The 60,948-nt window shown below is 41.4% G+C and overlaps 2 protein-coding genes across 11 annotated transcripts in view; both read left to right on the plus strand.

The window, feature by feature from the left end:
• The window catches only part of sdk2 (sidekick cell adhesion molecule 2), a 412,574-nt gene extending 404,706 nt beyond the window's left edge, over positions 1 to 7,868 (plus strand). For all 8 annotated transcript variants that reach the window (XM_062970845.1, XM_062970848.1, XM_062970846.1 and 5 more), the window contains 3 exons: positions 1 to 8; positions 178 to 304; positions 4,736 to 7,868. The exon at positions 1 to 8 is cut by the window's left edge and continues 131 nt beyond it. In XM_062970845.1, the coding sequence (XP_062826915.1) occupies positions 1 to 8; positions 178 to 304; positions 4,736 to 5,089 (489 nt within the window). In that variant the 3' untranslated portion in view covers positions 5,090 to 7,868. The remainder of the gene's footprint in view (positions 9 to 177; positions 305 to 4,735) is intronic.
• Positions 7,869 to 31,384: 23,516 nt separating this feature from the next.
• cdc42ep4 (CDC42 effector protein 4) lies at positions 31,385 to 60,742 on the plus strand. 3 transcript variants are annotated; one of them, XM_008104110.2, is made up of 2 exons: positions 31,385 to 31,510; positions 57,629 to 60,742. In XM_008104110.2, exon 2 carries the CDS (start codon positions 57,768 to 57,770, stop codon positions 58,791 to 58,793), a length of 1,026 nt encoding a protein of 341 aa, XP_008102317.1. In that variant the 5' UTR covers positions 31,385 to 31,510; positions 57,629 to 57,767; the 3' UTR covers positions 58,794 to 60,742. The 3 variants fall into 3 exon arrangements, with proteins under 3 accessions (XP_008102317.1, XP_008102318.1, XP_062826927.1); XM_008104111.3 differs by lacking the exon at positions 31,385 to 31,510 and adding an exon at positions 33,470 to 33,897; XM_062970857.1 differs by lacking the exon at positions 31,385 to 31,510 and adding an exon at positions 33,973 to 33,993.
• The last annotated feature ends 206 nt before the right edge of the window (positions 60,743 to 60,948 follow it).

Consider the following 60,948-nt stretch of genomic DNA (forward strand, 5'->3'; position numbering starts at 1 on the left):
TATACAAGGTAGTCAAGACTTCCAGAACAGTGGGGAATGGGTGGCTAGTGAGGAAGAAGGCAAAAGAAATTTAGGAGGAGCGCTTTGCTCTCCCTCCATAGTAGTAGTAGTAACAACAACAACAACAGGCATCTTCCTTTCTGAAAAATATTTCACAGCTTCTGTGTAATTTCTTAGATCCCCACCAAGACCTAGCCCTGGTTCCCTGCACTACTCAGATGAAGATGTTACCAAGTACAATGACCTCATTCCAGCTGAGAGCAGCAGCCTTACAGAAAAGCCTTCAGAGATCTCTGATTCACAGGTAAGTCACAAACCAGGAGGACGGGATTAGAGAAGCTTTTGACTGAAATAGAGCAGGGCTTGGTATCTGCGTAGGTAGAGGGGGCTACGTCTTACATCTCTGAACAGAGGTGACATGAAATCACATCATTTCTGGACTCTATTTTATCTCATTTTTTACATGGGGGAGCAAGATAAATTGCCACATTTTGTAAATTCAAAATAGGGTTTTTTTTAATATGAGGGTTCAGAAATCCTTGGGGGCACAAAACTGACTTTTTTGTGGATGCAAGTAATTTCGACTCCAGGTGATTTGCGGTATTAAAAAATCATTGGACAACAAAACCCAGGGATTTGATACTAAGTGAGCAGAGCCTCCTGCCTTAAGGTGGAAAATCGCATACCTTACATGTTGACAGCAGATCTTTCAAGATACATGGCAAACTTTATTCATTTCATTAAGTTTTCTAAACTTGTCAGAACATGTAGGTTCTGGTGCTGAAGGAACATGGGTCAGAAAAAAAGGATATTGAATGACCAAGAGTTTGAAAGTCTATTATAGCTGCCTAATAAAATAAGGTTCACAGAAGGTTTTTACAGAGTGGAATCATATGGTCCTAGTCTTCCATGTGAAGGACCCACATATTAAGATTGCCAGCAGACTTGGAAAAAATACAGCATGGGCAATTTGTGGGGCTACTTATCAGAGAAGTTCCTCTTTCCACATCCTTTTCAGATGTCAGAATTCTTTATTTCAAGAACTGATAAGCTTTTAAAGGAGATACACTTCTGTGTGGTAATAACACCAAGTTGTCATAAAAGGGTTTGATCACCTTTTACAATGTATTCAGGAAAAATACTTCCCTTCAAATTAGTGATGGGGGGCTGGGACAATTGAAGGAGATATCAGAGAGAGGTATACAAAGATATATATATGTTCAAACTTATGCAAAGGAGGCTTATCTCCTGAGCTTTGTAGATGGAGCTTGGAGTCCTTTCAATATATTTTGGATAGTTACTTTTAAGGTTGATGGATATAAGGACACATTTAAAGTCTCCGTGATGCTACAGGAGAATGATCCATAGCATCATGAAATTACTGCTGTTGAATGTGGCTTCCATGGGTAGAATGAGAGATGGAACACTAGCATCTTATTGAACAGATGGATTTGAAAACTTTTATGACTTTCACCATCAATCAGATCACTGTAGACCTGCTCTCTTTAGCCTTTTCTCTTCATGGCTATAAGGGAGCAGTATATGAGCAGATGAAAAAAATAGGAAAGAAAATGGTAGTCTACATTCTTTGAGGAAGGCACTACAGTGTTCCCTCACTTATCGCTGGGGTTAGGTTCCAGGACCACCCGCAATAAGTGAAATTCCGTGAAGTAGGGATGCTATATTTAATTTTAATATTTATACATTTTTTTTAGTAGTTATACACTATTTTAAGTCTTTATCAACCAATTGTGTGTTGATAAATCTCCTCCTCCTCCCCCTCCTGTTGCCGCTTGGGCTCCTTTTCTCTCCTTTTGGCTTCTCCTTATTCCCTTCCTTAGGCTGTAAATTGTAATTTTTTATGATTTATAATAGTCTTTTAGAGTTTATTGAAAAACCGCAAATCCACGAAAAGTGAACCGTGAAGTAATGAGGGAACACTGTAATCTGGAAAATGAAGTTTCCTCATATCCATGAGCTGGATGAGCTAAATTTTCAGACAGCCTGCCTTGTACAAATCTGAATTATACATGTCATCTTGCATTATTCTGGAATAGGGTCATGATCAGAAGATCCAGCCGGAAAGCAGGGTGGCAGAAGCATGCAAACATCTGCCTTAGAAAGCCAGGACTAGAGTACATGCAATCTCACAATGAGGCTCTCTCTCACACACACTTGCCCTCATTGCCAGTGGCAACAAGCACTTGCACTCTGAGACTAGTAGGAGCTGGCAGTCCTGCCAGGTTGGAGCAAAATGGCTCCTTTGTCTACTCCTTAAGAACAAACCTTTTGCCAAATGGCCTGAACCTCAACTGGCATACCCAGTGCAATTAGGCACTCAGATGAATTGCTGTCATGGCAAAAGCCTTGAGCCACAAGGACAGCTAGGGGCAATTCTCTTTTCTAAGACTGATCGCTGCTCCTGACAAACATGAAAATGAAGAAAAACAAAACAAAACAAAACACATTTTGAACCATGCTTTATATTCAGCCAGTTCGTAGTGGAAGACTGTAGAAATGAAACAGGTGGCACAGCTCTGTCATTGGCTCTTGTGTGTGAGGACGCATCAGTGGCCACCCTACCTGTAAAATAAGGTGACTGGAAAGTATACAGTTTATTCTATCATCAATAAATTTTGTTAAGTATGAACCTAACTAATTTTGCTTTTTCTAGGGAAAAGGAAAACATGTATTTATACATAAAGATTGGGAGGGGAGTTGGGATTGAGATTTCATACCATATGTGTTTGAAGACTCACTTTTGATTTTGCAATCTGTTTTGTTTTATTTTGTTCCTGGCCTTGTTTCTATAGCCCTGTGTTGCTAAAAGGGGAAGGCACAGATTTTCCCAATCCTCCAATTTGGGAGATATTTTTTTTCGTGTCAGGAGCAACCGGAGTTGCTTCTGGAGTGAGAGAATTGGCCGTCTGCAAAAACGTTGCCCAGGGGACGCCCGGATGTTTTGATGTTTTACCATCCTTGTGGGAGGCTTCTCTCATGTCCCCTCATGGAGTTGGAGCTGATAGAGGGAGCTCATCCGCACTCTCCCCAGGTGGGATTCGAACCTGGCAGCTTTCAGGTCAGCAACCCAACCTTCAAGTCACGAGGCTTTTATCCCCTAGGCCAACGGAGGCAGTCTGAGATGTCTGAGATTTAGTTTTTATTCCTAATACATTGACTATGTGGCTCTCCCAACCCTTTTTTCTCAATAACTTTAGGAGATATGGTTCCTTTTCCTGTGCTGTTTCTCTTCTCCCCCTGTGCAGCAAGTACATTTGAGGAACTGTTGAGCACTGAACTAGTTGAAAGCTGCCACTTGATCGCTTCCTTGGCCGAGTGCTGGGTTCCCATGAATAGTCCCTATTGTGCTTCTGCAAATGGAGAAGCTGAATTCAATTAGGGAGAGCGGAGGGGAGCTGAAAGGAGGGAAATGAGCCAAGTCTACCCTGGCCAGTTTTCATCTCTCTCCCCGCTTCAAACTTCAGGGTTTTTAAAAAATACAGATGTTCTCATAGATGAAATACTAGGTTACTCTTTAAAAAAAGTATTTTGGAATTAGCAGTAAGGAGGTGTTACTTTTTCAGTATTATCTTACTAAATTAATACCCAAAGAGATTATATCAGCGATGTCTGATTTTTAAGTGCCCGATTAAAGATTAAATGGTAAATATATCAGTAACATATTGACTGTTTTAAATTACATTATCCATATATACATTTACGTGAAACAGCAGAACTGTTGAATGAGCTGAAAAATCCAGGATGCAAAAAATGTAAGGAATGGGATTAAGGTGTGAATTGAGAAAGTAGTAGTCAATGATTGAAATGTGTAACTTTGTTTTGATGTTAGGGACGAATAGGTGATGTCAACTGCATAAAGACTAAGGCTGACATGATTTTCTATTTGTTTGTTTGCTATATTACTTTATCCCAATAAGGAAATAAAATAGAGCCAACACTTCACTTTTCATATTTCTTTTTGTAATTTCCAGAAATTTTTAGCTTGAACTTCTGTGGATATCAATCCACTTTTTCAGATGCACTTATGGAGTTGGAAGATTGATGTCAGAGAAGGTAGTCTTATATAAATCCTTTTCTTTGACCCAAGAAAGTAAGCCCAGCTCAGATCCTATAAAACAGTGGTTCCCAACCGTTTTTTTTTTAAACCAGGGTCCACTTGAACAGGGACTACTTTGACTGGGGACCACTTTGACCAGAGACCACTCTCCAACATTAGTACCAAAAGGGTTACAAATCAGTTTTGGTCAGCTTTAGAATCAGTTTGCTTATTTGGGGTGCTGATTCAGAAAATTGCATTGGATAAACCACATCAGTTCTAGTTTCTGATACAGAACATATATCATTCAGTAGTCGCCATCTGCTCGCCTACAGAAAACCATATTTAATAATCTAATTCTGATGTGGTCTGTCCAATGCAATGGTCAGCTCCACAGAAAGGAGTGGAAATAAAATTAATAAAATAGAATAAATAAATAAAGAGGAAGGAGGTTTGTGGACCGGATATTTGTTTTCGTGGCCCACTGATGGACCACAGCCCACAGGTTGAAAAGTGCTTCTATAAAGTGTGGGTCAAAAAATCAGAAAATGTGATGGGGATGGCTGCATTACACAATCATTTTCTCATGGTAGTTTTTGTCACCAAGCCAATTAATTCCTCCATCTGATAATTCATTAAAATCATAGTATTTGTGTCTCCCTTTCTCTCTTTCCACAGGGAAGTGACAGTGAGTATGAAGTGGAGCAAAACCACCAGAAAGCCCATTCCTTTGTCAACCATTACATCAGTGATCCAACTTATTACAATTCATGGAGACGCCAACAGAAGGGCATTTCACGGGCTCAGGCCTACAGTTATACAGAGAGTGACTCGGGTGACCCGGACCAGTGCCCAATGTCCAACAGCACCAGCACCCAACAGGGCAGCCTCTTTCGGCCCAAATCCAGTAGGACTCCAACCCCACAGACCCCAGTCAACCCTCCCAGCCAGCAGAGCACCCTTTATCGCCCTCCCAGTAGCCTTGCCCCTGGGTCCAGAGCTCCTATTGCTGGGTTTTCTTCTTTTGTTTGACATTTCTAAAGGCAAGAAGAAGAAAGAGAGAAAATGGTGAAGAAGATAAAATCATGGAGTTAATAATAATAATAACAATAATGAAGAACATTTTGGTCCAGAATTATTATTTTTAAGAGGCGAAGAGAAGATCATGTGGGAGACAATCAGTCATAGCTGAGTTTGGAACCATTGACTGCTGCTGTCACTTCTGGTATTGCACAATGCTCTTCAAAAACTACCTGTCTGCAAATGCTACACCTGGAGCAAGACAGGAGAAAGCTTTGTCCTCAGGCCTAGTGCTGAAGGAAGTAAGGAAGGATGAATGGCAACAGGGTAAAAGATGGGAACCACAAAGCTAAGGCAGCATTTGGTACTGCAGACCACCTCCTTGCAGGTCAACTCTCCAGACAGGGAAGGAAATGGTGAACTGACATTTCTCAAAATAGTCTCTTTGCATTTTCTTTCTTTCTTTCTTTTCTCCAACCAAAGCTTTCCTCGGAGGGGAACGGGTTTGGGCTCTACAAGCAGTAAACATAAGCCAGCTGGACTGCTGCAATCAAAGTTGTTTAATGCAGGACCTGTGAGTACGGTGAACAAGTGACTGGCCAATAGGAATACGCTCCAGGTGGCTAGCAACTGGCCAGTGAAAGAGCAAGGCTGCTATATCATAATGGCAGTGGGAGCTGAGGAATTGAAATAACAGCGAAGGGATCCGTATTCTCTGAGGCTGTATTGAAAGAACAATAGAGGTGCAGGCTGGTGAACAACCTCTCTGACACTCAGACCAGTTTTGCCTCCAGTTTGCTCTTCTGCTCACAGTTGGAACATTTGCAAAAATTAACCAAACTGAATGGTGCTAAAGAAAGTGTGGTTTCTTTTTGTATATTTTGAGGTGATGATAGGAGACTATATTTGAGAACAGTTAGAAGGAAGTTGATGAATTTCAATTGTATCACCTCAGCAGAAAGTGTCCTCCCTGGAGCTTTGTGGGAGAGCTGAGCCCCTGCAGCCAAACCAAACCACAAGGCAGAATCCACCCCACATGGTCTCGGCGCCCCGTCTTCTTCTTAGTTCCTTCCCCCCCATTCACTTCATTGGACAGGGGGAGAGAGGAAGGAAAGGGGGAGGCCCCAATCCAATTCAAGTGCAATTCGAAGGGGTGTTCAGGGACAGGATATAAACTTGACCATTTAAATGCTGCACGGCCTCTTGGTACTGGCTTTAGAAAGGATAACCTCAGCGGGCTGTACTTCAGCCCCACTGCAGCGTTTTCTCTCCTCCTCATGGTATCAAAACAAAACATTCTCTTCAGTTCCATAGAAAAGAAGAGTTTGTCCCCAATTCCCCTTTTATATTGTTGTTTTAATTTTTCACAATTCACAATACAAAGGAGGAGGGAGGGACTGTTAATGTTGAGATGGATTCAAAGTGGTAGCCCCCCTCCTCCTTCAATTTTTTGGTTTGTTTTGTTTTGAATTTTATTTTAGCACAAGGTTATGGAGGAGGTAGGTGGGAAGTTTTTTGTTTGTTCATTTTGGCCTAGCAGACCATGAATACACACACACACAGTGCCTACTGAGCCCCAAGATCTGCGGTGGCCATCTTCTCCCCTCCCCTCCAGCAGAATCATGGGTTAGAGCAAAAAAAAAAGTTGTAGAACAGCGAGGAAAAGAGGGGAGGAAAAGAAAATGGGAGCTTTCAGCTCTACCTGTATTACCTTCTTTCCTGGAAGTGCTAGGGATATAGAGATGCCCTTTACGCAACCCTCACCTCACCCCATGCCTTTATTTGCACATTGTTTTCAAAGCCTGGTTTACAAAGGATTGAGCCTGGAACATAGGGTCCTTTTAATAAAGAATCGAAAGGCAATTTGAACAGTTTCTGGGGCTTTCATTATATGTCTCAAAAGAACTGTCCTATAATGTCAATCTGTTAAATTTAAGGCATATCGCCTTAATGGAACTGGTCCCAAGCCACTGAGTAGGAAAGACTTAACCGAAGGAACCCTCTACAGATTTGCTTAATGATGATTTCAAAATATCCTCCAGCTGTTATTCGATGCTGTGAGAATTTGGTGCTCTAACATAATTCAAAAGAGGATTAAACAAGCTCACAGACAGGATATTTGTACCATTAGAGGTATTAAGGCAGCAGAGCAGCCATGTCCTCAGCTCATGTCTGTCTGCTCCTGAACCTCTACTATTGAAAGCTTGGACCAAAGGGAGAAAGAACATAGCTCTTCAATGTACTGTCTGTCATGTGCTTCTTTCAAATCAGTTATCAGGGTCAGTGGGCGAAGTTGACAGCTATATTGACCTAGCTCTGTACTTTTCCAGAAATGCATCTCTCCTTTAAAGTTAAAACTGAGCTGGTTTTAAGTCCCCTTATTGTAGTCAAAATAATGTAAATATAGCCTGGGTTTTACAAAAATGTGCTTCTATAAGAACATGAAATCATAACAGACAGGTTGGAAAAATGGCTCATGCAGAAAGTTGTTCATTTTGTATATGTCCACATTGCTCACAGTTTTATTTTCCGTGCCACCGTGTGTGGGGGGGTGGGGGGTTCTGGGGACAACAGCTCAAAATCTGCTCTATGTTTCAGTAAATCTGTTATAATGCATATGCTGGTCATATTGGAAGAGACACATAGGCATATGCATGCCATGTCATCCACAATTAAGAGTAAAGGGGTTGAGGAATATAGTCAAGAAGCCAGCCACAAAGAGGTGATACAACCTGACCTTGTTTTGGGCAATGATGTTATTTTCACAAAATATATTCTAGCGTTACTGAGATGAGCAGTTTGTTTTTTCAATTTGTTTTTTTGCCACATTGTACAGTTGTTGCTTGTGATCCAGGTGTACTGCACCTCAAGGCAATAATTTTCTTATGGGAAAATCTAGAGCTTTCCCAATGAACAATTAACTGCATAGCCCTGGCATACTTGGTCATTATGAGGTTGGACCTATGCAATGATTTTTAAAAAGTGAGTTGCGATATAGTAAAGTAGGCTTACAATGCTGTAGCTTATTGATAGAATGCTAGCCATTGCCGGCTTACAAAATGGATGAAAAAACCTGTCTCGGCTGGTTTAGGTTGTTTTTTCACTTCTATAGCACTCCAGCCTTTTTCCAATTCCTCTTGGTTTAAAGAAAGGCTGTGTTACTAAAATTAATCACATGCTTCATGGGGCATACCTCCATCCGAGAACCAATCCCATATTAAACAACCAATGTTAGCAAGAGGTTATTAAGAAGAAAAAGTGGCCAGCTGGCACCCTACAGACTACAATTTAATTAATCGCTGATGTGAGGAACAGGCCTCTACTTTGGGTAATGTGGCTGTTCACTTGAAAGAGATTAACTCCAAGCCAGGAAATAGGTAATAAAGGCTTCCCTTTAGCAGCTGCCTTGGTGGCTGGTAATTCAATTGGCAAGTTTCAAACCCATTAAAGAGAAGACATTAAAGAGCAGGGTCACCCTGTGTCCTTCCAAAAGAAAAGGGGGAAAACCTCTCATGGTCAGAGGTAAGATTGGTCTTGTTGTCAGAATTGTTTTTTAAAAGAAGATGTCCATCCCACATCTCCTGGAGATGAACATATCATGGATAACACCAATGTTCCTTTCGGTAACTATGTGTAAGTGAAGAAACAACAAAGCATACATTGTATGTTATCAAGAAGAGAAATACAGTAGAGTCTCACTTATCCAACACTCACTTATCCAACGTTCTGGATTATCCAATGCATTTTTGTAGCCAATGTTTTCAAAACGTCATGATATTTTGGTGCTAAATTCGTAAATACAGCAATTACTGCATAGCATTACTGCGTACTGAACTACTTTTTCTGTCAAATTTGTTGTATATCATGAAGTTTTGGTGCTTAATTTGTAAAATCATAACCTAATTTGATGTTTACTAGACTTTTCCTTAATCTCTCCTTATTATCCAACATATTCACTTATCCAACATTCTGCCGGCCCGTTTATGTTGGATAAGTGAGACTCTACTGTACCGTGATTTAGATCTGTTCACTTTCAACCATCTGTCCAACTACACCTACAGTAGAGTCTCGCTTATCCAACATAAACGGGCCAGCAGAACATTGGATAAGCGAATATGTTGGATAATAAGGAGAGCTTAAGAAAAAGCCTATTAAACATTAAATTGGGTTATGATTTTACAAATTAAGCACCAAAACATCATGTTATACAACAAATTTGACAGAAAAAGTAGTTCAATACACAGCAATGCTATGTAGTAATTACTGTATTTACGAATTTAGCACCAAAATATCACGATGTATTGAAAACATTGACTACAAAAATGTGTTGGATAATCCAGAACGTTGGATAAGCGAGTGTTGGATAAGTGAGACTCTACTGTATTTATCTTCCATTATTTTAATTGATGCCTTTATAATACCGTAATGATGAGTATCTAGTTAAAACAAAACAAAAATCAAATCAAAAAGAAAGAAAGAAAGAAAGAAAAAGAAAGAAAGAAAAAGAAAGAAAGAAAGAAAGCAAGAAAGAAAGGACAGCATCCACAAGATTAAAGCCTATTCCAGTGGCAAATCAGTTCTGATGCCAAAACCTTATCTGAATAACAATGCCTTTGACTTTGGCAGGGTTCTTTTTAACTTAGCTATACACTGTCATGCAAAGCAAAAGCAAAGCAGAAATGAAAAATAGAGGTATGTAATAAAGGAAGACCTCATCTGTTCAGAGTAGGAAGGAGGGGTTTTTCTAAGAAAGTTTTTGCTGGTATTCCAGGCATTACACAGACATTTGGGTGCTCACACTCCTCCCTTTTCCTTGTCAGCAAAATATTGTTTCAAAAATGAGATTATTGTGTTTCAGAGCCACCTTAAAAAGACAACTAATATAGGCCAGAAAGTGAGAGAGAAAATTTCAACGTAGTAGTCTCATATGTTTTTTTAAAAAAACCACAACCAGCATGGGATATACAGGTAGGTTGGTGGCAACCAGTTACACCCCATGGGCTTGAGGCTCATTTGCATGGTAAGAAAGTAATTGATACACAAAAGCAAACTGTTCTCAAGAACCTTACTGGGACATTTAATTTCAGCCACCTATCTTTATGTTGGCAGCAGTGGACTATCCTTCATCTAAGGTTGGCAGATTCAGCATGGAAAAGAATGTCTATGCCTCCCATAATTATTTAGAAGGGACTGTTTACTTCTCTTGCGCCGTTTCTGAGGACAGTTTTAGAGCTATAACTATTCTTCATAATAATCTGCAAACCATGGCAGCACAATGGAAGAGAGACTATTAGTTGTGAAGAAGACTTTTCCAACTCTCTCAGAATCTCAAAGGGTGAGCCTCAGCAATGAACCTCCCTTTCCATGGACCAAGTCAATTGTTTCATTTTTAAACACTCATACAAATATGAAGAGTGTGAGAGTCAAACACATGTTTGCACACCATTATTTAAGTAAACTAAACAGGGAAATTATAAGTTGGATGGCAAAACTCAATTTTCACTCCAGGCAATGTATGAAATTGTCCCCATTGAAAGGCAGATGTGAGACTTTTACTCCAAATTTGTTTGTTTCTAGACACTAGTAAAGGTTTCTGATTCTGCCATTTTTGTGGGGGGGTGGGGGGTGGAATTCAAAATAAGGATTGTATCACCTAGTTACATGCTCATAACTGTTTTGTATTTACAATCCTTTCATATTCAGTAGAATTAAGTGCACCCAATTCTAAGTTCCCAGGAAGCAGCTGCTGCAAGCAATGGGGGTCTGTTCTCTGGTTGATTGGTGAACAAAAGACTGGCATTTCTGTCCTCCTGCCAGCAATCTGAAATTGCAAGGGATCCTCTAACTGTTGAACTGTTGAATCTTACAGGTGGGCAGCAGGAAATCCAGCATGCTGCATCACAATCAGCAGAAGGACAGGCCCACTTCACTTGCAACGTACAAATGCCTAATAAGTAAGGACTGGGATTGGGGTCAGGCCAGAAAACCCTACTGAGGCCCCCATTTGCACTGACCATTTAATGCAGTTTCAAGCGGACTTAAAACTGCAGTTGATATGAAATGCATGCAGCCAAAGCATGCTGCAGCATAAATCAAGGCCATTAAGCCAAACTGCAGGAAAGTTTGGATTAAGCCCTTTAATGTGCTGCAGCAGATCCCAATATAGCCCAGATCGCAAGGCAAAATCAACTCTTCAGAATTTGAAGCATATTGTAGACATCCGCCCTTGCTAAAGCGCTTTGTAGCATTTGGAATGAGTGGGCTGCCAAAAGAAATACCCCAGGGGCATGTCTGGCTAGCAGGAGGCTCATTGTCCTACTGGGAGAGGTAAGTGATTACCTCCATTCCTAACTGTCACTTTCCCTTTTTACTCTTATGCATCTGGAGCACTGGTACACATCTCTCCCTGAAATGGGGGAGAGGGCAGGAGTGGTTTGAAGACCCTTTCCATAATGAATGTGATTACCTTCCTGGTCTCAAAGCTGTTCCAGAAATGTCAGTCTAATCATCCGATCAGCTAAACTGGTTCCAAACTGACCTAACTGGTCAGTGTAGACATGTCCTTAGTTAAGTATACTAGGTAGCTGATTTAGAATCTCAACCATTGTGTTTCACTAATGCTAATGGATTCATAATTTTTGTTATTTTTGTGTCCTCATATTTTTTATTTTATTTTTTATTAGGGAGCTGTGGTTGTGCAATGGGTTAGACCAAAATTTTTAAGCAGAAGGCCGGTCCACGGTCCTTCAGAGTGTTGGGGTGCTGGACTATAGTTTGAAAAGAAAATACAAACAAATTCCTATGCACACCCACATGTCTTATTTGTAGTGGGAAAAAAACAACAATGAAAGAACAATACAATATTTAAAAATAAGAAAAAAATTAACCAACATAAACCTATCAGTATTTCAATGCGAAGTGTGGGCCTGCTTCTGGCCAATGAGATAGTTAAGTTAATTAGGCTTGCTGCTGTTGTGTGCTTCAAGTCATTTCAGACTTTGGGTGAGCCTAAGTCTAAAACTGAGGGGACCAGGTAAATGACCTCGGAGGGCCGCATCTGGCCCACGGACCTTAGTTTGGGAACCCCTAGCTTAGACCCTTGTGAACTGCTGACATGAAGGTTGCCGGTTCAAATCTGCGAGATGCGGTGAGCTCCCTTCTGTCAACTCCAGCTTGCAGGGACATGAGAGAAGCCAGCATTCCTTGGGCGATATCGCTGTAGACAGCCAATTCTCTCACACCAAAAGTGACTTGCAAGTTGCTTCTGACAAGATTTAAAACATTATTTATTTGCTACATTTATATCCCGCCCTTCTCACCCCAAAAGGGGGACTCAGAGCAGCCTTACAAAAAGGCAGCAATTTGATGCCATACATATACAGTAGAGTCTCACTTATCCAACACTCGCTTATCCAACGTTCTGGATTTTCCAACGCATTTTTGTAGTCAATGTTTTCAATACTTCATGATATTTTGATGCTAAATTCATAAATACAGTAATTTCTACATAGCATTACTGCATATTAAACTACTTTTTCTGTCAAATTTGTTGTATAACATGATGTTTTGGTGCTTAATTTGTAAAATCATAACCGAATTTGATGTTTAATAGGCTTTTCCTTAATGCCTCCTTATTATCCAATATATTTGCTTATCCAACATTCTGCCGGCCCGTTTATGTTGGATAAGTGAGACTCTACTGTACATACATACAGTAAAAATAAGCATGTACATTAAAACCAAAAATCATCAGCAATATTAAAACAATTATTAAAATCACGTCACCCAGAGTCAAATCCAAGGATGTTCCATTAGTCACTTCACAATTTCATGTGCTCACATTGCACTAACTTTCTAGCCAAAAGCTTGGTCCCATAACCAGGTTTTTACTTTCTTCCTGAGGGTCAGGAAGGGCAGGGGCGGCTCATACTGCTTTGAAAATCATTTTAGTGTGCATAAATAAACTCAAATCGTTTTATGTTATTTTCATGTGTGAGGGGACAAAATCCACGCATAACACACACAGGCATATGTTACTCATTGTAATCCCTGCCTTTAAAAAAATCTTGGATCTACATGCAGGAGATTTTACATGGTGAATGACTACGCAAATCCACCGTGTGCGTGTTTCCCATGTCTGACAGACTGTGACATCCCTCCTGTCACTTTCAATTTCCAAAGCCATCAAAGAATTTACACTGAATGGCTTCTTCCTTTACTCGAACTGAAAAGAGATGGTTTCTGAAGGCGTGGTTGTGTGTCTTTCCCAATCTAGTTTTTTCCTGGCAAGATGTGCTCAGAGGAGGTTTGGTATGGCTTTCCTATGAGGCTGAGAAACTGAGATGTGGCCTAGGCCTCCCCACGGGTTTCATGGCTGATTGGAGATTCAAACCATAGCCACTGGTCTTGGTCCAATGCTGGTTCTTCAAATGAAAATCTGCAATTCTCTTATGTCATAAACAATATGTGCGTATTGTATGGAGTGTGGGGGGGGGGGGGCAGTGTGTATTTGTGAGTGTTTAGTGAATGGGATCAGGATGAAGGGGGGTGGGCTTTCCTGCTGAACCCTTCCCTCAGCACAAACACTAGAAAGGAAGATTTTGTTGCCTGCTACTCCAGCCACAATATGAGGATTAACCAGCATATGAAGAGCTTGAAATGGGGGAGGAGAAAAGCAAGGAAAGGCAGTTGGGAGCCCACCAGGAGGCCATGTAGAGGCCGCCCCTTCCCCCTTGCAGCCTTGCAGCCACTGGAGTAAGCATCTTCATCTCCATGGCAACCTAGCTGTGGCCATTAGCTGCCCATTAGCTTGCTTTGCTGCCAGCAAGACTTTCCCTCAATTTGCTTTGATTTACACTCTCTCTGCGGCCTTTTAGAAGCTGGATTTGGTGTCTCCCCTTCCCCTTGCTCTTAAAAAAATTAAAACGCCATTCTCATTGTATTGACAGTTTCTTTGGCCATGCTAAGCATATGGAAAGCACATGTTTTTCCACCGCCAGTCAGTGTCTAAGATGAGAACTCAAGGCAGGAAGAATATATAAGAAACCTTTCAGCCTTCTCATTTGGACAGAGGAGGAAAAATGGTGTGAGAATGGCTTCAGGTTTTGTCCCTAACCTCTGTTAGGTACGTGCCACTCAAAACATGGAGCAACATAATTTGGGGAAAAGAAAACCTAGATGTGAATGGATGGATAAGGAAGCCTGGCTCTGACTCAAATAATTCATTCATAAAAACAATAGGAGTTGAAGGGGGGCATGAAAGAAAAACATGGCTATTGTTATGCCATCTGTTTCTGATTTATTTCTCCCAAGCGATCTCAGTGCAGCTTGCACAAGTCTGTCATCCTTTCGTCTTTCTATGTAGTTCTTCATTGTATTGTTTTCATCGTCTGTTTGCACTTGGTCACGCAATGTGTTTCCTGGGAAGTCATAGCACATCCCCATTCTTGGGTTAAATTTCCCTTTAATTTCTCAAATGTTACTGAAGAAGACTCTTGTTTTTGTTGTCATTTTCATCATTGTCATTATCATCTTCTATGTTTCTGCAAGTCATGGAACCGTTTCCATGACTTGCTTCTGTCCCCTTTTATGTTTGCATCTCATCTGGCTTTAACTACTTCAAGAGTTTTTTCTGTCATCCAGTGAAGCTTTTCTTTCTTTTTGGTTGCAAGTGGTGTTTTTTCACAAGTCTCCCTGACAATGTCCTTGACTTCAGTCTTCTGACCCCTGATCAATTAGGCAAATGTATTTTTGCATTATCATTACATTGAATTAGGATGTTTGTCAGGTTGTATTTTGGCACATTTGGTTTATTGTACTTCCTTAGCTCTACTCTAACTTTTTATGTCAGCAATCCATGTCTGTGCCACAAGCTGCTCCTGTTTTGCTTTTGCAGAGAGAATGGCACATCTGCATCTTCTGCTTCCCATTATGTAATCCATCTGATTTCCATACTGGTCATCAGGGGGTGTCCATGTATAAGTCACCTCTTTGGTTGCTCGAAGAATATGTTTGCAGTGAACAAATGATTGGCCTCGCAAAAATCAGTCAGTCTGCTTCATTTCCCTACAATATTTGATTCTGCTCTGCTTTCTACACCTTTGCATTCCAGTTGCCCATGACTAACACCTATTCCTATTTGGTATGTGGTCAATTTCCTTTTGGATTCCAGCACAGAATCTTTCAATTTCTTCTTCTAACTCTGTAGTTGAACCATATACCATATACTACCTCTGTAGTTGAACCAGAATTCCACTGTCGAACAGCTCTCACAGTGAAGAACTTCCTCACTGTGAGAGCTGTTCGACAGTGGAATTCTCTCCCCCGGGCTGTGGTGGAGGCTCCTTCTTTGGAGGCTTTTAAGCAGAGGCTGGATGGCCATCTGTCGAGGGTGCTTTGAATGCGATTTCCTGCTTCTTAGCAGGGGGTTGGACTGGATGGCCCATGAGGTCTCTTCCAACTCTACTATTCTATGATTCTATGATTCTATGATTCTATGATTCTATACCGGTACTTGGATTATAGCTAACCTAATGTTCTTTTGACTTGATTCAGGTTGTAGCATTAACCATAGCACTACTCATAGTTATGTTCTGCTCTTACCTAGTTGATCATTGAGTGCCTTCTGATCTGGGAGTGTCACTGACTGGTTCTATCTCTTGTTTCGTTTTGGATTGTCTCAACATGGGCTTTTCATAGTAAATACATTTTAAAAAAATATTACAGTACTTCCTTCTGTGCAGTACTATCAAATGTTAGTTAGGGTTCCACATTGTCTTTTAGAGATCTTACTCCAGAGTCATCTTCCACTACTGCTGATGCCCATTAGCTGTTTGTCACATTCAGCTTGTATCCTCAGCAAAAGCTTGTCTGACATGGGAGACCCTACGAGGAACACTGCTACCATCAGCATAATATCTTGCCTCAGGAGCAGGCAATCCCATCACCACCCCATAGTGGTGGTGAGTAAAATAGGATAATATAGTACAACACAACAAAAGCAATTTTGCAAAGATGCAAGAAAATCATGTTAACAGATACTATGGCAAGCAGTTACATTTTTACACACCTGCCCTAATGGTACCATTCACACACTTTATAGACCAAATTGAATCTCTGCTTAATAGATTCACAAGATTTAACCGCTAAGAGACATTGGCAAGGAGATTGATTCATTTGCCATTGTCTTAAACAATGATGGCAAACGCCATTGCTACGACATTTCATGCTATCTTAATTGATGACCTAGTATAATAGTTGTTTAATTTGGCTTGTGGAAGTACTTTGAACAGTAATCAGCAGTATTCTTCAATTTGTAGAAATAAAAGGACTTCATATTAACCCCCTAGTAAGTAGCAGCTGGGCTAGTAATTAGGAGGAAGGGGAAGTGAACTCACCACGTCTACTTAATATATTCATTTTTTACACCATCCAACAGGGAAATCAATATCTACCTAGGGGAGAGCTTGCATTTTCTGCTAGGGAATGATGCTATGCTATACATTCCTCACAGTGACAGGTTAGCCAGTGCATGGCTGTCCAGACATTTATGGGATATGAGGCAGACAGGGTGGGATATTTTCCAGGCATCTCTGCCAAAAAAGCAATTACATTATCATTTACCTATGAAGCCCTGTACTACACCCTTCACTGTAAGGAAGCTGTAAAATTATTTCACTACAACAGACCTTCTTTAAAAAAATTCCATTAATGACTCCTTTCCACCCCAAGAATTTTTTATGTGGCTCCTGGTATGTAGGTATATAAAATAGGTAGAAGAAACAAGCATTTACTGATACTAAATCAGCATTTGAAAGTCTTGCTAAATAGGCTGATTTTCCTTTTGGTGGACTACAGCTGATGCATTTTCTGCAGAGACCACTATAAACACTGCTAACAGGTTAAAAGGTTGCATTCAAAAAACCCTTTTCCTGATGACAAATTTTCAGGACCCCAACATTGAGCTAAGGGAACCCCATTTGGGGCTGGGACCCACAGTTTAAGAAGCAGTGCACTAGAACATGTTACGGAGACTCCGTATCATTCATCCACCAGCTTAGACTGTAATTAAGGGGAAGCTTTGGTTCTGAACTTTTCCCCTGGCAAATATTTTTGAATTGTAAAATTATCTGCTTTCACAAGTGACATTTAACTGCCCAGTAAAATAAAAGGAAAGATCACACTGCCTGATTGCATGGTGTGTGCCACGCAAAATAATTTCCCACCATCATTTTCTGTCACCTTAACAAGCAGCTCTTTTTCTTACCACATAGTCTTATAACTATATACTTATGGTGTTTCCATACAAAGCTATTATCTCACCATTGTCTTGCTTCCTTTACAGGGTGTATAGGTGATGCTGTCTTCTATATGTTGTTGTTGTATGCCTTTACGTATTTTCTGACTATCAGCCAGTGGGTGTTCATGGCTGAAGAAGGAATCAAACCCTAGTCTCCAGAGTTGTAGTCTAACACTCAAGCAACTACCCCATGCTGGCTCTCACACATAGCCCTCCCACTTTCTCTTGCTATCTCTTCTACCTTATTCATAAACACAGAAATGTATTAAGGAGAAAAAGTAGAACAAATAAAATATAATATTTAATCAAATCTAATTTTTTGGCTAAATTATCTTCCCAAAATTAGGGTGCATATTCTATTAGCGTAATATGGTAATCTTAGTGCTGAGCCAAAGGGGAAGCTGCTTCAGGAGCACCTGGAGCTCCTATTTGAGGGATGCCACTTCTAATTTAATTGCCATGGCTCAATGTTATGCAGTGTTGGGATTTGTGAGGCATCAGCATTCTTTGGCAGCCCCCATGATCTCATAGCATTGAGCCAAGGTAGTTAAATTGGATTCATTCTACGTCAAAGATGCACCTCAATGCTTTCTTTTCCATTGCTGGTATTCTAACACTTTTTTAAAAAGGGAGTTATAAGCATGCAGCTACTGTAATGCACATCTTTTTTGGCCAAATTACAAAGAGTGCACTTTTGCCACCTGTGCCACATTCACTAGCAAATGATTTTTTTGATTTCAGGGTTTTGAAAATTGAGGTGTGCGCTAGATTCAATGGCACATTAGAATCAAGTAAATACAGTTGTATAATACTAGGAGCACTATTTATATTCCACTCTGTACATTGACATCTCAGGGTAGCTTGCAATAAAGTTCCCTCAATATGACACCCCTTTGTACAAAAACGTCTTTATGCATGAACCCATGGGAGTTGCAGTCTCAAAAGTAACTTTCCCGGGCTCTATTTTCTAGGGGAAGAGAAGGCTGGCATTCCTGCTTCACGCAGCCAAGTTGTCAGTGGCTTTTGAGGCAGTGAGCTGCAAGAGTTTAAAAGAGAGCACAGTAAGAAGACAGGGATGAGCTAGTTGTCTGTGAGGATCAGACCACAGGGAGTCAATCACCATAGACAGTGCTGCTGAGTTTTGCGCTATTGTGACTTGAGTATCTCCCAGGGGCAAAAGACAGTCACTTATCAAAGTGTTGCTTTGTCAAGCATGGAAAGAGGCAGCAAATTGCTCACGAGCAGCAGAAGGGGGGGAGGGCATCACGATCAAAGCAAGGAGGAATGGAAACTGGCTTCCCTCAACCCCTCCTGTCTTTGCCCACTCCTGTTTGTCTTCATAAATACATTTAGGTCATAGGGTAATAATGGGAAAAGGCTTTTTAAAAGCTACAGAATAAAGATTCTTTCCCTTACTCAGACTTTGAGTATCTTTGCCCTAGAGCCAACACATCAGGGCTGACATAACATGAAATTCTTGCCAACAATGAATCTAGACTGAAAGTAGGTTGAGTACAGTATAGCTCAGAGTTTGGCAATAGTTCAAGAGTAACAGTCAATAACTGGACAACCTTGTCCAGGAAAATTCAAATTTAGGAAACAACGTGAACCACAATATTTCCTGCTGCTGTTTGAATACAGACAAAGCCCCAAATAATCCAGAAATCACCAGGTTTCTCGGGATTCCTCCGGTTGGGGCAAATGCATCAGCAGATGGTGGCATTGGTTGCTGTTATTCTTCTTGTTTTAAATATCCATTTTTTTTGTTGGAACACACAATTTCCTACCAGTTTCCAGTACCAGTAGTAACATATTTTATCCACCCTTTAAGTGTATTTCTTTCTAATTCTAAAATATATTGGAACAATATATTAGGCCCTTGGTATCACTGGATTTTGGTTGCAGGTCCCGCATGGATACAAAATTATGGATGCTTAAGTCCCATTGTATACAATGATATAGTAAAATGGTGTCACTTAAATGAAATGGCAAAATGAAAGTTTACTTGTTGGATTTTAGAAAATATTTTCAAGCTGTGAATCCATGGTTGCAGAATCCGTAATACAGAGGGCTAGCTGTAGGATCCTTTCCTGTCTCATTTTTTTTAATTTCTGAGTTATAGTATATAATGGATCAATAAAATGACATTTTTAGTAGAAAGTCTAAAAAAAATCAAAGAGGGGAAAAAATCTACAAAGGAAAACTTTCGCGAACTATGACCCTTAAGAAGAGGAAGAAGAAGAAGAAGAAGAAGAAGAAGAAGAAGAAGAAGAAGAAGAAGAAGAAGAAGAAGAAGAAGAAGAAGAAGAAGAAGAAGAAGAAGAACCAGAACCACAACAACCACAACAACCACAACAACAAACCTTAGGAAGAACACTAGTGCAGTAACAACCAACAACAGACCCATGAGACCCTTGTCCCTGTTATTACCACCAAAAACAAGGTAAAATAAGATCCTTTATTGACCAGGATGCCCTAATTTTGACAGCTCTTACTCTACTACAGAGTGGGCCAAAAGTAACAAAGGAGATTCAATATTTAATAATTCCTTTATTTTTTTGTTTTTAGTTTACAACACCATAGCATTAGGAACAGTATGTATAGGAAAGAAATTTGCATTATGTATGAAAAATCAAATCTTCTAAATGGATCCAATATCATATTGTCAACCTTTGGCCCATTCTGGGTTTGGGTAAGATTTCTTTTTGGTTCCTAGTCCAGCTACTTTAAATCGGCGTGCCTGACATACAGCACACTTTTCTCCTGGATGCATCATCAATATAGCATTTGAATGTCCTACATTTGCAAAACAAATTTTAAAAGTCACACCCATGAAAAACAACCCTGTTTTAAAGGCCCTTTCACACTCTTCCTATCTCATAACTCTCAGAAAAGATTTTTCATTCTCAGCCACATCTCAATGCAAAGATGTTTTGGAGAGAAGGAGCGCTATTTGGTTCCATGCATTTGCACAGAAGTACTTTAAATTGGTTTGGGAAATATCAGTCATCTTGATTTGACAAGGCTGATACCATACAACCTTGATGGAGATTTTCAGTGAACAGATTTGGGTGGAATAATTTCTGCATCCAACTGGCAATTTAAAAAAAAACCTAGAAAGTTCTCTTTTAAAAAAATTAAGTTGACATTCATTACATAGTCTTTTCTGTCAGAAATGACAGAGCTTTGTTTCCACACAAACACACACACACACACACACACTGGGCAGGATAAGAGCCCCATAGTTCTTAAAATGGGTGAAAATTGTGTGTTTATGTGCCTTCAAGTTGGTTATTGACTTATGGCAACCCTGAGAATTTTATAGGGTTTTTAAGATAAAGACTAGTCAGGGATGTTTTTGCCAGTTCCTTTCTCTGGAATATAATCTATAGCACCTGGTATTGGCTGACAGGCCCCCATTCAAGTATTGACCAAAGTGGACCCTGCTTAGCTTCAAGATCAGATGGTTATGGTGCCTTTAGAGTAATTAAGGTCTATGGGAAATTATTTAGCCCCCAGATATTGTTGGTCTGAATTGCCAGAAGTCATAGAAGATACAGCCAATGATGAGGATTCTGGAAGTTGATAAAAAAATCTGATTTTTCTAGTATCACTCAATAAGCTTCAGACATACATGCAATTTGAACCTGGGTTTCAAATCAATACACTAAACTAATCTGAGGAAAGATCACGCACACATTTCAACTTACTTCAAAAAGGTGTTCTATGATATCTTGGATTACAATTCCCAGAAGTTACTCTGAACAGCTATACACCACCATAAACAATAAGTAGGATGGAGGCTCTGGAGAATTCTGCAGTGTTGGCACTTTGATGTGCAAGAAAAAAGCACTTGGCCAATTTTGTTTCCCGGTCTGGTGCTCCCCTTCACAGTAACAATGAAATAGTTAAGGGAAAGTGGTTTTATTTAGAATTTACTGTCCGGGACTATCTCTGCACTGCAATTTCATCTGTTTGTTGTAAACCAGCCGAACACTCAGGGCCATGGCTGTCTTTTCTGAGCAGGCTTAATGAGACAGAAGAAAATGGATTTGTTTAATGGTTCTCGCATTTTTTTAAGAAGCAAAAAAAATAATTGACAATCCTCTGGCAGAGTGATCTAACTTTCCTTTAGCAATTGTGATGAAACTATGGATTGCCCTAGGAATTGCTGTTGCTTTACATCTTCTGAAGCACACTGTCTAAAGCATCACATCACATATCCTCAGAATGAATCTGATTCGACCAGCCGGAGAGTTCCCTTCACCTGCACTGCAATCCGTCTCATCAAGTTGCCACATTGCCCTGTATACCCATCCTAAACCTGGAAGGTAATTTAAGAAGTCTTTAGGAACTCTACAGTTACCAGAGGCGATGACTGGATTTTTGTAGCATCAGCAAGTTTTGAAGAAAGGTGTAGTGCAAGATGAAAGATTTTATTTTTAAATGCACCTGAATAATTCAAATGCTTAAACCTTCAGAATGCATCCTTAAAGAAGAAACTGTTCTGAAGGTTCACCTGAGATTACCTACCTAAATGAGCAGAGAGAAAAAACATTCATTAACCTGGACAACTGAAGAGTTGTATATGTCACAGAGATCAGACAAGGAAGGGATTAAGCATTGAGATAACTACTCTGAAGACTGGGGAGGAAGGGGGAGACTTCATTTATGCATTTACATGGAAGCAAGTGAACTATGACCATTATCATAGGACAAGGTCACAGTCATATCACAGGGTGTGAAATAAATAAATGTACCTGGAACAATTTGAGTTGCTTTGGATAGAGTAAGTGCTGTTCTCCAGTTGACATTGGTGTCACAAGCCAAGGTGTGAGAAGGAAATGATTTCTGCAACTGCATGCCGCAATATTTGAGCAAGCAAAAGTGGTTCCTAGAATATTTGGGGGAGGACTATATAGGAATATGATTTCTAGTGTCAAGAAGCCTTGATGAGAAGAATTATAGACAGACAAGAATCTTGCAATTTGGAGTTTATTCTGCGCAAAATTCACATATAGTTCATTTGCACATAAAACAACATTTTCTGAATATACTACTTAGAATCATTCAGCTGTAAATAGCCTCATAAACCATTAAGCCCGCCCAGCCCTCTATTCCAGCTAAAGCAGTCCAGCTGAGAGCAGTACAGCCTTTTTCTGAAGGCCTTTAGAAAAAGAGTCCCCACCACCTCTGCCTACTGTGAAAAAGTTCCTTCTAATGCTCAGTCGAAATCTACAATCTTGTAACTTCATACCATTCAATCTATCCTATCCTCTGTGGCAACAGAGAGTAGGCATGTCCGTTCCTCTTTGTTACATCCCTTGGGGTACTTATAGTGCAGTCACACACACAAATAATTTTATTGTACAAGCCCAAGGACTTGACAAAAAGGTATAACATTTACAGAATAGTACCTTCAGAGTAAATAGGAAACAGAAGACACTAAACAAAAGTTATTGTCATGCTCACCCAAAGAATTAAAACAATGTGAATTATTGATAATTACAGATACATTTGGGGGGTGGGGGGGACAAATTAGCGCTGAGCTTCCATGGGAATTTATGGTGATTTTATTTTGCTCTCTCTTTCTGATCTTTTTTGCAGCCAAAGCAAAAAGGGCCACTTTATGCATTATATATTCATTGGAGTTGCTACACAAAAACTGAACTGTTTCTATGAGAGAGTTCTCATTTTCATTTATCAGCAAGGGTTTCAAAAATCTTTCTTTCGGGTCACTATACAAAGGACAATTTAACATATAATGCACAATGTTTTCCACCTGCCATTGGCTACAGATGCAAAATCTATTTTCCAATGACATATTATGATAACAATGATCTAACATTGTAATGGGCAGCACTTGGAATCGCAGTTCATTAAAAGCAATTCTTAAGGAGGATGACTTAAGTTTAATCAGATATCTGGCTCTAAAATGTTCACTTTCCAAAAGAGAGAACCATGGGAGAATTTTGAGGTCCTAACTGATTGCAGATCCCTTCTTGAATTAATCCCAAGGAGCCCATCTTTTAATTGCCTCTTATTCATGTCCAAGGCAGTATTCAACTCAGAAAGATTGTAGCTGTGTAGATTTCCAAGGCTTGATTTCCGACATTGGTTGTAACTTATTTCCAAATAACACACTGCTGGTAGATGGTTGTTTGGTAGAGTGGCCATTTGTTTAAAATACCTTAACTGGGCACAATCTACTTTTGTTTGACTGGTGGCCCTCCAGATTTGGTACAGAGTGCAGTCATGTCATCCCTTCACCTGCTGAATATGCCCAGCTCCTTCAACCTTTTCCCTCTCCAAACCATTTATTATTGTCCATATTTAAACCCACTCCAATTTGACTATATTCTTTTTTAAATGAGCCACCTTCATCCTTGCATGAGTCTAAATTTTAAAATATTTGAATAATAATGGAAAGGAATATATTTTCCCCCACTCTAAAAATCTTGCAAGTTGGAAAAACTCATAAGAACCTGCCTGCTAATGCTAAGTCCCATGCACCTTAAAAACAACTCCAAGGAACCTGTGCTAGAAGTGATATAACAGTCTCTGTAATGGACCAGGAACAACCTGGTATAGTGATTTGAGCCCTGGACTATGACTCTGGAGATCAGAATTCAAATCATCACTTGGCCATGATACCTACTTGGTGATCTTACGCACATCACACTTCATCCTCAACAGAAAATAAAGGCAACCCTCCTCTGCGTCAATGCCATAAACCCCCATGTTTGCCTTGGGATCACCATATATTTGAAATGACTTGAAGACACACAACAAGACAATGTCAGGGATCTTTTCACACTGCCCAGTTATAGCTCTATCGTTCTACTTTAGCAGCTTGATTTAATCCTATGGAATGCTAAGGCTTTTGGGATTCTCAGCCAGGAAGCTCTTCTGATGTCTCTGATCAGACTACAAATCCCACAATTCCATAGCACAGAGTCATGGCATTTAAAGTACAATCTTAGTGGTGTAATTGTGCAGTGTGAAAGGTCTTCTGTTATAAAAGCCACATTTCTCATCCACAGCAGTCTGCAAGTGCAAAGGCCAGAGTTATATCAACTACTTTCTTTTTCTCTCACTAATTAAAACCTTGATTTATTGGAATTCAGCACAAATCTCGGTTATATATCATCTCGGTACAAAGAGGAGAGTTTTGTTGCTATTTTTCTAAATTTGTTTCAACTGTGTCTCAAGGCACTTAGATAAGTGAATGATACTAATCTGTACCCATTTGACATTTAGCAACACATTACTTGGAAGAATGATACAACACAGAACTACTTAATGCTGCCTCCCTCTATCTTTAAAAAACATTTCAAGGCTAAAATAAGAAACAAAACTCATCTTCATTTGACTGTGTCATTCCAGAAGAGCTCCCTGGGCCACCATTACATTTAATTTGAAAAGACCATTGTTCCATTGGTTTCACAGGCCCAATAAATAAATCAAAGGTCGTTCAAAAGAATTCAGAGGTCTGCTTTGTATGTTCTGTCCATTGTAATGATAGCATTGTTTAATTGTTTTCCCTCGTCAGTTCTTCTCCATTGTGCCTTAGAGGCAACTAGACAAAGATGTTGTCTGAGCAATTGGATTTTGAAAGGTTTTCACAGTTCCTTTGCTACAAGTGGGAACTAAAATATTGGCTGAAGAAGATGAGTGCCTTCACAGAGACTGTACAGTGAGGAGATGTCAACATTATCCAAAGGCCTGTGCTGCAAAACACTGCCAAAAGTAGTGGCTGGGTATCAAGGCTGGCGGCGACCCAGTAGGCACTTTTTTGACTTCACCGCACACTTGTTCTGCCAAGTTCTTCTAACCTTCTCTATCTTGCCTGACATCCATAATCTTTCCTTCTCTGTCTTTATCTAACATAGACTTACATTCTTCCAGTAGTGCCTGGCCATGTTACAGCTTTTCAGGTTATAAGCAGTTTTTGTTGTGATTAGATCAGTGGTTCTCAAAATGTGGGTTCCCCAGGTATTTTGGCCTATAACTCCCAGAAATCCCAGCCAGTTTGCCAGCTGTTAGAATTTCTGGGAGCTGAAGACCAAAAACATCTGGGGACCCCAGGTTGAGAACCATTAGATTAGACAAAATGTCAAATTAAGACAAGAAAGGCAATTGGTTAATTGGATATTGGATCAGAAGAGCTATGTACATCCACTTCTTGATTCAGCAGAATATTTGGGCCAGCCAACACATTCTGCCTCAACTTCACCACAAGTAAAATGGGGATCTAAAACTATTCATTTTCATATAATTGTGATGACTCATGGGCCATGTAGTCCCGTTCCTAGTGCTGTTGTGAATGATGAAGAGGAAAACTTGGGTTTTCCACCATTTCAGCCAGAAAAGGAACTATCCCAGCCAGAAATTGAGCCTTTGCACCTGCAGGAGGCTTGTCTTCCAGAAATCTGCCAAACAAGCCCTGAGTCGAGTTCTCCCCCTTTTTCGCGCCGTAATTATTATCTCCAGCAAAAAGGAGTGCAACAAGCTAATCGCAGGAGTATGAGAATTGCAGCAAAGCATTCAGATGATTAAGCCTGCTGCCATGAGAAATTTTAGGGAGTCATACATCTGGACACAGAGATTGACTTTCGTTTCTGATTCCCCAGAGAAGTGTTCTCTGGTGGGAAAACGAGGCCTATTTAGGTTCCTTGCTCCCGAAGGAATCTTGCGGAGTCAATTCGTCAGCTACCGGAGCAGCGTGTGTGGACAGCTACTCCTGTTTTCAAGCCTTTGTTCCTGTTCCAAGCCTTCGTTCTCAGCCTTGTCTTCTCCCCGGATCTTGCCTTGTTTTCCGGACCTCGCCAAGTAATTACCACGGATCTTGTTCTTGCTCCTCGTTTCCTTGTTGCCTTGAATCAAGCTTTGTGTGCCAAGAATCAAGTTATTTCCTAGCCTTGCTCAAGTTCATGGACTAAAGGACCTTGTCATCTCCCCTCACTTGCTTGGCAAGTGAGTGTTTCGGTTATTGGATTACAACTTGGGACCTTAATATTTCATATTGGACATTGCTTTTTTGGACTAATTTTGACCTTTCCTGAAAGGTCTACTTCTGGACTATTTCCTATACTTGTTTTATTTAACTTTATATATTTCCTTAATAAAGATATTAGATAGATTCTGGCCTCTGTGTATGGTTATTGGTGCTCTGCAGCCTGGGTCATGACAATAATCTATTTGCAGATGTCAAGGGAACAATGATTTCAAGCCAGCATTACCAGAAGAATACAGTTATAGCACTAAGATTTTACCTTAACTGCCAACAGGTCCATCTCATGGAATCTTGGGTTTTGTCGTTAGATCAGAGGAAAGCTAGTGCTCTCCGGCTGGGAATTCTAAATGTCCCTCTCTAAGGTGAAAATGGAGTTGTGGTAGGGCTATAATTGTGTACTACAGAAAAGTTTTAGGAATCTTTTGAAAAGGACAACACAGTGTTTATCATCTGTGTTGAGATTAGACTTGTGCAACCCTCCAAAATTTTCACTATTGGCCATGCTGATCGGGGTGCTGGGAACTGCAGCCATGCTCTTTACCCATGTATGATATTAACTGAAAAAACGAATGTAATAGTAAGTGGCTGCCCTTCATTGATATTGTAATGGACAGAAACACTGGCAGGACTGGCCCAGCTCTCATGTATCCAAGGGTGCATACAAAGTATAGAATGAATGCAGTTTGACACAAATTTAACTGCCATGGCTCAATACCATGGAGTCACGGGAGTTGTAGTTTTACACCAGTACTCTCTGCCAAAGAATATTGGTGCATCACTAAACTACTAATCTTATAATTCCATGGCATTGAGCCATGGCAGTTAAATGTGGTGTCAAACTTGATTCATTTTGCAGTGTAGATGCACCCCAAAGAATGACCAGTGTGTGACACTAAGAAGGAATGACAAATGGGATTGAGTTCTTTGCTGTTCAACGTGTTATCAAAGGCTTTCATGGCTGGAATCGCTGGTTTGATATTTATTTTAAGCTGTTTAAAAATGCATATTTAGGAACAAGTCCTAATTGTTTCAACAAAATGATTCTCCAGGTTAGTTTTTCATCTTGAATATTTCTTCTTCATTATATTCTAAAATGCAGTAGCGCCCAGATAGTGGATAACGGAACCCCCAATTTCAAGCACAGCAAATCTTTGAATCACAAATGCTAGGAACAAACAACACACCAAACCCAATTTGAGGGCTGGATCTGGCTGGACACTGAAGAAAAAGGAATCTTGACTAGATGTACCTATGGCCTCTCAAGCAATCCTTATAGTGTTGTCGAAGGCTTTCATGACCGGGATCACAGGGTTGTTGTATGTTTTCCGGGCTGTATTGCCATGTTCTAGAAGTATTCTCTCCTGACGTCTCACTTATAGTCTCACTTATATTTTCTATCCCTGAAATCACAGTGCTCCAGCATTGGTCATACTGTACCAAAAGCAAAGCATATTTTCTAATGTACAAGAATGCCATTTTCATGACACATTCCTCTAGAATCAATCTTGGTGTTAAACACAGACAGCACAGTCTGATTTCCCTCTACTGGAGGCACAGATGGAAACAATAACAATCCTTTCCATCAGATGACACATCAGATTGGGATTCCCTTTTTAAATCATCACAAGTGGGCTGCCGTCCAAATGGAGATGGGAGAATATAGAGCACTTTTGGCAAGTCGCCACAAAACTAGCACTAATGTACTCTGAGAAGTATTGGCTGAATAGGAGATAGGAGCGCTTTTTCTACCCAGACTTTCTATTTGATCAGCATCTTGCTCTGCAGATAGACTATATCACACAGTTAATGATATATGGAAGGAGCAATTGGCCAGAGACTAATAGTGCAAGAACATACTTCCTTATGCAGAAGTAGGTCCCATGGCATTGAGTAGAGTTTCTTTTCCTGTAGCTGTAGGCTACATTTCAGAGGAAGGAACTGGCAAAACCAGCTCTGAGTATTCCTTGCCCAAGATAACCTTATGAGAAATTCATGGGGTTGCCGTAAGTTAACAGGAAACTTGACTTAAACTCCTCCCCACCCCTCCCACTCCCACACAAATAGCAATGGGAGTATAGTTTCCTATGGAGAAAAAAATATGTGAAAGTACCCCTTCCCCCACACTTTCTTGTTCTAATGACCTTTATTTTATTTTGTTGGAATAGGCAACTTCACTTATTTGAATATCCAGTTAAAATTCTGAGCAAATGATTTTGTTTTGCTAGCATGTGCTGTCAAGTTGACTTATGATGAAAGCTACATCCAGTACATGTTGTTATTAACAGCCCTGCTCATGTCTTACAGTCTCTTGTTTGTGGCCCCATCTACACTGCCTATAATGTAGTTTGAAACTGCATTATATGGTCAGTGTAGACTTGTATAATGCAGTTAAACTGCATCATAAGAGCCTACATAGATGGGGTCTGTGGCTTCCTTGATTGAGACTAATCATGAGAAATGTGGCCTTTCACTTTTCTTACTGCCTTTTATTTACTGAGCATTATCTTCTTTTTCATTGATCCATGTCATTTCTTAAATATGACAGCCTCAGTTTAGGCATCTTGGTTTCTGGAGAGAAATTAGATCTTAATTGCTCTATTCGGGGGTTTTGGGTTACCTTAGCATCCATGGAACATTTTTAGCACCCTATTTCAAATACACTGATTTTCTTCCTGTCCAGTTGCTAATGCTAAAAGCAAACTGTTCTTCTTTAAGAATATAATATGTTCTGAAAATCAGAATAGCATTGTGCCAAGCAGAACCTTATGAGAACACTGTGTAAAAGGGAAAGGATTTTCACACAGAGTGAGAAAGAAGTTGAAAGAATGAGGCTGGCACTCTATAAAGTCAAGCAAAATCCACAAAAGAGTGATACCTTTATGGGCCAGCCAAAATGCACAAAACACTTCATGCAAGCTTCTCAAGCTCCACTGACTTCTTCATCAGGCAAGAGATGTTAGCAGCAGTTTAAATGTTATTCTTTATTGTGCCTTCCCCACATGTCCCACTGGGAGTTCAGATGTAGACCTTTTCTAAATCATAGAAAATATTGTACCAACTTCATAGGCTCTGTGATTCTGATGCATGTTTTTCTCAGCAATTCGCTTGCAATCTGGTTCTTTGGGCTTTAATCTGGTTCAAATAACCTTTCCTTCTCCCCCTCCCATTTTTATAGCAAATTCAGAATATTTTGCCCTCCATGCAGCATTACATTGTTGTAGAAATGAAGGAGCAAATGGTGTAAGGGACTAATGAGCTTTCTCACGAGGAAGTGGTTCATTCCCAAATACTTCCATATCTGTGTATGTATGTATTTCCTCAATTGTAAGACACAGATACATCCTAATTTCAGTACCACCACCCTCCAACAAAAATACATAAAATATACCTGTGATTCTAAGGTGCATTCTGTTTTTAGAGATGATTATTTGGAAAAAAAAAGTGTGTCTTAGACTTGAAGAAATACAGAATTAGTGCATAACAGAAAATATGTATATTTGCATAAGTGATAGGAGAAAAAATTGGAGGGTCCACAGTCCAAAGCCAAAAAAAGGACTGAACAGGCCCGTAGCCAGGATTTTATTTGAGGGGGGGGGGGGGCTGTGTCTGAGTGAGAGAGGATCCAGTCTAGCAAACCTTTTGTATCCTTATCCCAATACCCCTATGCATATGGGATATATTGAGCATGGTGATCAGATCATGATATGAATAAACATAACAGTTTAAATAATACCAGTAAGGCCTTTTCGCAGACCACTCTGAGAATTTCGGGGGGGGGGAGGCTGAAGCCCCTCAAGCCCCCCCCCCCCCCCCTACATTCCTGGGACCAGACATTGTTGACAGGCATCTAACCCCAAGGCAAGTTAACTAGGAGGAAATGGGTGACTGGTTAGGGTAATCTCATCACATGAAACAATCAGGGCCAGCTAACACCTCCCAACAAAGGATTCCCCCAGGCAGGAAGCAACCAGGCTTTGAAGCTGCAAGGCTTTTTAATGTGAATCAAGGTGGCCAGTTGCAACACTCACACCTGCCTCAAACAGACAAGAGTTCTTTCTCCCACCCTGGACCTTTCACAGCTATAGAAACCCGCTTTGCCTAGTTTCCAACAGACCTCACAACCTCTGAGGATGCCTGCCATAGATGCAGGATAAACATCAGGAGAGAATGCTTCTGGAACATGACTATACAGCCCAGAAAACTCACAGCAACCCAGTGATTCTGGCCATGAAAGCCTTCCACAACACAATCTCATCACTACTAGCTGAGTGCAAGATGAGTGTTAATGCAGGTCCAATGTAGGCAAGGAAAATGTGGTGCCAAATAGATTTAGTTTTTTTTTTGCCTTGAGTCAGGAATGGGCCATAAAAATTGTGGATGGTTAAGATGCACCAGTACAGAGGACTTGAATGTGTTTCCCCCCAACCAGGACTGCATTTACACTGTAGAATGAATGCAGGTTGGCACCCCTGTGGCTCAATGCTATGGCATCTGAAAAGGTTTTTAGTCTTCTTTTCCAAAGACTGCTGGTGCCTTGCCTTACTAAACTACAACTCCCAGGATGCCACAGCATTGAGCCATGGCAGTCAAAGTGTGAAACTGCATCCATTCTACAGTGTCAAGGTGCCCGGGTCCCTCCCGTCCCAACAGAGGCTGCATCTACACTGTAGAATTAACGCAGTTTGATACCCTTTTGACTAGCAGGACTCCACGCTACAGCGTTGAACATTTTGGTGAGGCACCAGCACTCTTGGCCAGAGAAAGCTAAATGCCTCGTCATACTACTACAGCTCCCAGTACGGCATAGCACTGAGCCATAGCAGTGGAAGTGGCATTCGTTCCACGGTGTAAGTAGGGGCGCCCTGAACAAGGGAAGAACCCCGGCGCGAGACGTTCGGATTTTGAATGGAGGAGATCCGAGCGAACCCGGTGACGTGGCGCTGTCCCATTGGCCCTCTGCGGCGGCGACGTCACGGCGGTATAAAACCGGGGTCTGAGAGGGGCGGGGTGGAAGGTCGGCTCAGTCGGAACGAGGAAGGGGAGCGGAGAGGATGGGGCGGAGGCAGCGTCGCCATGGCAGCCCAGGGCAGCGGCGCGGCGGTTGCAGTTGCGGCGGAAGGTAGTCGCTGGGGAGGGCTTCCTTTCCAGGCGCAGGCAAGGTGCCCAGGTGCCGGAGAGGGGCGTGTGCGGCGCGGAAATGGCGGGGAAGGGGCCGGAGAGGGGGCTTTGTCCTCTTCCTCCATTGCAGCCCTCCTTGCAGGAGGCGAACGAGGCAGTGGGGAGATGCCTTGGTCCGCCTTCTTGTCCCGCTCAAAGGGACCCTTTCAAAGGCTTCCGAGGCGGAACTGCAGGGGTTGTTTCGGAAAGAAAGGGAAGGGAGCCTCCCGGTAGTAAAGGAGCCACACACACACACACCCCTCTCAGCGTGTGCACGGTAGAGCCTCCTCGCCAAGCGCACCGCCGCAGATCTGGAACCTGGTGCTTAGAGAGGAAGCCAAGCGCTGCGGTTGGCTCGGATAGAAGTCCAGCAACCATCCCCTTTTCCCCTTGTTTTTTCCCTTCTCTGCTTCCCCCTTTCTATCCTTCTCCTTTCCCCTTCCTTTTCCTCCTCCTTACTCCCTCCCTTCTTCCCTTTGTGTTGTCGAAGGCTTTCATGGCAGGGATCACTGGGTTGCTGTGAGTTTCATGGCCATGTTCCAGAAGCATTCTCTCCTGATGTTTCACCCACATCTATGGCAGGCATCCTCAGAGGTTGGGAGGAATAATTGGAAACTAGGCAAATAGGGTTTACAGTATATATCTGCGGAATCTCCAGGGTGGGAGAAAGAACTCTTGTCTGTGTGAATGTTTCAATTGGCCACCTTGAATAGCATTGAATAGCCTTGCAGTTTCAAAGCCTGGCTGATTCCTGCCATTGGAAATCTTTTGTTAGGAGGTGATTAGCTGGCTCTGATTCATGTATGGATTTCCCCTGTCTTCTGGGTGTTGTTCTTTATTTCTGTCCAGATTTTAGAGTGTTTTTAATACAGGTAGCCAGATCTTGTTCATGGTTTCCTCCTTTCTGTTGAAATTATCCACATGATTGTGGATTTCAGTGGCTTCTCTTGTGTAGTCTGACATGGTGGTTGTGAGAGTGGCCCAGCATTTCTGTGTTCTCAAATAATATGCTGTGTCCAGGTTCATCAGGTGATCTGCTATGGCTGACTTCTCTGGTTGAGTGAGTCTGCAGTGCCTTTCATGTTCCTTGATTCCTGTTTGGGCAATGCTACTGTGTTTGGTGGTCCCTATGTAGACTTGTCCACAGCTGCATTGTCTACGGTAGACTCCTGCAGAGGTGAGGGGATCCCTTTTGTCCTTTGCTGAACTGAGCATTGGTGGTTTTCTTAGTGTTCGATTTTCTAACCACCATGTCAGAAATTCACAAGCATGTGGACAATTTCGACAGAAAGGAGGAAACAATGAAAATGAACAAAATCTGGCTAACAGCATTTAAAAAACTCTAAAATAAGGATAGTAAATAAAGAAAAACACTCAGAAGACAGGGGAATTCCAGACAAGAAACAATCAGGGCCAGCTAATCACCTCCCCACAAAGAATTCCCCCAGGCAGCAACCAGCTAGGCTTTGAAGCTGCAAGTCCATTCAATGCTAATCAGGGTGGCCAATTGCAACATTCACCTTTGCCGCAGGCAAACAGTTCTTTCTCCCGCCCTGGACCTTTCACGGGTATATAAACCCAAATGGCCTAGTTTCCAACTGATTTCACAACCTCTGAGGATACCTGCCATAGATGTGGGCGAAACGTCAGGAGAGAATGCTTCTGGAACATGGCGATGCAACCCTCAAAACTCACAGCAACCCTTTCTTCCGTCCTTTTTTCTTCCTCCCTCCTTCCCTTCCTGGTTTTCTCTCCCTCTTCCTCCATGCTTTCCTTCGAGGGCGAGTGCATCTGCAATCCGATGGCCCTTTCTTATATACAGTATGATCATTCTACACACACACGGGAAGGGAAGGGGCGGAGGGCGGGGATCCTGGGAGAGAGACTGGGTTGGGAAGCGTGTGTCTTGGTGAAGGCAGCAGGAATGGTTGTCTCTGAGTTGCACAGGTATTCCGTCCCTCCGGTTTGGGGCTTGGCGTCCCCGTCCCGTCCCCCCGCTTCGGAAAGACTATCGAGGCTGTTCCATTGTCTCGGGAAAAAGCGGGTGTATCCCTTTAAAACCCGGTGGGTGGACGTTCTAGCTGGTTAGCGGAGTGCTGCAGTTGGGCGCGCGTGTGTGTCTTGGCGCGTTGGGCAAGTTAAAAAGGAAGTCCCGGAGGAGAGGAAAATCCCCGCATTTGCCAAGGAGGAAGAGAGGGGCTTTCATTTCCCGGGAGCCTCGGAACAAAGGAGCAGCCTGCAACTGTCCTTTTTGGAAGGAAGGCGTGGGAAACTCCTGCCCCAGTGGGGCTGCTGGCTGGCCTGCTCGCAGCTTGGAAGGCGGTTTTGAAATGGAAGTGTCTCTAAGGAGTGAGTGTATTCTTCTGCTGGATGTGGCCTCGAAAGGGAGGGATCTGGGAAGGGGAGCTTTGTCCCAGGTGGAAGCAAAACACCAACTGGATTGCTGTGAGTTCTCGGGGTTTTATGGCCGTGTTCCAGAAGCATTATTTCCTGACATTCGCCCCCATCAGTGGCAGGCATCCTGGTCTGTTGGAAAACTAGGCAAGTGAGGTTTATATATCTGTGGAAGGTACAGGGTGGAAGAAAGAACTCCTGTCTGCTTGAGGCAAGTGTGAATGGTGCATTTGGCCAGCTTGATTAGCATTGAATGGCCTCACAGCTTCAAAGCCTGGCTGCTTCCTGCCTGGGGGGAATCCTTTGTTGGGAAAATACTGACAGCTCTGTGCTTTCTTTTCTTGCTGCAGAGGTTACACCCCTGGTTCCCAACCTTTGGGCCTCCAGGTATTTTGGACTTCAACTCCCAGAAATCCCAGCCCACTTACCAGCTGTTAGGAACTGTGGGAGCTGACGTCCAGAACACCTGGAGGCCCAAAAGTTGGGAACCACTGGGTTTACAGGCAATGAGGACTTTTGCTCCATTTGATCCTCTTTACCTGCACAGCGCTATTGCCTGCTTTGGAAGTTAATATTTATTGGAGGGATGGCAGCACTGCCAATGCATTCACCAAACCAACCAAAAATGTCCTTCAGCAAATGCATATCCAAAGGTAGTGGCTGTGTGGTTTCTCCTCTTTCTTTCTTACTGTTTACAGCTTTATGAGATGCTCCTTTCCTTCCCATAGCACTTTTCTCTTGCAAGTGGCAACCAGATTCGCAGCTCCGCTCACTGGCCAATACACATTTTGGTGCCACAAATATTAGCCTTGTTTCTGGGTATATTTGACCTGCTGGTGCCAAAAATGACACCAGTTTCCCCTCCTATCAGGTCTAATTTTTTGAGATAACAGAACATATGCCAGTCGCCAGCTGCTCACCCACAGAAAAACCTGGATAACCATATCTAGGAAACTAGAGATGCAATTTTCTGCTTCAGTGCCCCAAATAACCCCAGAAACAGGCCTGAAAACCAAACCACCAAGGAAAATGTGTCACTGTTATTGTGCTGTGTTATTGCAAGATGTTTGCATGAGCAAGAGTTGGCCGCTGCTTCTCTTCCCTGGTGGACTTATTGAAATTCAGCCTGACAAAAGAAGGCTGAACTACAGTTCCAAACAAAGGGGGGACTGCTAGGGTCATGCTTCTGTTCCCACTGCTCTTCTTAAATTTCAAGGTGCCCTGCCAAGTTCTGTCTGAGTGGTTCTCTGTTGTACAGCCCTTTAGATCCCATCCTGCAGCAGACAAGGATAAACCTGTCTCCTGAAGTGTCGTGTTGTAGCTTACTTTAGGTTGGCTTTCTTCACTCTGACAAAGAAAAGAGCCTGTGGGTTTCTCTTGTAAGTTGGATGGTTTGATGTGTCCTAGAACAGGGATGTATGTGCCTTTTGATGCTTGTGGCAGGGTGCCTGGCAAACGTTTAGGCCAGCAGCAGCCCCCAGATGTTATGAATTATTTATCTGGGTTTCTTCAAAACAGAGACACACACACACAGGGCCTTTGTGTATATGAGTTGCGGGAGGTAAATGAATGGCTTCAGTTTAGTGTTTTCTGTTGCTCCCACTTTTAATCAAGTGTCAAAAATAGTGTTATAACTTAAACTGAGGGGAGGGGGAGTTTCCTAAATCATTTAAGGAAGGGGAACAATCATAGTTTCAAATGACTACAATTTTTTTTGTATCTGGAGCAACTTGAGAAACTGCAAGTCCCTTCTGGTGTGAGAGAATTGGTAGTCTGCAAGGACGTTGCCCTGGGAATGCCCGGATGTTGATGTTTTGCCATCCTTGTGGGAGGCTTCTCTCATGTCCCCGCACGGGGAACTGGAGCTGACAGAGGGAGCTCACCCACGCTCCCCAGGTTCGAACCTCCGACCTGTTGGTCAGCAGTCCTGCCATCACAAGGGTTTAATCCATTGCGCCACTGGGGGCTCACTACTACAGTGCATGCTACCCTGCAAAACAAATGAATGTTGGCTTCTTGTGTCCAAAGGTAGCAATGATAAGCATGTTTACATAGACGTAAATTCCACTACTTTTAAAGAGAATTACTTCAGGGAAAGTTTTCTTAAGATTGCTGTCTTAGTGGAAGCTTTGGTTTTGATGGTTCATGGATACTTTATTTCTGTCTAAGATTCAGAAAACAATCAACTAAAGGCAACCGTTATGAAAGCTAGAATCACTGTATTGTTTTATATCTAGAACGTGCAAGTTGCAGCAACATCGGGGCTATAATGATGACCTCTGCTTTATGATTCCAATGTCTGTGTCAAACCATTGGGAGTGGACATGTCTCTCCTAATGCACAACTAGCAGGAGAAACAGGTCCTTCAACTTCGTATTGTTGGTTTACAAAGTGCTGCGATTGCAGTGCTTGGTGCTGGAAGTGCCTGGAGGCAAGTCCTAAAGCCAGACAACTTGGGACTCCGGAATCAAGATGTTCAATGACCATGTGGTTTGAACTCTTAAACTTCTCTCTGGGTGGATCATAACACAAGCTGTCAAAAAGTGCAAAGTCCTCTTTGATAAAGGAACCTGGCAGACTCGCTGTTCTATTAAGGAAGGAAAGTATTTTGGGGGAAAGCATATAGGTGGTGTAGGGTGCATTTCAAAAGAATGAACTGGCAAAATCACCTCTTGAGTATTATTTGCCTACGACAACCCCATATCCACAGATATATAAATGCATTACTGCATACTACTTGATAGCGCAGAGACTCAACTGGCCAGCACTAGCTATCCTGCTCTGAGGCAGACTCTAAATGGAATATGTAAAATAGAGCCCTTTGTTTTTTTGGTTTTTTACTGCTGCCTAATGACCCTGTAGCTTTCCTTCTCGATACTCATTCTTACAATTGTTGCTGGAGAGTTCTGTAGAAGTAGTAAAAGATAAACACAGAGTTTGAAGAAAAGCTGGCATTGTGGTTTCTGACTACAGAGTTTTTGAAGACTGATAAGCTGGGATGGGCTTGCGTTCTCCCTTCACTTCTGGAAAAGGTAGTTATTTTAAGCAAAAGCAGTTAATTGAATTAATCTTTGGTCTGTGTTATTGAGCCGGACAGCCCAGCTGCAGTATGACTAAAAAACAAACATGCATCTAATCGTTGTTTACATAAGAGGCTCACATTACTCCTGGCATGACTCTTCAGATTGCTTTAAAACTTCACATGCGACAGAAACATTTAACTTTTGTTGGGATAGGTGGGTAACTTGCAATCTGATTCTATACATTATTACCACATATGGGATAATGGTGGCACAAAAGTGTAATGAATGTAAGGGAATTTTGCTCCCAGTGTCTTATACTCTGTGGCTAGGCTGGTGTGAAGCCCTTTTTTTGGCTCCCCAGGAATCCATGCCTGTACTAAGTGTGGTTTACAGTGCTGTTCTGTGCCAGTATCCAACAGTGGATTCTTTCTCAAATCCTCTGGAAAGATTTGTGTATAGCTTTACTTCTACATGCCTCATTGCTGGGTGGTTTTTTTTCCGTGTCAGGAGCAACCTGAGTTGCTTCTGGTGTGAGAGAATTGGCAGTCTGCAAGGACGTTGCCCAGGGGACGTCCGGATGTTTTGATGTTTTTTCCATCCTTGTGGGAGGCTTCCCTTATGTCCCCGCATGGAGCTGGAGCTGATAGAGGGAGCTCATCCGCGCTCTCTCCGGGTGGTATTTGAACCTGGCAGTTTCAGGTCACAAGGCTTTAATCCACTAGGCCACGGGGGCTCCTCTCATTGCCGGTAAACACAGTATCTGCTGGAGCCAGGCCGGCATAATAACACTTTACTCTGGTGCAGCTGGCTAAATAGGGTGCTTTCATTGCAGAGGATCTCCATGCTACTTGTAGCATTTGTACTACTCCCCTACCCTCCCTTAACCTGGTGTCCACTTGCTAAGGCTTTTGTAATTCAATATCAGACTCTGTACCCATCTATCAAAAGAAAGGTGTAATTGCCTGCCTGGCCTGAGTGCTCTATCTACGAACTGTGCTGGTTCATTTATAGCTGTGTATCTTCAGAGCAAGTGCTTGACTAATTATTAGTCAGTGATCAGATCTTTATATCTGTTCATCCATTAAACCAAAATACCACATGCCAGTGAGCAAAAGAGAGGCGGTGAATCATCCTAGGTTGCCCATTGTGACCAAAGTCAATGCTGCGGTAGCATTTTTTTTTCCTATCATGATCACAGGTTATTGTACCCAGGGGGGATGGTCACTTAAAATGGCTTGGACTCTGCTGACACAATTGGGCTTTTGCTGAGCAACACATTCCATGCCTCATTGTCTGGCACGATTGTTCAGAGCCTAAACAGGAGTGGTAAACAGCCTTCTCAGCTGCTTGTTACCTATTAGCAAACTATTGCTCCACTTGACTTTGAAAGCTTGACTGGCTCTGTTGGGCCAAACTTTCTGCAAAGGAAATTTCCCTATTTTCTTTCCTTGTGTGCCCAAGCTTTAGATATCATAAAGGTTTGTTGGGCAGAAGAGGTTTGATATTTACATAACAAATAGGCCTATAGCTTTTCATAGCTATAGGTAGATAGTATGGTTCTTGACTATGTTCTTGACTACTACTGTAATAATCTATTGGGCATACTGGTCTCAAACATCTAGAAAGCACTTGGTTATCTACCACTGCTGTAGACGGTGTGTGACTGGAAAGCTTGTCAGGATTCAATAATTTTTTTATATCTGTGTCCTATTTTAATCTTGTAAAATGCCTTTGAGTTCCAATTCTGGAAAAAATTGAGATACAAATAAATACAAAATATATAATTCCCTATATTCTTTACTTTCACTAATTTTCAGTTGTCAATTCAGTATGATCGTGTCACCTCCTGATGGCTTTTACCTTCAGTAGTTCGTTGGTGTTTAAAGGATAGATTGGGACCAGTTACTTGGGTCACACTGATGCCCCATCTACACAGTCATATAACATCCAGATTATCTTCTTTAAAGTGGATTATGTGGCAGCGTAGATTCATATAATCAAGTTCAAAGCAGATAATCTGGGTAAAATGCTTTGATAATCTGGAGTATATAGCAGTGTAGATCCAACCTGAGTTCTCTAAAGTTGGGTTAGAGCAGTACAAGTATTATGCAAGCATATTGCAAGAAATGAATCCAAAATTTATTATAAGAAGAAATTGTTATGAGAGAAGAAGAGAGATCGCTTATGCCTGGAGTATCTCACAGACAGTTTGCATGTATGAGATGACTAATTAGAAATGACAATAAAAGTCATTGTCATTTCTCATGTCACCCCATGTAGAAGTCTGTAAGAAAAGAGGCAGGGCACATTACAGGTGGATAGTTTAAATCAAGGAAGCCATGGACTTGAGTTGGCAAGACCTTAGTAGGACTGTTAATAACAAAATATTGCTGAGATCTCTCATTCATAAGGCTGCCGTAAGTCCAAACTGACTTCCAGTGGTGAGCATGACGCTATCCTCCAGATGTTGAACTGAAAGTCCCAGCAGCTCAGTCCAGAATAGCTCAGTCTAAGTAAACCTGGAGAGTTGAAGGATTCCCATTCTTCCTTATATAAAGTCTCCTTTAATATAGTTTTTAGGAGCTCTCTACTTGAATATTGTTTCTGCCATCTTAACATTAAGAAAAGTGCAGGTCACTGAATTAGAGAACTTATTTTGAAATTAATGCTAACATAGCTGCTCAGAACGCCAGATCTTTACTAAAAGTGATGTATTGTGTTCTTGGGTTTTTAAAAAGGTGTTGTGGTTTTGGTGTTGCATTGTGATCAAATGGGTTAAAACACCCCAGAAATCTTAAAGGTGGTTCTTCCTTACGCTATTTGGGGTTTAACTGAATCTAAAATTTCAACAAGGACAAATGTGAGATACTATACTTAGGCAGATAAAATGAAATGCAAAGATACCGAATAGGTGACGTTGGCTCGACAACAGGACATGTGAAAAAGATCTTGGAGTCTTCATGCACAACAAGTTGAATATGACCCAACAGTGTAATGCAGCAAGTAAAAAAGCCAATGGGACTTTGGGCTGCATCAAAAAGAGTATCGTGTCTAGATCAAGGAAAGTCATGGTGCCTCCCTATTTGGTTTTGGTCAGATCTCACCTGGAATACTGTGTCCAATTCTGAGCACCACAATTCAGTAAGGATGTTGATAAGCTGGAAGGTGTCTAAGAGGAACACAACTAAAATGATCAAAGATCTGTAGACCATGCCCTATGAGGAGCGTCTCAAAGTGCTGGGTATGTTTAGCCTGCAGAAGAGAAGGTTGAGAGGAGACATGATAGCTATGTATAAATATGTGAAAGGATATCATAAGGGAGAGGGAGCAGACTTGTTTTCTGCTGCTCTGGAAACTAGGACTCGGAGCAATGGGTTGAAATAACAGGAAAAGAGATTCCACCTGAACATTAGGAAGAACTTCCTGACCGTAAGAGTTGCTCAGCGGTGGAACCCTCTTCCCTGGAATGTGGTGGAAGCTCCTTCTTTAGAGGCTTTTAAACAGAGGCTGGATGGTCATCTGTCAAGGGTACTTTGATTGTGCTTTTCCTGCATTGCAGGGGGTTGGACTCGACTAATGTAACCCCTTCCAACTCTTATGATTCTATCTCCTTGCAAAAAAAAAATGTTCTCCTTCAGAAAGGCACTGTTAAATCTCTGGACAATTAATGAATTACTTGTGGTTCTAAAATCTGAATAATAATTAATATGTCTCTGATCAATGAATCCTGATCAGAGGTGAAATCTTGCAGTATCTTCCAAGCTAATAGCATTATTTCTGCACAGCTTTGTGAATTTCAGTCCACTCTCTCAGATGTCCAGATTACAGCTGTTTTGCTGCTTCATAAGATCTTCTTGAAGACATAGTTTTATGTTTCACAACTAGGCACCTTTACCTACTCTGATGCAATGGGGCAACTTCTTCTGATCAATAAACTGAAGTGCTTATTTGCATATTGGTCTCTTTGATAATGTAGTTTTAGTATCTCTCTGCAGCTATTCCTGTCTTGCTCAACTGCCTGTCAGGATAACTTATTCACACTCTTTTCTCTCCTTAGTCTGTTTTATCTTCTGGGTAACTGTCTGTCTACATCTATCAGAAATGAGGTGTTGTCAGTTAATACTTCGTGCAAGGTGCGGATTTTGGTGAAGTGATCTTGCAACTCCTTTCATCAACAAGGACTTTCTTAAAAGATGATGTATTTTTTTTCTTGAAAGCAGGGAAGATTGGAAAGTATAGGAGATACACAGGTGTGCAGACCCCTGCTTTTAACAACAACGATGCTTTAAGCCATCTACTCAGAACCTACTTTCAAATGTCAAGTAAGTTGAGAACACTGTCACTAGTCAAAAGGTGGTTGGTACTTAAAACTACTTGGTAACAGGTATTTGTAAGATGCCTTTAAGGCAATTGACAGCAGTTTGGGAACAGCAGTAGAAAACTGAGTCAATAAAGAGTACTTTGTTTGCTTACACGCCTCCCTTTGCTGTTTTCTTAGATGAAGCTGTTAATCTCTTCTCAGGGAAGTGGGCAGCGAAGCTTCCACTTGCTCTGATCAAAGCTTTGCTCCTGTAGTCTTTCTGGCCATAAAGCATTGGCTTGTATGACAATGACAGTGTCCGATTTGTATCATCCCAAACCATCACCATTTCCATTTCTGTCCTCAAGTCTGGATTTTGCTACTTTAGCTCTGATCTTTTGGGCTGCAATTGCAAATGTGGCAACCTTTAGTGTTATATTTTTGGAATAATCTGCTAGCAAGTCACAGATCACAGCAGATTGTTGCCATGCTGCCCTTTCTTCCAAGAGTGTTCCCAGGAGATTTTTCCTAGGATCCTTATACAAGGGGCAATGTAGCAGATAGTGTGTTAGATCTTCTTTTTCCCCTGTGCCACAAATGCAAAGTCGTTAGACATGGGGGATCCCTCTGTATCTTCCCTCTAGCCAGTTTGATGGCATTGTTTGGAAGCGCAGAGCTGTGAATGCTTTCCTCAGGACTGCAGACGTTAGGTCTTGAAGATATTGCTGACAAGCATTGGCTTGTGATCCAAAGTGTATTCAGTTTCTGGTAAGCGGTGGGTGCTGCACTGGGACAAACCCAGGACATGGAACTGTTCTTGACTGGCAAAGTCCCACAGAAGAAAGGGTAAGCCTCTATGTAATGGAACATTTTTGAGAATAGACATTTTGCCTTTTTTGTGAACAGTATGAAGGAAAGTATGTATTACTGGAAAATCCTTCCTATAGGTACCTTAGTGTTAGTCAGAGTTAATTCTGGTCATAGGAGCTTATTGTGTCTTCAGTCACCTAAACACTGATGCAAGAATCTAGTTGCTTTCTCCCTTGTTCCTTCATCCAGTCTAATGCAATTCTAAGAAAGAAGTGACCCGAGTGTTCAGAGATTATAGCTTTAGTTTGTTGCTTAATGCCAGCCTGCCATCCTGACATTAAGCAAAAGACACTTTAACCTGGCATCTCTTCTAAGGACAGTTTGACTACCATGCTGTGGAATAAGTGAGCTTGCAAAGCAGGGTTGTTGGTCAATTAACATTTCAATTTTCAGTTCCCTTTTACACTTGCTTGGAAAGTGCACTTGATTAATTTGGTCCTGTCACTAAGCCATCTTTTGAAATTCAAAGGTATTTTTTGTATGTGAACCATGTTTGTAGGTTTTGATGGCTGGCCCACCAAGAAGTACACAAAGCTAGACAGAATACAAGAAAATGCCATCGTTGCTCATTGTGTTCATATAAAGACATGTAATTCGTTAAGCAGTTTCATTATGAAATACGAAATGCTAGCACCTCATGTTTCTGCTTCAAAAAATTTTTTGCTTAGCCTTTCCTAGCCTTCAGTAAAGACTGATGGGAGGAAAGACTCTAAAAGTAGAGCATGTTCTGTATTCAGGAACAGCTATTTTACTCCTGGCTCCTCTCACAGATTATAAACATTGTGTATTGGGTTGGGGTGAAATATAGGCTACTGCATTCATAGTGTCTTCTTCCTATGAAGGTGATTACTTGTAGACAAATGGGTTGGATACTGCTTCATGGTCTTCCCAATTAGAAGACAAGGCTCAAGGTTGACAGTATATCTGGATAAGGATGGCTACCATTCATCTATTCAATCCTCCTCTTTGTTAGGTTATTAAATGGAACTGTCCACATGAATAAGAGAGAACTGTGGGAGAGGCACACACCCTCTTGTTTCAAGGAGGCAATAATAAGACCAGTATTAAAGAAACTTTCACTTCACCCAGCTGATTTGGGACTCTATAGATCAGACTCGGGTATTTATTTATTTATTTATATTCTGCCCTTCTCACCCCGAAGGGGACTCAGGGCGGATCACATTACACATATAGGCAAACATTCAACGCCTTTTAACATAGAACAAAGACAAGACAAACATAGGCTCCGAGCGAGCCTCGAACTCATGACCTCCTGATCAGAGTGATTCATTGCAGCTGGTTGCAGCTGGCTTGCTCTCCAGCCTGCGCCACAGCCCGGGTATTCAATTCTTGGCCAAGGTAACTGAGAAACCCATGATCTCCAAACTTCAAATGCAAATAATTTAGATAATATCAATTATCTGTATTCATTTCAATTGGCCTTTTTGGTTTAAACAGATTGCTTTAGTTGCCTTGGTGAATGATCCACGCTGGACATTAGCTGAGAGTGGGGAGTGTAATCCTGTTTCCTATAACAAATGTCATTACTATTGACACGATAGCCTTCTGGAGTATTACTGTTTCTGATTCTTTCTATCAAGCCACATCAAATGATGATGGAAGATTCCTATTTAGGATCATGACCACTGAGTTCAGAAGCTTCTGTCTTCCACCTTCTTCATTTAAGATCACTACGAAACTTTTGAAAGAGACCATCAATGCATTAGTAACATACATTGTACCTGCTACCTATCTTCAGGGGAGTGGAGATAAGAATGATGAGAATGAAGAAGCTGAAGCAAAATCCACTCAAGAAGGAATAAAAAGTGAATTTGTGAATTAGCTCCAGCTTGGTCCAGAATTAGTTGTGATCTCCCAGAAAATCAAATGATAACATGAGAATGTTCATGGATCCTCAGGTGGCATCAGCCACAAGGAGTATGTTTTGTGTTCCAGAATGATCATACCCAGATTTCGTTCATGATTGGTCGCTGTTACGTTTTTCAGGATGTTCTGCTTGTCAGTATACTTGAAGACTATCTGGAAAGCTTGTGTTGGTACAAAATGAAGCGGCAGGGCTGCTAGTTGTTATACATTGCTGTGATCACATGACACTATAGTACTGAAAGATAGGCATTGGCTCTCAGTTTATTTCTAATTGGTTTTAGGCTTAAAACCAGCTTAGAACCCAGTTATCTGCCTGTCTTGGTATTAACCGGCTTGGTATTAAAATCAGTAGGAGACGCTTTTTTGGTTTACTTTTCCAAATCATTGCTTGTTTTAACATTATTTTTAGTGTTTTACTATAGTTGCTTGCTTTATAGTTGTCTGTACACTGTTTTGTAAGTTTTGAAAAGGTAATATAGAAATACAACAGATAAATATTAAAATGCAGGCAGAGACAAGCCTCAGCAGCCTGCTTCAATGAAAATTTCAAAGTACTTTGCAATTCCAGCTGTAGAATGTTCAAGATTGGCATGTTGGTTCTATGCTAGTATATAATGGTCTAAAAACAAAAGATGCTAAAATAAGTTGAATGTAGAATATACTTTTGTGGCAGGGTCAGAGAGATATTCCTACACCTATGCAAATATAATCAGCTACAACGTGGGTAATAAATGTTTCCTTTAAAGTTTTGCTTTAAAATGGAGGTTTTACTTCCACTGTTGACATTAAATTGTTGGCGTTCAAACACTGTGTGAAGAATCCTTGATTTAAAAGCTCAAAAATTCAGAGTAGAAATCATAGGCTCACAGGTTTCAGTAGCGGGAATCCTCTCTGAACTCCTAGTATTTTGGTATTTGCTAGATTGATTCCCTGGACCCCCTGTGGATACCAAAATGCGTGGACCTTAGCATAGCAAAACAGTATTCCTTCCAGAAATGGCCAAATCAGTGTTTGCTTTTTGAAATTATATTTTTAATATTTTCAAGATGTGAAAACTTGAATCAATGGATACATAATCTGTGAATATGGAGGGCCAACTGTACTGGCTTAAATGGATGAAGTGACTGACTCAATATAAAGCTTCTTGTATTCTCATAGTACAGTATTATGGACTATCTGACCTTGAGACTGACCACCAACTGCCTATTTAATTTTCTTAAACTGTGTTGGCACTCAGTATAATTTTCTTTGGCAGATTATTCAGAGGTGGGCTTTTTAAAGCTTCATTCTCGCTCCAGCTTTATCCAAGTCGCAGCGTGATTGTCACAGGATCTTGTCTCAGTTCTTGCCCAACTGCAGATGGAGACAAGAAAGCTCATTCTTTCTCTCTTTCCCTCCAAATAAAGGGAGAAAGAGAGTTCTCCCTTCTTACTTTACTTATGATCACGAGGCTGTGTGGTAAAGGGAATGGGTAGCATAGCTATCTCAGAGTATTTCAGATTTCTTGGGGAGCGGGACAGAATTCTTTAGAAACTCTTGCTGTAATTCCAGTTAGAATAACTTCTTTTGTTGGTGGCTTATTGAAGTGGTCTCATACAAAAGCTATTATGGTATAGTGGAGAAATAAAATTCTGATATATCAGTATGAGGATAAAGATAGGATGCTAGAAAAGCAAGATTTCTGACTCTATTTCTTATCCAATCTTGAGTCGTGAAGACTTCTGCAATTAGAATGCAGACTGGGATATGTTAAGATGTACCCTCAGGATATTATATACCTCCAGACCATGAGTTCTATGCAGTGTCATTGTGGATGTTTGGATGTACCATCTGTACAGGATACTTGCACATGTGGCAAAAAACCTACACTTAAATCTAGGTTATTGCAGTGGTTTAAGAGATGAAAATAGCAATTGGATGATAACTCAGAACAGCTATCACACCAACATTATGACTTATAGGATTTGTTAGTGCTGTTTTAATGTAAATATGAAAATGAACTTTTGAGATTTGCACCCAAGAAAAGGCAGAGACTTGAGTTCCTTGTCCTTACATAGAACAAGCCTATATATGGATTGGGGTAGTGTTGTAGTTGCTGTAGTAGTCAAAGGCCTTTTGAAACTTCTTGATCCACTTCCTGGCTTTTATTTTTAGATAAAATAAACAAGAATAAACAAGGTAAAATCAAACTTGGCCATACTGCCCGGAAAACACATAACAACCCTGCGATTCCGGCCATGAAAACCTTCGACAACACATTAAAATCAAACTATTTTTGTTTTCAAGATAGAAATTTCTAAAGATACATCCATTTCCCCCTGTTTGATAGTGTAAAACATGATTTTTTTAGTTAGATATCATTATTTTACTTTTCGGATAGAGAATACCAGAGATTAGAAATAAAACTGCAAATATGTAAATGTGTTCAAACAAAACTTTGGGTGCAAAAGCATTAAAATATGAGATTGATTGCTGAAAAAGGTGCAGGCAACTGACCAAAATGAAGAATGGGCAGGAGTAATTCCCCTGTGAAGAGCATTTGCAGTGTGTATTTGTTTGAGGGGAGGGAAAGCCAAATTAGGGGGGATGAAATAGACCTGTAGGAAACCATGCATGAAATGAAGAAAATGGGTAGAAAGGACTTCCTTTCCCTGTTAGACTGAAACAAGGGAGCCTAACTGTGAGTGATTCAGGACAGAGTAAAAGGAATATTTCTTTACGCAGCACATTGTTCAGTTATGGATGTCATTTTTCACAGACAGTGATGATGACCACCAACAGATATCCTTAAAAGGAAAGATCAAATTTGTTGAGAATAATATTCTCAGTTGCCATTAGTCACAATGAGATAGCATGCATCTCCTGAACAACCGCAGCACAGGGCTACAATGCCCAAATCCTGCTTTTTATGTTTCCATAACCATCTGGTTGGCTGCTGTGGGAAACCGGATGCTAGACTTGGGATAAGTCTTTGCTTTGACTCAAGAAGGCTGCTCTTAGGTTCATATTTATTTTTAAACATCTTCCGTTCTTCTGTGACCTAGTCCACTGCTTTTGAAGAATATGCTGTTTTTGTGAAATAAGCCTACTGGCTTCAAATAATATGCTACGTAATCATGGTATTGTAAATGAGACAAATCTGAACTGAGCCTTGAAGCAAATGTTGTGATGACAATCTCTTTTGATGCTGGCATCCTAGCAGTGCCATTATTAGGCAATATGCTTCTGTTCCTTAATTTTTCTGTCTACAAATAGAATTATTTTTTTCTTTCCACCCCCCAAATATCTAGGATATTTTAGCTTTCAGTCATTTTGCTCAGTCTTTTGTGTGTAACTACTTATAAAGTCACTGGGAAAAGCTTCGTGGCAACTATATGTGCTAACCTTGTAAGTGGTAACTGGCAGCATAAAAAATATCCCTTAGAAAGATTGGGGGGGGGGGCACATCCCCTGAAAAAATACCCTAGCGATTGTTTTAAAGTAAGTTATGCTGTCTGAGAAATCTCCAGTCTTCATCAAATTTAATTCACCACTCTGTCCTATTAACCACAACGAACAATCAAGGAGTCAGTCTTCATGCTGTTTGCAACAGCTCTGGGAAGCTTATGGGCAGCAACATTGTACTTGTTCCCTGAATCTTTGGGTCCCATATTGAGATAAAGGCAGGATAAGGCAGTTCTGTTTGGCTATGAAGAGGCTTCCATGAATATAGAAAATGGAAAAGGAATTTAGTTTGACACAGCAATAGGTGTAGAGGTGATGTAGCTGAATGTCACTTGATTTCACCTTTTTGAACCGTGAGCAGTCCCTTGAATCCAGCATTTCAGATGTCTATAATGGAAATAATCACGGAAGTAGAATTTTGTCTATAAAGTGAGCCCTTGATATCCACTGGGGGTTGGTTCCAAGGTGTAGTGCTTTGAGCATTGGACTATAAATTTGAAGTTCAAATCTCCACTCAGCTGCGGAAACCCGCTGAGCCTTGAGCAAATCACCCTCTCTGAGGAACGCAAAGGCATTTTGAACAACCAATGCCAAGAAAACCCTTTGAAAAGTTCTCCTTAGGTTAAGTTTGAAGGCACACAACAACAAACTCAAAGGGGACAGGGTAAAAACTCACTGTTCCCATCAATGGGAATGTTAACAGTCACAATTTAACTTTACAATGATTGGGGACAGAAGTTTTTCTTTTTAATAGAAAGCCATCCTGGGTGGGAAGCTGTGTCCTGTGCCCACTATGATGCTCTGCTACCTTGCTGTGCTTCCTTTGAATGGAAGAATATGTACTGTCCTGACTATGAGAAGAGTCTTTCAAAGTTGTTCCAAGTAAGACTCTGAATGTTGTCCTGCAGCTTGTCTGGCATTTTAGGGGGAATCCATTGATGCTATCCATTTATAACCTTCCTGTGCTTCCCTTCTCTTCCTCTTTCCACTGAAGTTTTATTAAGAATACTGTTACATTTTTCAGTAAGTAGTGTCTGAAATGTAGTCTCTCTCTACCAAGCCTCTTGGTCTTATCACTATGCTTTTGAGTTTCTTTCCATTATTTCCTTCCATCCCAGTTCATGTAAAAGCAAGTGGGTGAGCAGATAGGCATGTAATAATGGCTGGGCTTTGCTAACAATTCCTTCCCAGGCAGGGCCATTCTCTCTCCTTCAAAATGTCTTGTCCAAAAAGAAAAAGCAACCCCAAAAAACAATTTTGTTTGTTTAGATGAAGGGTAAAGGGGCATTTAATCAAAACTTCATTTCCTTCTCCCCTGACCTCATAATATGTAATGTGTGAACATTTAGATTGCACCTCTTAGTGAAATCTTGAATAGGTAAAGCATGAGCTGTTGAACTGTATTTATTGCTTTTGTACTGATTTTTGCCCATGGGCAGCTCTGTTCCAGGGACTCACCTCAATTCAGGGAAATGCTGCCTCAGCAGGAGGCACCCAGGACAGTTTGGTCCTTTTTTTTTAGCTCTCTCCCCTGCTTTCAACAATCAAGAACTAGTCCCCAGCTCCCTTCCTTTGCCACTTGAGGTATGTGTAACTTCGGCAGATGTCTTTTGGACTTATCCAGAGCAAACCCCATTTTTGACTGGCTGTATTCATTTTTTTGTGGAAGGGAGAAAAACATGTTCATAATTACTCTGATTTTGGAAAAAAAATATCTTCTGTACCATAACATCCTGAATTCCCTAGCCAATTATACTCCAAAACTCCCCAATGATTTTTCCAATTATTTGGTCAGCAATTCCAAAATTATTTATCAGACTCCCCATAAAGTCTTGTAATAGGGTCTTCTCCCTCGGTGCAGGAAAAAACTGGTCACACATTTGCCTCCATACATGAAAATGGCAAAGTACCCCAAGGTTACTTCATTTGCATGATGAAGTTCATCTGAAGGAGCTGGAGAGAGGAATGGAGTATGTGTATGCAGATTTATACAATTCTTATGATGGCACCTATGTCACCAGCACAAAACAGGGAAACATTAAGAGCTCTGGTAATCATGAATAGCATTCTAGCCCTTACCTAAGTCTTAGTAATCCTTGAAAACATGTGTGCAGTGTCTTCACTTGTCTCTCATCAGAAAGGATTATTGTGGATATTTTTTGTGTCAGGAGCAACTTAGAAACTGCAAGTCGCTTCTGGTGTGAGAATTGGCCGTCTGCAAGGATGTTGCCCAGGTGATGCCTGGATGTTGATGTTTTACCATCCTTGTGGGAGGCTTCTCTCATGTCCCTGCATGGGGAACTGGACCTGACAGGGGGAGCTCACCCGCTTTCCCTGGATTCAAACTGCCGACCTGTCAGTCAGCAGTCCTGCGGGTACAAGGGTTTAACCTATTGCGCAACCGGGGGCTCATTGTGGATAATTAGGGCTAGATAATTATGCTCAGCACAGTGAACAACCACTGTAGCACTTCTTTTCAAAAAGGGGATATGAGAGGTGGTACTTGTTTCAGAGAAAGTGAGTCCTTTGTGCTCAGTATGATCTTTATTCCCATGGTCTTCTGCTTCAAACTGGGGTATAATAGCCCAATGTACACATTCTTATTGAACATTTTGTTCAATCCCCTCGATGGATTGTCACCTTGATGTGGTGAGGAGGCTTGCGTGTTCCAATGAACCTGCGGGCACAACCACTGGAGTCACACACTCCCAGGAGTGGCCACAGGGGAGGATCCAGACCAAGAACAATCCGAAGACCCAAAGACCTCAACGGCAGAGCAGGCGGAGGATAATGTACATGTTACAACGGTTGTGAAGGCGGAAGAAGGCTGCAACAGACTGAGAAGCCACTCTCGTTGTGTTAATCACACCACTGCTGGGACCTCAATCTGTGAAGACTGTGTGTTGACCTGCCGTGCACCGACCTCCACACATTAAAAAAAATCACCCACAGGCGTCTTCCAAGAAATGGAGGACCATCATTCTCGAACTACGAGGGATCACCTAAGTTTGTTTTACATTTATAGCAAGGCAGGTAATATATAGAGAGATGCTAAAAGCAGGGAATTCAGTTTCCCCATTCTAACTGGTAGGAAAAAAAATTAGGCAAACTTTAAGTGCAGTGCTGCTGTCTTACTTTCTCTGGTATCTCAGTTCTTTGTCGTTTCTCCATCTCTAATGTGCAAACAACGGCCAATGTGGACACTATTCCTAGGTGCGATGGGTCTATTGGCTGGACTGTCATCCTCTCCCGATTCTTGTCTTGCTCTCTCAAATTTCCCAGCGCAGCACTTCTAACTTAAAATGGAAATACTGCATGGAAAAGCCCCATGCAGCTGTCTAGGAATTCCCCTCTTTTGAAGTATTAAGTTGGGACAGACACACATTCAGCAAGATATATTATTAAGATAAAGATCAGTCCCCTGCACACCTGTATGCATTCCCTGCCTCCCAATTCAGGTGTATGTAGCAAAAAAATTGGCAGATAACACGTCCCTGTTTAATATTAGTTGTTACAGAGACTTCATGTGGGTAAACATAAGCCCCATCTACACTGCCATATAATTGTAGGGTAGCCCCCAGATGGCGTAGTGGACTAAGTGACTTGAAGGTTCGGTTGCTGACCTGAAAGCTGCCAGGTTCAAATCCCACCTGGGGAGAGTGTGGATGAGCTCCCTCTATCAGCTCCATGCGGGGACATGAGAGAAGCCTCCCACAAGGATGGTAAAAACATCAAAACATCCGGGCGTCCCCTGGGCAACGTCCTTGCAGACGGCCAATTCTCTCACTCCAGAAGCAACTCCGGTTGCTCCTGACACGAAAAAAAAAATTGTAGGGTTGGAATTTGTATTATATAGTCAGTGTAGACTCACATAATGCAAGTCAGTTCAGTTAAATGGGATTATATGAATCTATAATGCACTTTCAATCTACATCATAAAGCAGTGTAGATAGGACCATAGTTAAATTACATAATCTTAATTCCCCTCCTCCCTAAATCTACTAATAAATCTACTACTCAGAAAGGAAATCTACTCCTGAAGGAGTTATCATGGGGAGAAGGGGTCTCAGCTGAAGCTTTCTTCCCCAATCCTTGTTTCCACAACAAGCCAAATTTTTCGAAATCCAATTATCACAGGGGCAGAAAGTGAAAGGAAATCTTCTGAACAGGGGCACAGACAGCAAAACAAACATCACAGGGGGTGTTAAACCTTCAATTTAAAACAAACCTACAGAGCCTATCTTGTTTGTAACTTGGGGACTGCCTGTGCATGGAATAGCTGATCTCAAACTGTGCTCCTTCAAATGCTTTGGACTTCAGCTCCCACAATTCTTAACTGCTGGTAATCTGGCTGGGATTTCTGGGATCTTGAAGTCCAAAACACCTGGAGGAGCACAGTTTGAAAAACACTCGCTTAGAGGGTGAATTGGAACTGAACCATCTATTTTGCAGGCTATACTTCCCTTCTTGGAGGCCTTTTTCCTTCAAGTTTAAGTCATTTTCAATGCCTCTGTAAAACTGTCATTTCAAAAATGGAAGACAAGGGTCTGAATTCTTTTGGCTAGGTCTAATATAAATCTACCCACTGAATTTGTTGTTGAATGGTGATTCAATACATGAGTAAATCCCATTGCTTGGGTACATCTAGTTGAGACATATTGTAGCTAACCTCTCGCTTTTCAGAATGCCATTTCTCTTATGTAGGTATCAAAGTGCCATCAAAGTGTTCCGCTCCAATAGCCATTTTGTGTCAATGAGAAATAAAATAGGTCACTGCTGTTACTAAATACTTTGAGGCTGCAGACAGGTTGCAGGTGTCCTTTGTGCCTTGCCTTGCTTCTAGTCCTCATGCCTTCAAGATCCGGATAGACCTGTCTCCAAGGTCACAGTCTAATAGAGATAACACTGTGTAATACAATTTTTGTTCTTATGTTATAAATGTCATTTCCTAATTAGTTCTGTCATAAAAACATGAGGAAAAGTTTATTAAACTGCAAAAATTTTGTTTTTGCAGGACATCTTGCAGCACATTTTGCTAGTTTTTCAATGAATATCTTATAGAGTCTCAACCAATTCAACATAATTTGTGGCAGCCACAAAAAGGAAGTTTCTGGAGTATAACAACTACTTTGAAAGTAAATACTGCATAATTAAACAGGAAATAACACTTTCAAAACAGGAACAGAATTTGTTTTCTATGTTCAACATAGTGTAATACAAAGGAAGAACAGGAAGAATAATAACCAGGATTACCAATAGCATTATTACTGTTACTGAGGAAAAGGGGAGAGGACTTATGCTGATTTATATGGATCAGTCTGCCTTAGTCTGGTTTTGGAAGACAAGTGGGGTCAGTTCTTTTTAGTATTTGAATGGGAGACTGCCAACAAATACCAGGTGCTAGCTACACATCAGAGGAAGAGAATGATGAAATCAACTTTCAGTATTCCTTGCCTAAGGAAATCCTATGAAATTCCTGGGGTCACAAAACTGACAGGTCACTTCGAGTCACAAATACAAAAGTCTCGTTTAAATCAGTGGAACCTCTGCAGACATGCCTACAGTTCCATTGATAGCAGTAGCGCGCAGTGCAAAGTCAAATTGCCGAATAGACGTTTTTCTGCACAAACAATTCTTCAAGTCATTTTGGATTATATCTTGTAGAACTATGAGAAGTGCAGCCTTATACATATTTACTCTGAGCCTTACTTTCCGTGAAGCATGCGTAGAATTCCTGCCTTAAGTTCAGTGTCTCTGCTTCATGGTTTATGTTGTTCCATTCTCTGTCTTTTGAAAGAAGGAAGTTAGACTAGTTTGGTCTGTTGTTCACAAATCCAAATGGGTTAATGGTTGATTGTGCTTTCTTCAAGATACTTGCATGGCTATTTGTAGAAATGGCTTGACTCCCTGTGGGTTTAAAATACCTTGATAATAACAAGTCCAGTATTTCCAGGCTGCATTTTCTCACTCTCTTAACTGCATGCACCTTTTGAAAACACAAGGAGTGGGGTTGCTGGGCTTCCTTAGTATTGAGCCTTCCATTGATATCTGGGTATAGTTCACTATAGTAGGACAGCTAGTATCAATTATTGGTGGTATAACGATGTAGAGAATATGAAAGACACAAACACACCCATACTGAAATCCTGCAGCACAGATCTTCTCTTTATTTTGATTTCATGTTCCTATTTTTGTTTTAAATTTTTGATCATTTAGAGATTGTTCACTTCCACTGACTCTTATGCAACCATAGTCTGAAGCCAAGGTTTCTCAATCCGGGTTTCATAAAAAGTCACCAGAGGTTTGAGAATAGATTGTAATGGAATAAAACATCTTAGCATGAAAATAAGCTAATGCTGTATATTCTTTCTTTTAAATCCTATACAATAAATAGTGCAATAAATAACAAAGCCCAATCAAAAAAATATTGCTGAATTAGTTTTTAGGCCTGTTCCTGGGGTTATTTGGGGTACTGCTTCAGTAAATTGCATCAGCACTAGTTTCTTAGATATTATTATCATGATTTTCCATGAGTGAGCAGGTGTCAAATGGTTAATAGCACATGTTCTGTATTTCAAAAACTAAAGCTCTTAAGGGAAAACTGATGCCATTTTTGGAATCAGCAAGGCAAATATACAGGTCTAATATTTGAGGCACCAAAATGTGTGTTGGCCAGTGTCATCATGCATTCTTATACCATACAGAGAGAATGTAAAGCTTGCACATTGTGTATTGAGTGACTTTTCTCACATTGTAAGAGATGGTCCCTGGAGCAGGCCCGTAGGTGCCTAGAACAACGGACTATATATATATCTCCTGAAAACTTTTTTATAGGTACTGCAGTTCTTGAACTGATGTTGAAATCTGCAATGTCAAAATTGACGTCAGAGCATGACGGGGCTAAAAGAGTGGCAGGAAACCTTGTATACTGCTTACAGAAATTATTCTGCTTGCTCCCAGTCCATAAAATGTTGGCATCTGCATTCAGCCAGAGAATTCAAGTATATGAATGCTAATAGCAGACTCCTGCTTGCAAATGCAAAAACCAAATCTCATGGTGTGAAGAAGTTTTGCTTTTACTCTTGAACTTGGATGGGTGGTTCTGACTATTGTGTTCAATTTATATATGAGTTGCAGGGGAAATTCTATGAGAATATGGACTGAAAGCTCTGAGTAGGTCGAGAAGAGCTTAAATGGGGGCAGGGATGGGAGGCAGGGTTGAATGGGTGAAAGTGAGCACTACTCTCTCACGCAAGTCAGGCTTCAAAGAGGCAGGGGGTTGGGAAAGATGTGTCAGATGCTTTTCAGTTTTATTGCCAGCTTGCGCCTTAGCCTCATTCCCTTGAGAGCAAAACAGACATTCATTTCTGTCTCTTTCTTTTCTCTGACAGTGATGGCTGCTCCACTGAGCATGTAAAACTGTTTCCAAGCAGTAAGTCAGATGTGAAAAGAAAAGGTTCCTGTAAGGAAAGAGAGAAGAAAGTTCCACTTTAATGCCCATCTTGGCTAGCACTCTTTTTTTCCCTGGCCCAGCCCACTCCTTTTGAGTGCTTTTCTCCTAGAGTTTTTAACACAGCCATCACCCTTTTCTGGGTTCTATGCTGATCAGGTATCATCACCACTGAGAGTTGAAACTAAAGTGCTCCTCTTATGGCCTGCTAGTCTTCTATGTTATAAATCCACCAGGGGACACACACACACACTCTTGTATAGTGAAAGCAGCTATTAGGCTTGCTCAAATAATTCGATTTCCCCGTTTGCCGTTAGTAATTCGTTAGTTTTGTAACTTGTGAAGCAATATTCGACCTAGATTGTCCACTCGTGTGGATCCCGTGGTTTCGAACTGCGATAGGCCCTTTTTCTAATGTCGTCGGTTTTTTTCGTTAGGAAAATAAGCTTTTGCAAATCACCCAAACTTGTTTCAGTGCACTGGGGCAACCTAGCGTGTTGTTTCTACCTTGTGGCCAATCAGAGAGTACGTTTAACTCAGGGGAGGGGCTTGTACGTCCTGAATGAAAAGAGCGAGCACAGGGAGCCTCGTGGCTCATTTGCACCGGGAATCTGGAGAGGGTGGAAGTGAGATTCTAGGCAGGCAGGCAAGATTGCTGTGTCACAGCTTCCTTGGCTGAGCTAAAGATTAGAAGACCGGGAGAAAAGGGTGGGTGGGTGAGGTGGGAAACTGTTGGGTGTTTGTGCAGGGTGTTTTTCAAAAGGGCCTGTGGGCTTTTTTCCCCACAAGCTTGGTGTTTGCCATTTGCAGCACTGCAGCCCTGCAACTTTTCTGCTGCGCCATATTGCCTGGTGCGGGGTGGGCTTTTTCCTTTCGGACAAAGAGGAGTTCAGCAGCTTTTTGGGCATTTGATTAGGAAACTTTTCTTTGCATAGGCATTAAAGTGAGTTGCAAATAGAAGAAATCAAATTTACCAATTTTCATTTTGCAAAGTCTGGCAAAACTCCCCATAATCCACCGAAAAACAACTTGGGGAAAAGGGAGGGTGTATTGTTTTTCCCTCTTTCCTTTCAGTGCGCTGCAAATCTCTTTCTCCTATCAACGCTAGCAAAGTCTGGCAAAAGGTTGCAAGTCCCATTATCCTCCGCAATACCACTTGGTTTGGGCAAAAGGGAGCGTGTATTTGTTTTCCCCTCTTTCCTTTCTTCTCAGGGCTGCTCATAGGGCTGGCAGCAGTGACTCTCTTTCCCTATCAACGCTAGCAAAGTCTGGCAAAAGGTAGCAAGTCCCATCATCCTCCGCAATACAACTTGGTTTGGGGAAAAGGGAGGGTGTATTTGTTTTCCCCTCTTTCCTTTCTTCTCAGGGCTGCTCATAGGGCTGGCAGCAGTGACTCTCTTTCCCTATCAACCCTAGCAAAGTCTGGCAAAAGGTAGCAAGTCCCATCATCCTCCGCAATACAACTTGGTTTGGGGAAAAGGGAGGGTGTATTTCACAGTGAAGGAACCCCTATTGAACAGGAAATAACAATTCAAAAGCAGGAACAGATTTTTGCAATTGTTAAATAAAGTTTTTTAATATAAACTATGAAATTGCGCAATAAATCTTAGGAAAGGGCAAACGCTCTGCAATTTGGCAAGCAAGCAGGGTGGATTGTGTTCTCCCACTGTACCAAATTTGATCAGTATAGCTGAAAAAATGAGTGCAGGAGAGCCCCATAAAAGCCCCCCCCTTGGGGTGTTTTGGGCCACTGCGCATGCGCGTCCGCCATTAACGAATTACTTTTGAAACTAACGAATTTTCATTAATTTTGAATTTTTTTGAGGGCAAAATTCGGAAATGACATCAGAAACAAAACGCTACCCCCCTACTTTTGAAACGAGTTTAGAATCAATTTTTTGGTGGATCGCTCAAGCCTAGCAGCTATTCCCATGAGCTGCACATTGCAGAAGCATTTAGAGACTACATCCCAGAGGAGTAGAGAGAAGAGAAAAACATTGTATGAACATGAGGAAAGGAGATGTATCCTATTTTACAAGAGTCAGAATTATGTTTGGTGATGTTCTGTACTTTAGGAGTGGAGAATATGTAGCCCCCAGATGTTCACCATTGGGCGTGCTGACTAAGGCCATGACCTGAATCACAGTCCGTAGTGTCTGATGCCCAGATAAGTCCATTTAAAGATCAAGAACTGTAAGGAAGGAGAGTAGAGACAGTGATGGGTTATCACCAATAGTTAAGCTCCTGTAGGTCACCTGGTCAAAATCTGATACACAGAGATACATCTCTCACTTGTCATGGTGAGCTGTATCTCTGCATGTAAATTAGTTCGTGCAGTATCAGCTGAAGACCGCAGCAGAATTGTTTGTGTGTTCCTCTTCAGAAGACTTCTCTTTCAGTGCTTTTTTGACAAGGCTGGAGGGGCAGCTGGGCATCTTTTTCATATCATTCTTGTGTGTTTCATTCTCAGTGAGCTGAGGTAGGAAGACTGCATTTTTCACAAGATGGTCAAATTTATTTAGTTGTCTACTTAGTCACATAAATGTCCGCTCATATGAAGATTTAGATCCCACTCTGTGTTAAAAATGAAAGAGCAGGGTTTGTAGGAACTGTGCTGTCTCATGGTAATCCTATCTAAATGTGAAAAGAAAATGGTGCTTCTGTTGTATTGATGAATTTTAACACCTTTTCATGTCTTGTGTTTTTTTTTAGGATGGGACTACTTGAAAGCCAGTAAGATTTGAAGCTTATTTCTAAAATTCCGTCAATATAACTTGACCTCTTTGGACCAGAAAGGAATTTCATTTCCCACTTTAACTGCTAAGCATAGGAACTCACATTTGTTGCAAAAATGCCTATTTTGAAGCAGCTAGTAACTAATTCCGCTAATTCCAAGCGCCGCTCTAGGGCGGATCTGACAACTGAGATGATCAGTGCTCCCCTTGGAGACTTCCGTCACACCATGCATGTTGGCCGGGCTGGTGATGCCTTTGGAGATACCTCCTTTCTCAATAGCAAGGCTGGGGAGGGTGAGCAGGAAGCCTCGGAGGAGACAACTTCTTCCTCCAAACCCGGCCTGCTGTCACGAAAGTTTCGAAGCAGCAAACGGTCTCAATCTGTAACGCGTGGCGATCGACGGGACATGTTGGGATCTCTGAGGGATTCAGCCATCTTTGTAAAGAATGCAGTCTCATTACCTCAGCTCACTGAGAAGGAAACAGATAAGAGTGGTGGGAAAAAGATGCCCAAGAGCCTCTCCTCCAGCCCAGTCAAGAAATCTCCTGAAGAGCAGACACCTGAAGAGAAACACATGAATGGTGCTGCTGCAGGTCCCAGCTCTGGGCTGCACAGCCCTGCGTTGGCAGAGCGAGCCTTTGGCGACATAACTGACTTGCCTTTGGTGGTCCCCAAGAACAATTGTGGTTTAAAGCATGCCGAGTCCATCATGTCTTTCCATATTGATTTGGGGCCTTCCATGTTGGGGGATATCTTGAGCATCATGGACAAGGACCCTTGGGAGCAAGAGGATTCTGGTTATCATGGGGCAGAGGATCATCAAAGGGAAGCAGGCCCTGCAGAAGGGTCACCAGCCCACTGGCTTAGCCAAGAATGCAGGCTTGCTCAGGGTTCCTTGGCTCAGCGGGATGACAGCAGAGCGGCAACCTACAGTCCAGGCTCTGCCCGTAGTGTGACAAGCCGTCTGACTATGGACAGCAGTTCCATCTCCAGTTGTACATCAGTGGGAGATGAACAGCGTTCAGCCTCCAGAGGACAAAACCACAGTGTTCCAGATGATACCAGGCGTGATGACCCACTGAAACAGCCTGACAAGGAATTCTGCTTCATGGATGAGGAAGATGATGAGATAAGAGTATAAGGAAGGTGGTGCCATCCACATTGATTCATTTACGTTAGGAAAGAGCAACTGGCATCTGATTCTGGAAAAATAGTACTGCCGAAAAAGTGACTGAATCCTTTTGCCAGCATTCTCAGTCTTCACTTTTCAGGCTCTCCTCCCTGTTGTTCTCTTAAGCAGACTGCTGCAGAAAGGGAGGGGGACATGAATCAAACTGAAACACGTTTAAATAATTTCTTATGTTTAAAATAACCCTTTCCCCATTATTCTGGTGATAGTGAAATGAGATCACTTAAGAAAATTTGGAAAGACGTTATTTCCAAGAGAGAACTTGCCACTAGATTGGAACTTAAAAGATAACAGAACAGATTTTGATTAACTTATCTGCTATATTTTATAGCAATATACAGCTGAACACTAGAACAAAGCTCAAAAGCACTAGTTTTCCTATTAATATATTTCCAACTTTTGCATTTGTTCTAGCACTCAAAGGGCGAGGGTTTTTTTTTCCTATTACCAATACTATTCTGGTCTTGGCACAACATTGGAAGATGTTGCATCTTCGTAGAGAGCAAAAACACAGAGGAGCTTGAAAAAAGATTCTCTAATTCTTTATGCTCAGAAGCTAACAATTCCTTTCCTGTGGGCAGGCCTCTGGGAAGATCTACGGACATGCCTGGGATAAACATTTCTTACTCTTGCTTTTTTTAAACCGGAGCTGATTAAAACTCTTTAGACCACAGATTGTGGGGAGTGGGAAGTTCAGTTGTCCCTTTCACATCAGGGCCCTTAAAGGCAATGGAAGAAAAAAGTTGTAAAGATGCTAATATTTCCTTACAGCATATACTTTTCCTACTCCTAAAATGTGTCATCCTTGACATTGGTAACTTGGGTTATCTCTTTGTAGTGGAATATTCTTGAAGACACTTTGCTTGTATGAAGACTGTTTGGAATTCCCTGATGGAAGGGAGATGGATTCTAAGAGTGGCAGCAATAACCAGCCTAGCTACCCCATCCCAAAGTACAGAAAAACCCTGACTCCCTGACTTCACTCTTTCCAGGCTCTCCCCTTGTAAACAGGCAGACTGGAAGTCCTGAGATTTGTTTGTATCTCTGGGATAATCACTGGGGCACTGCTAAATGATGTGGCTCACTTACACATCTACAGCCATAGACTGAAAACAATACAGCCCCATCTTCTCTTAGCTGAGACTTGAGAATGTCAGCTGGGCTGCCTGAAGCACAAAGAGCTTGGCGCTCCCTGTTCTAGGAACAATAGAGGGACCACATTGCTCATTTCTCTCCCTTAAAACTTTTTAGCATCCTTAATGTCTAGTGCATTAAGGAGGTGCTCCTGCGTTCCTATATCCTAATGCCCTATCCTTTATTTTATTTTATTGGCCTTGCTTTACGTTTTGCTGGGCATTAAACACTAACTTTTGCCTTATTTTTGTTTTCTTTTTTCTTTTAGCCTTTTGTCCATACTGTATATTAGACCTGCTCACCCCTTTGGGAGTAGCCTTTCTCCCTTCACTGGGGTTGTGATTTTCGTTGTGTGTATACAGGTGTTTGTTTAGTGCATCTGATGGAGGACTTTTAAAAGTGGATTCTTGTTTTTAAAATGCAAAGAAATTAAAGTATAGTGAAGAGAAAAGCATTCCCTGAAATGTTCTGAGAAATTTTTGTTTTACATTTAATGTGTGTGTTGTCTTTCTGCAGGCAAAGGGCCAAAGGCAGAGGATTAATTGTATAAACTCAGTATTCAGTCAGAATTGCAAACTCCTGAACAATATCACCCCACTTACTGACTTTCATTTCACTGGAAGTGTAATCTTTGGAACCTGTATGTCTGTTAATCCAACGCAGCAATGGTTCTTGTAACCCCCTCCCCCTCCCCAAGTTCCATAGAAGGCTATGGTGTTTACTTTGCAGGAAGTTGGAATTAAATAAAGAATGGTCATCTTGTCTCACCTTTGCCCTTTTCTGTTCTGGGTTACAGTTATCTGATGATTTGGTCAGAACAGTGTTTTCTGTAGCCAAGGATAGTTCTGCAATAAAGAAAAGTTCAAGCTATTTATTTGCTTAGGCTCTGCTCCATGTAAAAGTAGTAACAAACATCGTCGAAGGCTTTCATGGCTGGAATCACAGGGTTGTTGTGTGTTTTCCAGGATGTATG

The sequence above is a fragment of the Anolis carolinensis genome, chromosome 2 (assembly GCF_035594765.1).
Source record: "Anolis carolinensis isolate JA03-04 chromosome 2, rAnoCar3.1.pri, whole genome shotgun sequence".
In the NCBI taxonomy this organism is placed as follows: Eukaryota; Metazoa; Chordata; class Lepidosauria; order Squamata; family Dactyloidae; genus Anolis; species Anolis carolinensis.

Excerpts from the sequence above, each read along its gene's own strand:
- cdc42ep4 (XM_008104110.2), top strand. The coding sequence starts at position 57,768 with ATGCCTATTTTGAAGCAGCTAGTAACTAATTCCGCTAATTCCAAGCGC.